The sequence below is a fragment of the Ranitomeya imitator genome, chromosome 2 (assembly GCF_032444005.1).
Source record: "Ranitomeya imitator isolate aRanImi1 chromosome 2, aRanImi1.pri, whole genome shotgun sequence".
NCBI classification, from domain to species: domain Eukaryota; kingdom Metazoa; phylum Chordata; class Amphibia; order Anura; family Dendrobatidae; genus Ranitomeya; species Ranitomeya imitator.
Window position 1 is genome coordinate 378,886,847 of NC_091283.1, and position 60,948 is coordinate 378,947,794.

At 45.2% G+C, this 60,948-nt stretch overlaps 1 protein-coding gene across 1 annotated transcript; it reads left to right on the forward strand.

Annotated features, from left to right (window-relative positions):
- Window positions 1–26,114: 26,114 nt before the first annotated feature.
- Window positions 26,115–40,074, forward strand: LOC138666622 (zinc finger protein 300-like). The gene is made up of 3 exons (XM_069754819.1): window positions 26,115–26,118; window positions 38,960–39,692; window positions 39,765–40,074. The coding sequence occupies exons 1-3, from the start codon at window positions 26,115–26,117 to the stop codon at window positions 40,072–40,074; spliced, it is 1,047 nt and encodes a 348-aa protein (XP_069610920.1).
- The last annotated feature ends 20,874 nt before the right edge of the window (window positions 40,075–60,948 follow it).

A 60,948-nucleotide genomic window follows, 5' to 3' on the forward strand; every position in this document is an offset into this window, starting at 1 on the left:
TACTATATAAGGACTATATATTGGTAGGTACCAGTCCTGCAGACCATATAAGAGATCACAGTACAGTTATAGATAGTGACTTACAGATGACGTTCTTTCTGATGGAATCGTTCACTTTTCTTGTCTTTTCCATCTGGCCCAGACCAACTTGACAATTTCTCCACCCAGGACTCGTCTGCAGAAATTACAACAACAACACATCAGACTTCTCACATTTCTAGCCCTGTCCCTATTTATCCCCAACCTTATCACTGCTTATAACGCAATACTAAGCCGCTGCTGCCATATGTGTCCTACAGCACCTGCTGTGTGGTACAATAATGGTACCGCCCCACATAGTAATGCCACCACTGTGCCGCTTACATAGTAATAACGACTCCTTTGTGATCTCTAGATAATAAAATTCACCCCTAGAAAACATTAATACCCTGTGCTAGTGCCCTCCACATTTTGTCCCTAAAAAGTAATAATACCACATATGCAATTTTGATGGTCACAGTACTCTGAGTGCCCCTATAACAATAATGTTTAAGTGCTCACTTAACATTTAATAATGTCCCTTAAGTAGCCCCCATGTACAGCTCGACTATACTCAGTATGGTGGTCCCACAGCTCCCTTATACACGGTATGATGGGCCCACATCTCCCCTACATACAGTATGAGGTCCATTAGAGTTCCCCTATACATAGAATAGTGTCCCCACTGGTCCCCCAAAACACAGTATAATAGTTAATAGTGTTCCAACTGTGCGTCGCCTGCACTAAGAGCCACACTGCCAGAGGAAATTAACGTTATTCCTCACTGCAGCCTCAGGGGCGGTGCCAACACGGTTTCAGTCATCGCTCTGTGTACAGAGTGCGGCAGCTGTAACTGCGCCTCTTGCCCCGACTGACACCCGGCTCAGCAGCCTCTACCACCTAGTAGATGTGCACTGATGCCCCTATAAATAATAATGCTTCTTAAATGCCCACTTGACATTTAATAATGTCCTCTGAGTCCCCCCATGTACAGTAACAATGGCCCTAGCATCACTGATGTCAGCAGGCGGTCAAGTGATGACTCTTTTTATCTTCTCTCAATTCTCTTCCATTGAAAGAAACCAAACCTTTCTAGTTGACATAAGAACATGGCAAACATGTGGTGGCATGACCGCCTGATAATGCCAGTGATATTGGGGGCTCATGCAGCAGGCGCTCCCTGTCATGATTTGGCAGTCTGCTTATTATTAAATTAAAGCACCACTCTATCAAGGTTTTTTTTTTCCAATGCTGGAGTGGTGCTTTAAGCGCAAAGCCCCTGACCCAGTCCTATACTTATTCTCCGCCGTATTCACCGCTTTTTGGCACCGCTCCAGTCCCGCGGCTCCATCTTGTGAACGCAGCTTCTGATTGCCCAGAAGTTAGGAGCTACGTCACAAGCACTCAATGTAAGTCTGAGGGCCAGGAAGAGGCAAGAAAGAGGCTCTTATAGACTCAAATTGATTAATGACCTCCATACCGCTCCATGAAACACTGGGGCAGCGGACAGGTCACAAACTACAGGAGACGGACCCAAGCGGTGCAGTGGCGAAAACAGATGAAAAAGCTGGAAGGTGAGTATCAGTCGGTCTTGGATTTAAAGCGCCACTCAAGCGGTCCCCACCCCAGAGAACAACTGTTACATGTTGATGGAGTGCATTTAATCTCATAACAAAACCATAGAATAATCAGCTCCCCACCCACCTCTGCCCTCACAATACCCTTGTCTTCTCACATTCACCCTCCCAGTGCCCTGTCAACGCTTCTCCAACTCAGCCCCCACAATACCTCAATCTTCTCACATTCATCCCCCACTGCCCTGTTTCCCTCACCCACCTCAGCCCCCACAATACCCCCATCCTCTCACATTCACCCCTCAGTGCTCTGTCCCCTCCCCCACCTCAGCTCCCATAATACCCCATCCTCTCACACTCACCCCCCAGTGCTGTCCCCTTCCTCCACCTCAGCTCCCATAATACCCCCATCCTCTCACATTCACCCCCCCCAGTGCCTTGTCCCCCTCCCCACTTCAACCCCCACAATACCCCTATCATCTCATTCACCCCCCAGTGCCCTGTCGACCCTCCCCACCTCAGCCTCATTGTACCCCCATCCTCTCACATTCACCCCCCAGTGCCCTGTCTCCCTCCCCCACAACACCCTCATCCTTTCACATTCACCCCCAGTGCCCTGTCCCCCTCCCCCACCCAAGCCCCCACAATACCCCCCTCATCTCGCATTCCCCCCCCAGTGACTATGACATGCCTATCAATCTAATAGATTTTATCCCCACTTACTGATGAAATTTGCAGCAGGACCAGGAAGTATCTGGGTGAAATGCAGGTGGGTGGGCACTAGGACCCAGTGTGCCTGTCCTGAGCCAATCCCAGCTCCCAAAGAGTGAAGAAAACTGCAGCGCCAGCCTGGGAGAAACTCCTGAGGTCAGTCAGCACAATACAGTGCAGGAGGGAGATTCTGCAACTGGCCACTGAGCTAGCAGCGTGCAGAATCTCTGTCAGGAAGGGGAGCAGGCATTTTACTGCTCTCCTCCTGTATTGTATTGTGCCTCATCACTGAAGTGGCAGTGCCGCCTCCCAGTTGGCCCCTTCATGTGATGAAGCAAAGGTCCCCTCTGCCCCCCCCAGTAGCTACGCTACTGCTTGAAACAGATGACTCTGTTTGTAATGACTCTATATAATGAGTTTCACTTTTTGTATTGAACTGAAATAAATGTAACTTTTTGATAATATTTTAATTTTGTGAGAAGCACTTTTATGTATACCCCACGTGGGTAAGGTTTTTAAATTTGTAAACCTTTGTACATTGTGCAATGGTGAAACTTGTACTCCCTATCTCTAGCAATTATAATACCTGCAAAATGTATTGTGTGGTCTCCATCATGGTCTCTTTCGGCATGTATGACATAGACCCCTTGGGTAATTTTTGGAAAACTTTGTACAATGTGCAATGGTCACAGTTCTACTGTCAATCTCTATATATTATAGTTTTTTTTTTATTGTGTTGCCCTTTTCACGGTCTCTTTAAGCGTGTATCTAGGAGACTGATGATTTTTGGGTCTGCGCTTGGACATTGTAGAACATCAATGCGTTAATATGCTCCACACACTTCTTCAGGTTTCAGCCTTACACAGAATAATAGTGAGTAATGAAACATGCTTTATATATATATATATATATATATATATATATATATATATATATATATATATATATATATATATAATATATATTACTGCTAGTTCAAAAAATTTTACCCACACATCCCTTTTGTAAAGGGAAATTCTATATAATACCTCTGTTGGCATACGCCATATATTGCTGACATACGCACCACCCCAGTAGGTGGGTGGAACACCTGGGTACAAAATCTGTGTCTGATGGGGAAACCACTGACCCTTACCCTGTGTTGTCCTTCCCAATCTGCTATCTAGGAAGCCGGCACTGATGCCTCTTGCCCACACCCTGCAGTTGTACAGACAGAACAGTCAGCAAACATCCAGTTTCTTGTCCCAGTGCAGCCTTCAGTTGTCCCTCATAGAAAACAAAATCGCAGTCTGGTGAGCGCTGAGTTGAAAATGGTGGGAACAATAAAAAAAAAAAAAATATATATATATATATATATATTTTTTAAAGTGCAGACCTTTATTGAAAGATAATCCGCAATGCGTTTCAACTGCGTTCTGCCACCTGATGAAGAGGGCAAAGCGCAGTTGAAAACCGTGGATTATCTTCCAATAAAGAAGCACTTTAAAGCACTTTAATTTTTTTTTTTTTATTGCTTCCACCATTTTCAACTCAGCGCTCCTCACAAGACTGCGATTTTGTTTCCTATGACTGCTATTCTCCCTCCCTGAGGGTGCAAGGCAGGAGCTGCTCACAGGCATATAAGGACCTTCCATCATGTGACCGCAAGGACCTACAGTCATGTGACTCCCAGCATGCACCACGGTCCTTCCAGGCATTGCACAGGGAATCTCCTTTCAGCAGGGAATACTGAAGCCCTGCCTGGCTACCACAGCGGATCACCTTGCCACCACTCGCAGCTGTCAGCCATCTACCCCTTGGATGCACCATCATCCTTCATGCTAACACTGAGGTTATGCAGGGGTGCATAACCTCCTAGTGGCTACACAGCTTCCCCACAGTCTATTGCTCCACTTGTACTGCTCATGCACGTCCCTATCCTCTTTTCTTTTGCACTCAGTTGTCCCTCCTCAGCATATACTATATGTAGCACCCTGAATGCTATGCAGTGAATATCCCCAGCTCTCCCTGGATCCTGAATGCTCTGTATCTTGCAATGATTTTCTGTGTGTCAGCTAGCACCCTGAATGTTAGAATGGTAATTTCATGTCATTCAACTCCTGTGCTAGAATTCATCATCAGTTTACATGGTTATCAGTACTCGCTGTTGTAGCTCCAGGGGGGTCTCTGTAGATGCTTATCACAGAAGAGGTGTTGGTATAGAGATGTTATCAGGATTGCATCTTTGATCATCTATCCACACCAGGATGTGTTGAGTACCTGTCCCTAATTTATAACTAAAGGTACCTTCACACATAACGATATTGTTAACGATATTGTTGCTATTTGTGACGTAGCAACGATATCGTTAATGAAATCGTTATGTGTGACAGCGACCAACGATCAGGTCCCTGCTGGGAGATCGTTGGTCGCTGAGGAAAGTCCAGAACTTTATTTCGTCGCTGGACTCCCTGGAGACATCGCTGGATCGGCGTGTGTGACACCGATCCAGCGATGTCTTCACTGGTAACCAGGGTAAACATCGGGTAACTAAGCGCAGGGCCGCGCTTAGTAACCCGATGTTTACCCTGGTTACCATGCTAAAAGTAAAAAAAAAACAAACACTACATACTTACCTACCGCTGTCTGTCCTCCAGCGCTGCGCTCTGCACTCCTCCTGTACTGGCTGTGAGCTGGAAAGCAGAGCGGTGACGTCACCGCTCTGCTTTCCGGCTCCCAGACAGTACAAGAGGAGAGCAGAGAAGCAGAGCGCAGCGCTGGAGGACAGACGGCTGTAGGTAAGTATCTAGTGTTTGTTTTTTTTACTTTTTGCATGGTAACCAGGGTAAACATCGGGTTACTAAGCGCGGCCCTGCGCTTAGTTACCCGATGTTTACCCTGGTTACCGGCATCGTTGGTCGCTGGACAGCGGTCTGTGTGACAGCTCTCCAGCGACCAAACAGCGACGCTGCAGCGATTCGGATCGTTGTCGGTATCGCTGCAGCGTCGCTAAATGTGAAGGGGCCTTAAGCAGCTCCCATAATCCCGCTGTCCTCTCCCTGCACTGGGGGCCTATAAATTTAGATTAATTCTTAGGGGTGCACGCAAGTGTGGGGTCACACGCATTCAGCAAAGCATCGCATTAGCTAAGCATCAAGTTATAGCAGTTATTCCATGGCAGTCAGTCAGGGCAGGAGTCAGGTATCCCACACTCTGCTCTTTCTTTTATCCATGAGCTTTATTCCTATCCTCCTGTGTTCCCTTGCAATCCACATCCACCCCTCAAACCTCCCTCCATCACAACTCATATACATCAGCCCCTCTATACTTCCCTCTCCCATGTACAGCTCCCATGCACTTCTCACCTTCCTGAAAAACCTCAGTCCATCTTGCCAAAACACACTGCACAAAAAAACTTCTTACAATTCCAAAAACTTCTTGCTTTTTATCTTCCTACTCCTACTGATTTTGGGAGACATCTCACCCAACCCTGGTCCACCATCCCACAACCTCAACTGCTACCCTACCTCACATCAAAACCATTCTAACCTTATTATTACTTGCACTCCCTCATCTCCTTCTTTTAATTGTGCCCTTTGGAATCCACGGTCTGTATGTAACAAGCTTCCTTTCCTGCACAACTACTTTCTGAACAACTCTCTAAATCTATTGGCCCTCACTGAAACCTGGATCCAGGATTCTGACACGGTCTCCCCTGCTGCCATTTCCCATGGTGGCCTACAATTCTCCCATTCTCTGAGACCCACAAACAGACCTGGTGTTGGAGTTGGCATACTCCTCTCCCCACAATGCACCTTCCAGATCATCCCACCAACTCCATCACTCTCATTCCCTTCTTTTGAGGTCCACACCATCAGGCTTTTCCGTCCCCTCTCCCTCAGAGTAGCGGTCATATACCAGCCCCCAGGCTCACCCACCCACTTCCTGGACCATTTCTCTGCCTGGCTGCCACACTTCATGTCCTCAGAACTCCCAACCCTTATCCTGGGAGACTTCAACATCCCCATAAACAACCCCACTTCTACATTTGCATCCCAGCTTCTATCACTATCCACTTCGCTCGGCCTCTCCCAGCTCTCAACCTCTGAGACACACAAGGACGGTAACACCCTTGACCTGGTCTTTGTCCGGCTGTGTTCAGTCTCCTACCTAAATAACTCACTGCTTCCCCTCTCTGACCACAACATTCTCTCCTTCATGCTCACAAATCCTCGCTCACCCCAAGAACCCTCCTACCTACCATTCAGTCAGAAATCTACAAGCCATTAACCCTCATACACTTTCAGACTCCTTACAATCATCACTGTCCCTAATCTCCTCTTTTTTCTGTCCTGATCTGGCTGTACATCACTTCAATGACACTCTTAGAAGCACCCTAGGCCAAGTAGCTCCCCTCACCCTCAGAACCTCCAAACAGAGTAAAACAGCCCTGGCTCACTCTCCGCATTTGATCCCATCACAGAAGAAGTGTCCAGGCTCCTCTCTTCATGCTCTACCGACCCCATTCACTCTCCTCTCCTCCAGTCTCTCTCTCCAGCCGTCACTACTCACCTAACTACAATCTTTAATCTCTCACTCTCCTCAGGCATTTTCCCATCCTCCTTCAAACACTCTATCATTACTCCGTTACTAAAGAAACCCACCCTCGACCCCTCCTGAACAAACAACTACAGACCGATCTCCAATCTCCCCTTTATCTCTAAACTCTTGGAGCGCCTAGTCTACTCCTGCCTTACCCGTTACCTCTCCATTTACTCCCTCCTAGACCCTTCACAGTCCGGCTTCCGCCCCCTACACTCGACAGAAACTGCACTCATCAAAGTGACCAACGACCTTCTGACAGCAAAATGTAATGGTGACCACTCTCTGCTCATTCTTCTCGATCTTTCTGCAGCTTTCGACACTGTTGACCACCCTCTCTTACTCTCTAGGCTCCAGTCACTTGGCATTAAGAACACTGCTCTCTCCTGGTTCTCCTCTTATCTTTCTGACCGCTCCTTCAGTGTTCTGTTCTCTGGCTCCACTTGATCTCCTCTTCTTCTCACTGTCGGGGTACCTCAGGGCTCAGTCCTTGGCCCCCTTCTCTTCTCCCTCTACACGGCCCCAGTTGGACAGACCATCAGCAGATTTGGCTTTCAGTACCATCTTTATGCCGACGACGCACAACTATATACGTCATCCCCTGGCCTTGCTCCTGCTGTAGTACAGAACACCACTGACTGTCCGCAGTCTCTGACATCATGTCCACTCTCTATTTGAAACTTAACCTCTCCAAAACTGAACTTCTTCTGCTCCCACCATCTACTAACCTCCCTAAACCTGATGTTTCCCTCTCCGTGGGTGGCACCATAATAACACCCCGGCAGCAGGCACGCTGTCTGGGTGTTATGTTTGACTCCGATCTCTCCTTCACATCCCATATACAATCTCTTGCTCGCTCGTGCTGCTTACACCTAAAGAACATCTCTAGAATCCGCCCTTTTCTCACTATAGAAACAACAAAAACACTCACTGTCGCCCTGATCCACTCCTGCCTGGACTGCTGCAATGCTCTATTAATTGGCCTCCCCCTCACTCGACTTTCCCCTCTCCAGTCTATCCTTAATGCAGCAGCCAGGGTCGTCTATCTAGCTAATCGTTACTCGGACGTGTCCGCTCTTCGCCAGTCATTACACTGGCTGCCCATTCATTACAGGATACAATTCAAAGTACTTGTTCTCACCCACAAAGCTCTCAACAGTGCGGCCCCCCCCTTACATCTCCTCCCTCCTCCCTTCTGTCTATCGGCCTAACCGACCACTGCGCTCTGCAAATGACTTTCGACTAACCTCTGCACTAATCCGTATCTCCCACTCCCGACTACAAGACTTCTCCCATGCTGCGCCAATCCTCTGGAATGCTCTACCCCAAGAAATTAGGACCATCCTCAATTTGCATAGTTTTAGGCTCTCCCTCAAAACACATCTGTTCCGAGCCACCTATCATGTTCCCTAATCAGTTATTTTGTTTGTGTGTAGCCCATTCACTACTTCCATCCCCCACTCCCTGAAGATGGCTGGACCATCATTGCAAATACATCATTGTAAATACACACCTGTACTTTGTATTTCCCCACATCTTTGTAGATTGTAAGCTCTCACGAGCAAGGTCGTCTTGTGTTGCTTTAATTATTGTATTGTTAACATTGTTACTTATGACTGTTGTGTTTGAAGCTGTTAGGCCATGTTCACACAGTGCGTTTTTTACCGCGGAACCGCGGCGGTTTTGCCGCTGCGGTTCCGCAGCTGTTTTCCATGCATGGTACAGTACACTGTACCCTATGGAAAACAGGACACACTGTGCACATGGTCCGGAAATTGTAAAAAAAAAGCCGCGCTGAATAGCTCCCGGAAAAAAGAAGGAGCATGTCAATTCTTCTTCCTGAACCGCAGCGGTTCTGCACCCATAGACCTCCATTGTGAGGTCAAAATCGCAGTAAAACCCGCAGATCAAAAATATATCTGCGGGTTTTACTGCGATTTGATGTGCAGAACCGCTGCAGCAGGAAGTGCGGGGGAGCGGGCGGAAGTGCGTGGGCGGAGTGTGGCTGCCCCCCCGTGCTCCGATCCCGCCCCCCCCGTGCTCCGATGCCCCCCCCCAGTGCTCCGATGCCCCCCCCATGCCCTAATCTCCCCCCCTTATACTTACCCGGCGTCCCGGTGTCCGTCCGGCCGTCTTCTCCCTGGGCGCCGCCATCTTGCAAAATGGCGGGCGCATGCGCAGTGCGCCCGCCGAATCTGCCGGCCGGCAGATTCGCTCCAAAGTGCATTTTGATCACTGAGATAGGTTATATCTCAGTGATCAAAATAAAAAAATAGTAAATGACACCCCCCCCACTTTGTCACCCCCATTGGTAGGGACAATAAAAAAATTAAGAATTTTTTTTTTTTTTTTTTTCACTAAGGTTAGAATAGGGTTAGGGTTAGGGGTAGGGTTAGGGGTAGGGTTAGGGTTAGGGTTAGGGGTAGGGTTAGGGTTAGGGTTAGGGGTAGGGGTAGGGTTAGGGGTAGGGTTAGGGTATTTTCAGCCATTTTAGCCCTAAAAAGCTTCCTAGGAAACACACAGTAAAAAAAGGATAAAAAAACGCATCAAAAACGCATCAAAAAAGGACAAAAAAAGGACCTGCGTTTTCTGCCAAGAGCTGCAGTTTTTTAAAAAAACTGTCCTGAAAAAAAAAAGGATGGAAATCCTGAACGTGTGAACATACCCTTAAACTGTAAAACGCTGTGGAATATGTTGGCGCTATATAAATAAAGCTTATTATTATTATTATTATTATTATGTCTCTTCCCAATTTGTTAGTTAGATAGGACATACATATTTGTTAGCACTTTACATTGTCCGGTGCTGGACAAAGACCATTCCGGGCTTTTACAGGCGCCTAAATGAGACTTGTGTATCTTTGTTAAACTGTCGCTTCCCTTAAATTTTATGAATTTGCCCACTTTCCTGTACATTAAATGGTAAAGCGAATGGTATCAACGATTGATGGCAATTTCAGCATTTAGAAGGCATGGAGTGGGAGGGGGCTTCCCCTGAAATCAGAACGGTGCCCCGCAATGTCCTCATCAGGGCTTGATGACTTACTGTTCAACCAGCTACGGAAGGCCTGTTACAACATGCTCAGAGCATGGCCAGAGAGGCTTCTGTCAGTGCAGCACTCACAGGTATAATGCTACCTCTCTGGCCCAGATGTCACCTCTCTGCTGTCCAGAATCCCAAAGTGTCTGTCAGCCATATCCTCCTTCTTCACCTCTCGCTTCCTAAAACTCAATGTAGACAAAACCGAACTCATCATCTTTCCCCCATCTCACGTATCCCCCCTACCTGACCTATCTATTATGGTAAACGGCATCACGCTCTCTCCCGCACCTGAAATCCGCTGCCTTGGGGTAACTCTCGACTCTGCCCTGTCCTTCAAACCGCACGTCCAAACTCTTGCCACCTCCTGTCGCCTCCAACTCAAAAATATTGCCAGAATCCGTTCCTTCCTCAGCCCACAATCTACCAAAACTCTTGTGCATGCCCTCATCATCTGCCGCCTCGACTACTGCAACACCCTCCTCTGTGGCCTCCCTGCTAACTCTCTTGCACCACTCCAGTCTGTCGTCAACTCTGCTGTCCGGCTAATCCACCTCTCTCCTCGCTACTTCCCTGCTTCTCCCCTCTGCAAATCCCTCCACTGGCTCCCCATTCCCCAAGGAATCCAGTTCAAACTACGAACACTGATCTACAAAGCCATCCACAACCTGTCCCCTCCCTATATCTCTGAACTAATCTCCCAATATCTTTCCTCACTTAATCTCCGATCCTCCCAAGACCTCCTACTCTCTTCCACCCTTATTCGTTCCTTACACAACCGCCTCCAAGATTTCTCCCGAAATATCCCCCATCCTCTGGAATTCCATGCCTCAACACGTCCGACTATCCACCACCCTCGGCTCCTTCAGACGGAACCTGAAAACCCATCTCTTCAAGAAAGCCTACAGCCTGCAATAACCATTCTGCCGCCTCGCCATCGCCAGAGCCGCCGCCTCGCCCCTACCTTCTGTCTCTTCCCCACTTTCCCATAGAATGTAAGTCCGCAAGGACAGGGTCCTCTCCCCTCTGTACCAGTCTGTCACTCTAAACCTGCTTACTGTAATCGATATCTATAACCCTGTATGTAACCCCTCCCATATACAGCACCATGGAATTAATGGTGCTATATAAATTAATAATAATAATAATAATAATTGCAATGCATTATTCCAGCGATCAGACTAATAAGTTAGTCTAATAGAGGGACTAAGTAAAAAAGTACAAGAAAATGTAAAAAAAAGTGTAAAAATATTTTTTTCAAAAATCATAAAATAAACAAACAAATATTAAACCAATGAATAGGTACATTTATGTAAAAATAAAATACACATAAAGTATTGTTGCGTCCGGAACGACCCTACCTGTGAAACTGTCACACTATTTAACCTCTAGATTCATCTGTGAAAGAAAAAAAAAAACTTTTTCATCATCCCACCAAAGAAAGTGGAAAAAGAGCGATCAAAAAGTTTAATGCAATTAAAATTGGTAGAGCTAAAAACGTCTCCTTGTCCAGCAAAGAACAAGCCATCATTCTGTTCCAACAGCAGAGAAATAAGTTATACCTCTCAGAATAAAGCGATGCAAAACAATTCTTATCTTCTATAAAATTGATTTTAACACATTAAGGGACACTGGTCAGAATTGTAAAATTCGACCTAGTTAGGAAAGTGAAAACAGGTTCGAGGGAGAAGTGGTTAAAGAAGGGGAGCGAAAAAAAATCAGAAAATCACTTGGTCGGGAAGGGGATTCTTTGTGAGATTTCATTTGTCCTGCCATTTCATGCTTCCCCTGAGAGAATCCATGATCTTGATGCACCATTGGTTGCAGAACATCCATCTTAGGCCTCATACAGACGTGCGTTGTGGAAGTCTGTGATGCTATTCACATATTTTTATGTTGTTGTGGACTGTGTGTGTGTGTGTGTGTGTGTGTGTGTGTACAAGAAAATCACAAAGATTAAAGATAAGCAAGCACTAAAATGCTCAGCTGCTTGTTTTGAGTAGCGAGTATAATGGTAGTCAATGGAATATCCGAGTATATTTTTCAGCACACCCTATAAAGAGGTGTGGGGGCAGTGAAAATGACAGCAGCATCTCTGACTCCCAGATCGCTACTAAGAACAATGGTGTCACATTTTAACTCCACTTTCAAAATCAACGAGAAATTTGTTTACAAGAAAAAAAAAGTTAAGAAACATTCTGTGCTGTGTAATAACTTAAAATTATTATTTATTTATTTTTTTTTAGAAAATTGGGAATGTCAATGTAATTTATGAAGGAAGCAAAAAGTGAAAATTAAGGACTCAGAAACACCCTGTATTAGACATAAAGGAGGGCCTCATATGCATTCTTTTTAAATAGTAATGTAGCCTAGACTCATAAAGGCTATGCACTAACTACAAATCCTACCAAAAATTACAAACTGGGTCTTCCATACACCGTTGAAGGCACCAACTGAAGTGCTTCATTCAAATATTGTGAACAAAATGTAGTGGTGGTGCTTCTATGCTCATAAAGGCTTTGCTCAAAGTGCAAAGCCAGATAAAAATTGTAAGTAGGGTCATCCATAGACTTTATCTCTGCATCTTCTGTACCTGGTGTGTTTCTCCCTCGCCTCTCCTCCTTGGATGGGCAATGAAGCTTGCCCCCTGCTAATATGTTGTCTGATGGGGAATTTTTTCAACACATTTCCCACAATTTCCTTTTGGTAAAGCACCACTTCAGAAGACCTCTCCACCTAAGGAAGAAGAAATACAAAAGTTCTCCTTTTATAGCATGGGTCTAGCAGGATGAACAACCAGTATTCTTTTTGTTTGTTTGTTTGTTTTTTTGGCCAAGATGAATGTAACGCGAGGGTCATGGGAAAGGCAATGGTACATAATGTCAACCATATGTGTCAAGGTCCCTATAGCCAACACTTCCCTGTCTTCACCATGAGGATGACTCTTCAACTCCATCCATGGGCATTGAGGAGCCTGCTGATTAGTGCATCATTAAGCTCAATCCATACAATCATGCCTTCTGGATATCAGGATGATACACCACAACTAAAAGATGAGTACTGAAACAGTTGGATATGTTGTAAAGGGTGATTATGTCCTATACTAGTAGTACCTACGGCTAGAGGAGTTCCTTTATGCCGGTATAGGGAGTGATCTGCACTGCACGATGCACTTTAAATGTTGTGGTTATCTATTAATCTAAGTCCCATATGACAATACTATTATGTTTTGCTGGGCATGGTTTGGAATGTTTTGCTGATTAGCGCTTTATTGGTATTTTTCTTTACTCCATTGTTGTGAATTCTGTTGTCGAACTCCCTCCTGTGGTCGTGAATGGTACTTCGGCGAGTTCTGTCCATGGACTCCCTCTGGTGGCTGTGAGTGAAGCTGCTGCTTCTGAGGTTCCTTACACAGGTGACGTGGGTTATCCTTTGGTTGGCTGCTCTATTTAACTCCACTCAGATCGTTACTGCAGGCCAGCTGTCAATGTTCCTGTGCTGGTTCAGTCGCTCTTGGAATTTTCTGGAGACCTGTCTCTTCCTGCAAGAAGCTAAGTACCCGTTTGTTATTTTCTGTTCATGGTTTTCTAGTCCAGCTTGCTTTTCATGATTTTGTCTTGCTAGCTGGAAGATCTGGGATGCAGGGTGGCGCCTCCGCACCGTGAGTCGGTGCGGGGGTCTTTTTGCACACTCTGCATGGTCTTTTGTAGTTTTGTGCTGACCGCAAAGATACCTTTCCTATCCTCTGTCTATTTAGTTAGTCTGGCCTCCCCTTTGCTAAAACCTGTTTCATTTCTGTGTTTGTGACTTTCATCTTTACTCACAGTTAATATTTGTGGGGGGCTGCCTTTTCCTTTGGGGAAATTTCTCTGAGGCAAGGTAGGCTTTATTTTCTATCTCTAGGGCTAGCTAGTTCTTAGGCTGTGTCCGAGGCGTCTAGGCCTGTTAGGTACGCCCCACGGCTATTTCTAGTGTGTGTGATAGGATTAGGGATTGCGGTCAGCAAAGTTCCCACTTCCCAGAGCTTGTCCTGTGAGTTTAACCATCAGGTCATTCCGGGTGCTCCTAACCACCAGGACATAACAGTACAGCTGGCACAAAGTATTAATGCATCTCAATAGAGGGATAAGAGAAGCTCTGAGACCATTTTTCTTTCTTTGCACTCTGTTTTGTCTTTCTTATCCCCTAGACCTTTGAGTGGTTCAGGACACAGGTGTAGTGATGGACATTCAAGGTCTGTCCTCTTGTGTGGATCATCTCACTGCAAGGGTACAAAACATTCAAGATTTTGTGGTTCAGAATCCTATGTTAGAGCCTAGAATTCCTATTCCTGATTTATTTTCTGGAGATAGAGCTAAGTTTCTGAATTTCAAAAACAATTGTAAACTGTTTCTAGCTTTGAAACCCCGCTCCTCTGGTGACCCCGTTCAACAAGTAAAAATCATTATTTCCTTGTTGCGTGGTGACCCTCAAGACTGGGCATTTTCGCTTGCGCCAGGAGATCCTGCATTGCGTGATGTTGATGCGTTTTTTCTGGCGCTTGGATTGCTTTATGATGAACCAAATTCAGTGGATCAGGCAGAGAAAATCTTGCTGGCTTTGTGTCAGGGTCAGGATGAAGCGGAGGTGTACTGTCAGAAGTTTAGAAAGTGGTCTGTGCTTACTCAGTGGAATGAGTGTGCCCTGGCGGCAATTTTCAGAAAGGGTCTTTCTGAAGCCCTTAAGGATGTCATGGTGGGATTTCCCACGCCTGCTGGTCTGAATGAGTCTATGTCCTTGGCCATTCAGATCGATCGGCGCTTGCGTGAGCGCAAAGCTGTGCACCATCTGGCGGTATTCTCTGAGCATAGGCCTGAGCCTATGCAGTGTGATAGGACTTTGACCAGAGCTGAGCGGCAAGAACACAGACGTCGGAATGGTTGTGTTTTTACTGTGGTGAATCCACTCATGCTATCTCCGATTGTCCTAAGCGCACTAAGCGGTTCACTAGGTCTGCCACCATTGATACTGTACAGTCTAAATTTCTTTTGTCCATTACTCTGCTCTCTGTCGTCCTATTCTGTTATGGCATTTGTGGATTCAGGCGCTGCCCTGAATTTGATGGACTTGGAGTTTGCCAGGCGCTGCGTTTTTTTCTTGGAGCCCTTGCAGTATCCTATTCCATGGAGAGGAATTGATGCTATGCCTTTGGCCAAGAATAAGCCTCAGTACTGGACTCAACTGACCATGTGCATGGCTCCTGCACATCAGGAGGATATTCGCTTTTTGGTGTTGCATAATCTGCATGATGTGGTCGTTTTGGGGTTGCCATGGCTACAGGTCCATAATCCAGTGTTAGATTGGAAATCTATGTCTGTGTCCGGCTGGGGTTGTCAGGGGGTACATGGTGATGTTCCATTGTTGTCTTTCGCCTTCCACTCTTTCTGAAGTCTCTGAGTTTTTATCAGATTACCGGGATGTATTTGAAGAGCCCAAATCCGGTGCCCTACCTCCTCATAGGGATTGCGATTGTGCTATTAATTTGATTCCTGGTAGTAAGTTTCCTAAGGGCCGTCTGTTTAATTTATCTGTGCCAGAGCACGCCGCTATGCGGAGTTATATAAAGGAATCCTTGGAGAAGGGTCATATTCGCCCGTCGTCGTCACCATTGGGAGCAGGGTTCTTTTTTGTGGCCAAGAAGGATGGCTCTTTGAGACCTTGTATTGATTACCGCCTTCTTAATAAGATCACAGTCAAATTTCAGTATCCTTTGCCGCTGCTGTCTGATTTGTTTGCTCGGATTAAGGGGGCTAGTTGGTTCACCAAGATAGATCTTCGAGGGGCGTATAATCTTGTGCGAATTAAACAAGGCGATGAATGGAAAACAGCATTTAATACGCCCGAGGGCCATTTTGAGTACCTGGTTATGCCATTCGGGCTTTCTAATGCTCCATCTGTGTTTCAGTCCTTTATGCATGACATCTTTCGAGAGTACCTGGATAGATTCATGATTGTATATTTGGATGAGATTTTGGTCTTTTCGGATGATTGGGAGTCTCATGTGAAGCAGGTCAGAATGGTGTTCCAGGTCCTTCGTGCGAATTCCTTGTTTGTGAAGGGGTCAAAGTGTCTCTTTGGAGTTCAGAAGGTTTCATTTTTGGGTTTCATTTTTTCCCCTGCTACTATTGAGATGGACCCTGTTAAAGTTCAGGCCATTTATGATTGGACTTAGCCGACATCTGTGAAGAGCCTGCAGAAGTTCCTGGGCTTTGCTAATTTTTACCGTCGCTTCATCGCTAATTTTTCTAGTATTGCTAAACCGTTGACTGATTTGACCAAGAAAGGTGCTGATGTGGTCAATTGGTGCTCTGTGGCTGTAGAGGCTTTTCAGGAGTTGAAGCGTCGTTTTTCTTCTGCCCCTGTGTTATGCCAGCCAGATGTTTTGCTCCCGTTTCAGGTCGAGGTTGATGCTTCTGAGATTGGAGCAGGGGCTGTTTTGTCGCAAAGAAGTTCTGATGGCTCGGTGATGAAACCATGTGCCTTCTTTTCTAGAAAATTCTTGCCTGCTGAGCGCAATTATGATGTTGGCAATCGAGAGTTGTTGGCCATGAAGTGGGCATTCGAGGAGTGGCGACATTGGCTTGAAGGAGCTAAACATCGCGTGGTGGTCTTGACGGATCACAAGAATTTGACTTATCTCGAGTCTGCCAAACGGTTGAATCCTAGACAGGCTCGATGGTCGCTCTTTTTCTCCCGTTTTGATTTTGTGGTTTCATACCTTCCGGGATCTAAGAATGTGAAGGCTGATGCCCTGTCAAGGAGTTTTGTGCCTGGCTCTCCGGGTGTTCCGGAGCCAACGGGTATTCTTAAAGAGGGGGTAATTTTGTCTGCCATCTCCCCTGATTTGCGGCGCGTGCTGCAGAAGTTTCAGGCTGATAGACCTGACCATTGTCCAGCGGAGAAACTGTTTGTCCCTGATAGATGGACTAGTAGAGTTATGTCTGAGGTTCATTGTTCGGTGTTGGCTGGTCATCCTGGAATCTTTGGTACCAGAGACTTGGTGGCTAGATCCTTTTGGTGGCCTTCTTTGTCACGGGATGTGCGTTCTTTTGTGCAGTCCTGTGGGACTTGTGCTCGGGCTAAGCCCTGCTGTTCTCGTGCCAGTGGGTTGCTTTTGCCCCTGCCGGTCCCGAAGAGGCCCTGGACGCATATTTCCATGGATTTTATTTCGGATCTCCCTGTTTCTCAAAGAATGTCGGTCATTTGGGTGGTTTGTGATCGCTTCTCTAAGATGGTCCATTTGGTACCCCTGTCTAAATTGCCTTCCTCCTCTGATTTGGTGCCATTGTTTTTCCAGCATGTGGTTCGTTTGCATGGCATTCCAGAGAACATCGTCTCGGACAGAGGTTCCCAGTTTGTTTCGAGGTTTTGGCGGTCCTTTTGTGCTAAGATGGGCATTGATTTGTCTTTTTCTTCGGCTTTCCATCCTCAGACTAATGGCCAAACCGAACGAACTAATCAGACTTTGGAAACATATCTGAGATGCTTTGTTTCTGCTGATCAGGATGATTGGGTGTCCTTCTTGCCTTTGGCTGAGTTCGCCCTTAATAATCGGGCCAGCTCAGCTACTTTAGTTTCTCCTTTTTTCTGTAATTCTGGTTTCCATCCTCGTTTCTCTTCAGGGCAGGTTGAGCCTTCGGACTGTCCTGGTGTGGATATGGTGGTGGACAGATTGCAGCAGATTTGGACTCATGTGGTGGACAATTTGACATTGTCCCAGGAGAAGGCTCAACGTTTCGCTAACCGCCGGCGCTGTGTTGGTCCCCGACTTCGTGTTGGGGATTTGGTTTGGTTGTCATCTCGTCATGTTCCTATGAAGGTTTCCTCTCCTAAGTTTAAGCCTCGTTTCATTGGGCCATATAAGATTTCTGAAGTTCTTAATCCTGTGTCATTTCGTAATGTGTTCCATAGGTCGTTGTTGCGGAGATACGTGGCGCCTATGGTTCCCTCCGTTGATCCTCCTGCCCCGGTGTTGGTCGAGGGGGAGTTGGAGTATGTGGTGGAGAAGATTTTGGATTCTCGTGTTTCGAGACGGAAACTCCAGTACCTGGTCAAGTGGAAGGGTTATGGTCAGGAAGATAATTCCTGGGTTTTTGCCTCTGATGTTCATGCTGCTGATCTAGTTCGGGCCTTTCATTTGGCTCATCCTGATCGTCCTGGGGGCTCTGGTGAGTGTTCGGTGACCCCTCCTCAAGGGGGGTACTGTTATGAATTCTGTTGTCGAACTCCCTCCTGTGGTCGTGAATGGTACTTCGGCGAGTTCTGTCCATGGACTCCCTCTGGTGGCTGTGAGTGAAGCTGCTGCTTCTGAGGTTCCTTACACAGGTGACGTGGGTTATCCTTTGGTTGGCTGCTCTATTTAACTCCACTCAGATCGTTACTCCAGGCCAGCTGTCAATGTTCCTGTGCTGGTTCAGTCGCTCTTGGATTTTTCTGGAGACCTGTCTCTTCCTGCAAGAAACTAAGTCCCCGTTTGTTATTTTTTGTTCATGGTTTTCTAGTCCAGCTTGCTTTCATGATTTTGTCTTGCTAGCTGGAAGCTCTGGGATGCAGGGTGGTGCCTCCGCACCGTGAGTCGGTGCGGGGGTCTTTTTGCACACTCTGCGTGGTCTTTTGTAGTTTTGTGCTGACCGCAAAGATACCTTTCCTATCCTCTGTCTATTTAGTTAGTCTGGCCTCCCCTTTGCTAAAACCTGTTTCATTTCTGTGTTTGTGACTTTCATCTTTACTCACAGTTAATATTTGTGGGGGGCTGCCTTTTCCTTTGGGGAAATTTCTCTGAGGCAAGGTAGGCTTTATTTTCTATCTCTAGGGCTAGCTAGTTCTTAGGCTGTGTCCGAGGTGTCTAGGCCTGTTAGGTACGCCCCACGGCTATTTCTAGTGTGTGTGATAGGATTAGGTATTGCGGTCAGCAAAGTTCCCACTTCCCAGAGCTTGTCCTGTGAGTTTAACCATCAGGTCATTCCGGGTGCTCCTAACCACCAGGTCATAACACTCCATACAGTTGTGGTTTCTGGGTACTAGTATTAGACACCACAATTAATCTGGGATTACCAATATCGGTGGATGTCTATTTCCTTTTTGCTGGGAAGGATGATTGTGTCTCATACTAGCAATATAGATATCTAACTCCGTTATGATGATCTAGGAGACGATCTATGCTTTATAATTTATTTATTTCCATAACCTGGGAACACTGTATGGAACTACTGGGACAATATTAGTTTTATCACATCCTGGTTACCCGAACAATATTAGATTTATTGTATTTTGTTCATTCTCTGCATTTTTATTTACAATTTACTGTTCTGGGGTAATTTCTTTTTCTCATGCATGACAGATCATTGAATGACAAATACCTTTCCATTATATCACATCTGTGATTTTTGAGATATTTATTTATTTTCTGTTTAGGGTGTACAATTTTTCTCCCTTTTGGTTTTCTGGATGCCAGGGTGTATTGGGACATTTTCTTGCATCTTCTACCCTTATTGTAGGGAATGTTGAGGGACCCTAGGGTCAGTCGACGCTGAGTGGGGGCGCCTACCGTTTCAAATTAGGGTGCCAACCTCCACTGCCAGGTAGCTTTTTCCAGACAGGAATTTTCTAGGTTTCACCAGGATTGCTGTATTACAGGGACCTCTAGGGACTTTTGAGGGTGAGCCTACGAGGAGTGGGGGCGCCTATCGCAGTAAATTAGGGTGCCTACCCCCACTGTTAGGCAGTTCGGAAGATAGCATTCCCCTATGGCTCAATAGGTACATATTTTGTAGTTTTTTGTATATTTGTATTGTTGTTGAAAAGAGATCTTTTTATTTAGCTTTAATAAAGGTTACATTTTAGGGATCCTTGTCTTTGTAGGTTTTTCTTGTGTTCTAGGATTCTACTATATTCTTTTGTGTTTTTTTTGGACGACTCTTAAACTCCATCCCCTACTCCTCCATCTCTTCCTCCTCATTCCCCTTCTAAAGCCCATCCACATAGGCGAGATGGGATGAAGCTTGTGTGGGTACTAGTCTCTGTTGCAATATCTGCCTGCTCCTGTTCCTCCTCCTTCCTCAGCCTCCACCTCCCCATTGTTTCCCGATCCACTCTTTGCAGATGAGGTGAGGCTTGCCTGGGTAGTTTCTTCTTGTCCATGTGTTCCTCCGTCTCCACGTGGTCCACAAGCAAAGCTTCATGTTTAATTGTCAGCAGCAACTGTTTAATTAGGCACAGAAGTGGGATTGTTGCTTTGATGATTGGGTCATTGTCGCTGACCATCTTTGTGGAGTCCTCAAAGTCTTGGCAAACCGCACAAATGTCAGACATCCATGCCCACGCTTGAGTTGTGCGGAGGCCATGAATACTGACAGGTGTGATGGAGCTGGTATTCTGCAACTGGCTTCTGCTGCTCACAAAGTTTTGCCACTGTGTACAGTGTGAAGTTTCAGTGCGTGATCATGTTGTAGACCAGTTGGTGAGTTGATATTTGCATGCGCTGCTGCACCACTGCCGGAGCGGTGGCATCTATAGCTGACTTGTGGAAATGGGGCACTGGTTCGGCATACCTTGACTAGAAGTTCTGGAAAAACTATGTAGATTTTCAGAAATCCCTGAAGTACTGTTGAGTTGAGTTAATGGGCCAAGCATGGTATGTGTGTGAGCCTGACAAGCTTAACAGTGGCCACCAGGTTACGCCCATTATCACATACGACCATGCCTGGTTGTAGGTTTAGTGACGAGAACCACAGATCTGTCTGGGCTTTTAATAACTCTGCCGCGGTGTGCGGTTTGTCTTGTCAAAAAATTAGTTTCAGCAGAACCTGTTGCCACTTTGCTGTGGGCAGTGATCAAGAGCTTCTGGCTGATGTGGATGACATGTGGATAGTACATCAAAGATTGAGAATTAGGGGGTGCAGGAACTGATGTAGGATGTGGAGTAAATCCTGGTAGAAGTAGAGCCAGCAATCCTCTGCATCGGTAGCACATATGCTATGACAAAGTGGGACTCGGTTCCAGTCTCCACAAAGTTCAGGGAAATTTAGCATCTCTGGCCACAAGCACTTGTCCATGTGTTGGTCGTTAAGTAGATATTCCCAGTAATCGTGTTGGTAAGGGCACATATGATGTTTCTGGACACGAGCTGTTACAAGGCGGGGATGCCACACCAAGAGAAATAGTGATGGCTGGGGACCAAGTATCGAGGGACCAAATTTGTACACTTGTAGCAGGCCAATTTTGTTTTTTGTTTTTTTTTTATTCCAAACCATCAAAATTTCACACAAAGTTGTAGAGTATATATGACAATAGCCAATTTTGGTGACAAAAATATATTTTGTGAACTGTACCAGACCAAGAATTTTTTAATCTACTTTTTTTAACCCACCATAATAGTACATAGAACGTTAAACTGTATGGATGAACTTTTTTTAAAAATTTTTAGATAGCACTGTCATGTAACCACATTAAACTGTATGACTGAATCCAGAAAAAAAATTAAGGTAAATATTTTGAATGTGTAGTTGATGTGCTCCTACACTCATAAATGATTTGCACAGCCAGGAAAAAAATATAAGAAGGTAAATCTCTTCAGGTGTCTGCTTCTCCTTTTTCGCGAGGCTGTGGGGACTGCCTCCACCTGCTTCCTGGAACCCAATTCCCAAGTGCCTGGGCTTCGGGCAGTGCCAGAGCACTCGACATGTTGAAATGGGTGACAGCCTCCTGTGTCACCTGCACCATTGCCCGCTCCCGCATGGGAGGTGGTTAACCTCAACGACAGTACAATTTCTAAGGGGTTGTAGCCCCATCTCAAACTGTCTCAAGGAGCCTCTCCTAGGCAATTTAAGTTCTCAAGAAGAGTTCACCCTGCTCCCTTCTTTCTCAGATCACACTCACATCATACCAGTGATGATGCCCATCCATTTTGAGGGTTCCAGTCATCAGCTCTCACAGCCTTTGAAGCAAGTGTTCCAACTCTACTGCTCCATGGTTGAATGAGATGTGATGATGCATCCCAAACTCTTCAATGGACCCTTTTCTCTGCTGCCAGTCATATGTAACGAACTCACCTGGGATGTCAACAGTTGGTACCTTGCAGCCCGATAGCATTTTTCTCTTGTCACCTTCCACAACAGCATAGGAGGATGTCTCCATTCCCTAATGGGGGACAGGAAGCACGAGAGGTTAAAAGTCCCTCCTCCCTCCAAATCGCCAGTGTCTTTCCTGTCCCCCATGGGGCATGGAGAGGTTCTGGTATGCTGCGCGGCCGGCGACTGCGGTATACCTGTATTTTCTCTGCCGGGCAGTTGTGGTCGGGGCTCTGCCTTCCTCCTTGTTATACTGCTCCTGTCTCCCCCGGACTCAGGACCTTCCTGGCCCACCTGCGCCTCTGCGGAGGTAAAGCGGGCCAGTGATCCCCGGCGGTGGCCTCCATGAGCTCACCACTTCATCCTCCTCTCCTTTTCGGCGTCCCGGACGTGACATCATTGTTGCGCGTGCGTCACTTCCGGTCCTGCGCTTTCTGCTGGAACGCATGCTGGAGCGCAAGGACTTCCTTCTCTGGCCTCCTAGCGCCCCCAGGACTACCGACGCCGCACAGAGCATGCCTTTCCACGTGGAGGCCTGCTCAAGGACCGGGGAAGGGGGAGGGGAACAGATTCATCTGTGCTGGGGGCTGGATTTATTTCTATATAAACCAGCCTGAAGACACCTCCAGGTAAGACTGATCCCTATCATAATGGATGGTGCTTCCTGCCTTGCATCTGCAGAGCCCAGCACTACTCCTACTCCAGTAAGTCCATTGCGGAGTGGGTCCGAGGCTAGGATTAGTGGGGCTCTTCTGATCCTTACATCACTCTCCCTTTCTTTGCAGGGAGACAAGTCTGCCCAAAAAATCCCGACCAAAAAGACGCTTGAATGTGCAATCTGCAATGTAAAGCTTCCCTCTCTATAGGAGAAGAAGCTGTGTCAGGGGTGCACGGATAAAGTTGTCGGAGCCGAACAGCCTTCCCTCCTTGACGAAATCCGGGCCCTAGTCAAGCATGAAGTACAAACGTCTCTAGCTGCCTTCAATCCTCCTCCTCCTCCACTGCTTCAAGGTCCTTCTCCTTCTAAAAAAAAGAAAAATACAATTTGAGGATTCGGCCTCCGAGTCCCATCACTCTTTTTCATCCTTTTCTGAAAAATGGGGTGAATCTTCGTCTCCTAAATTTACGGAAGCAAGAAAATATTTTTTTTCCTCTGATTATACTGAAGAGTTGATTATGGCTGTACGTAACACGATGGGGTTACATGAGGAATCTGTCACACAATCTATACAGGACAATATGTTTGGAGGATTAAAGACAAATAGGGTTTCCGGTACATAAAAATGTCCTGGGTTTAATTTCTCAGGAGTGGGAGCTCGCCGAGAAATGCCTAGCCACCCCCTCTGAAATGAAACACCGGTTTCCCTTAGAGGCAGGTTCCCCTTCATGGGACACACCTAAAGTGGACATTCAGGTGGCGAAGGTAGCAAAGAAAACCTCTCTCCCCTTTGAGGACTCCTCACAATTGAGAGATCCGCTAGACAGAAAGATGGAAAGCTTGTTAAAAAAGTCATGGGAAACATCCACCTCAGGGTTAAAATCTATTATTGCTGCCACCTGTGTTGCCAGAGCCCTGTCTCGTTGGATGGATGAGCTGGAAAAGCACATTGCTCAGGGTACCTCCAGACGGGAACTATTGGACTCTCTTCCCATACTCCAAAAAGCCTCAGCTTTCTTAGCGGACGCCTCTATGGAGCCTATCAGAATTGCGGCAAGATCCTTAGTTCAATCCAATTCCGCCCGCAGGGCCCTCTGGCTTAAAATGTGGAATGGTGACATTATCTCCAAAATTAAACTGTGCTCAATTCCCTTTAAAGGTGATTATCTTTTCGGGCCTGCTCTGGATGAAATTCTGGAAAAGGCCACAGATAGAAAAAAGGCCCTTCCAGAACAGAAGCCGGTCAGAAGACGGTTTTTTCATGCCCCCCAGTCTAATACCCCTCAAACAAGAGGTAAAGGGAAATCTGGGCGATGGAGTTATGCTAAAGGCAAAGGGAAAAATATCCTCATTCCCCAGCAGCAGCAGCAGCCACAGCAGGATAAATGACTCTGTCCCGGTGGGGGGGGGAGGCTCGCAAATTTCATCCATCATTGGCGGGCCATCACCAACAGTCAGTGGGTTCTCAATGTTATTCAGGAGGGCCTTCTTATAGAATTCATATCTTTTCCCCCCCCCCCCCCCCTCGGAATCTGAGGATTGCTCCCTGAGAGGTCGGAGAAGTGCATACAGTGATGATGACAGGCCTTGGGGATCTCCTAAAATCAAATGTGATCTCCCCAGTACCCCCCGAATAATGGGGTTCGGGCCACTACTCTCGTCTTTCTGGTAAGAAAAACCATCAGGCGAGGCACGAGTCATAATAAACCTAAAAGATCTCAACTGTCATATCCTATACCGCCGTTTCAAAATGGAATCGGTGAAGTCTGCTATTCCCCTTATAGGTCAAAATTATTTCATGGCAACCATCGACCTAAAGGACGCCTACTTTCATGTGCCGATCCATCCCCAGCACAGAAAGTATCTCAGGTTTGCAATACAGTTCAACCAACAAGTGAATCATTTTCAGTTCAACGTACTCCCTTTCGGCATTTTTTCAGCACCGAGCGTATTCTCCAGGATTATGGCGGAGGCCGTGTCTCACATCCGTAGTCAGGGAGTCTGTATTGTCCCATACCTGGATGATCTGCTGCTTATAGCCCCGTCAGCTCAGATCCTCAACAGTCATGTCTTAAAGACCCTCGACATTTTCAAAACCTTGGGTTGGCTCTCAAATCTGAGGAAGTCCCAGCTCCTACCTTTCCAATCAAGGAAGTTTCTGGGGGTTCTGTTGCACTCAGTAAAACAAAAATCGTTTCTTACAGAAGATCATCGTTGAGTGTTAATAGAGAAGATCGTAGATCTCAGAGAGGACAGATCTCCGACTCTATGGAACAGCATGTCGGTCCTAGGCTCTATGATGGCATGTATTCAGTCGGTTGCCTGGGCTCAGGCCCATTCCAGAACCCTTCAAGCCCACATCAATGCAAAATGGGATGGAAATCTGGGTTCCCTGAACAAAAGAGTACATACTCCAGGGCGCGTAAACGCATCCCTAGTGTGGTGGTTGAACCCCCTAAACATCCGCAGGGGTGTGAACTGGTCACAATCCCCCTTGTAATGATTACAACCAATGCCAGCAATCGGGGCTGGGGGGCAGTAATCTCGCATACTCCCTTTCAGGGATGCTGGAATCAAGCAACAATTGCCAGATCCTCCAATTTCAGGGAGTTGAAAGCAGTGGAGGAGGCCCTCCTAGCCGTAAAAATTTACTTGGACAACACGACGGCTGTTGCTCATCTCCGACATCAGGGGAGCTCAAAGTTCAACAGTTTAAAAAACATCTCAAACCAAATATTCGGTTGGGCAGAAAAACACCTTCTCTCTCTCACAGCCGTCCACTTGAAGGGGTCTTCCAACCTTCAAGCGGATTTCCTGAATCGCCTGGACATTCAGCCAGTAGAATGGAGCCTGAACAGAAGAATCTTCAGGATGTTGGTAGACAGATGGGGTCTACCAGAGGTAGATTTATTTGCCTCAGACCAAAATTCACAGCATTTTTTTCCCTGAATCCCAGGGATAATTCACAGGGAGTGGACACTCTGGTCCAGGCATGGAACTTCCGATTGGCCTACGCCTTCCCGCCAATCCCAATACTGGCGAAAACCCTTCGAAAGATCTGAGAGGAACAGGTGCCAACCATCCTAGTTGCTCCGGTATGGCCAAAGAGAAGCTGGTACAATCTCAACATCGAACTACAGATAGACGGTCCGGTTCACCTGCTGGTAGATGCCGACCTTCTCCTCCAGGGGCCCTTCCAGCACCAGAATCCCCAAAAGATTGAACTTGGCTGCCCGGTTACTGAGGCCCATGTCCTAAGTGCTAGAGGGCTGTCGGATGCTGTAATCTCTACTTTGCAAAAACCCAGGAAGCCTGTCACTAATGCAATTTATGCTAAAGTGTGGAAGACTTTCCCGGCTTTCTTTCTACCTAATAAACCAGATCCACTACATTCAAACATATCTCAAATATTGGACTTCGTTCAGCATGGGTTAGAGTTGGGCCTTAGGCCCAGCACTCTAAAGGTTCAAGTTTCCGCTATCAGTGCTGTTTGTGACCAGGATCTAGCCAATCATCGTTGGATGAGAAGATTCATGGTATCAGCTCTAAGATCACAGCCTAGGAAACAACCCATGATACTCTTATGGGACTTGAATCTAGTCCTCAGGGTGCTCACATAAGCACCGTTTGAGCCTTTAACTTCCTGTTCTCCTCAACACCTGTCATACAAGGCTGCCTTCCTAGTAGCGATTACCACAGCAAGACATGTGAGGGAGCTGCAAGCCTTATCGGTTAGAGAACCCTACTTGATAATAACAGATGACACTATAATTCTCAGGCTTGATCCATCTTTTCTGCCGAAGGTGGTGTCTGATTTTCATCGTTTTCAGAACATTATTCTTCCTTCCTTCTGCCAAAACACGGTAAACCCAAAAGAAGAAGAATTCCATTCTTTCAATGTTAGACAGACTATTCTATAATATCTTGAGCAAACTAACTCTTTCAGAGTTGATCAAAACCTGTTTGTCCATCTGTTGAGTCAGAATAAAGGAAGGAAAGTGGCAAAAAGTACTATTTCTAGTTGGATAAAAAAAAGCCATACATGAAACCTATCTGGCCCAGAACTAGACTCCTCCAATCAAGGTCAAAGCCCATTCTATAAGGTCTACTTCAGTGTCATGGGCAGAAAGAGCAGGCGCTTCCATCGAGCAGATCTGCAGGGCTGCAACTTGGTCTTCACCACATACCTTTACCTTAGGCTATGTTCACACTTTGCAGATTCCACTGCGGATTTTTCCGCAGCAGAATTCCAAAATCCGCAGTGAAAACCGCAGCGCGTTTTCACTGCGGATTTATCGCGGTTTTTACTGCGTTTTCTTCTGCGGATTTTCAACTGCAGTTTTCTATTGGAGCAGCTGAAAATCCGCAGAAAAGAAGTGACATGCTGCGGAATGTAATCCGCAGCGTTTCCGCGCGGATTTTTCTGCAGCATGTGCACAGCGTTTTTTGTTTCCCATAGGTTTACATTGAAATGTAAACTCATGGGAAACTGCTGCGGATCCGCAGCGGTCAAATCCGCTGCGGATCCGCAGCAAAATCCGCAAAGTGTGAATATAGCCTAACACTACAGATTGGACTTATTGTCCAATAGGGATCTAGTCTTTGTCCGGAAAGTTCTCCAGGCTATTGTCCCCCCCCCAGTGCAGAATTGGTTGGTACTTCTCCTATGCTGTCGTGGAAGGTGACTAGAGAAAATTGAATTAGACTTACCATTAAGTCAGTTTCTAGGAACCTTCCATGACCGCACTAATTCCCTCCCTTTCCTTGGATTAATCCTGGGTTCATTAAGGTAGCTAGTGCTATGGTATCCGTTGTAAGTCACTGGCAATTTGGAGGGAGGAGGGGCTTTTAACCTCTCGTGCTTCCTGTCCCCCATTAGGGAATGGAGACATCCTCCTATGCTCTCGTGGAAGGTTCCTAGAAACCGAATTACCGGTAAGTCTAATTCTATTTTTCCAGCCCTGGTCCCCAGCGGTGAAGGCTGCGGCCTGGGTTCGGGTTTTGTTTTTTTCCGGGAAAGCAGCCAGTTCAGTACCACAGGCTCCTGCCTTCTCCACTGTCGCGCCAGCTCCCTCTGGCTCCGAAATTCCACCAGTCACTCCCTTGGGAATCTAAGCACATTACACTGTATGGATGACTAATTTAATCCAGACAAATTTTTCAACACTTTTTTGGATTGACATATACCACAGAAATGTACCTCAGAGCATTGAATGCTTTATGGATAAGTGAATACAGAAACATTTTTCAATGCTTTTTTTTAGAGTGTCCTATGCAAAAGAAATGCACCTCATACAGAATGATGAGTCTTTAAAAATAATGGACAGCACATGGATGGCAGCGGTACTTAGTTCATGGGATGTCCATGATTTGCAGTCATTAGCAGAAGCTTTGCAATTTCTTTTACCTTAGTTAAAAAATCTCTGATGAAAATTTGATGGTAAAAATTGAAACTTTCACCAAAAATTTAAGGAAATTTGGATAAAATCATGATGACATTTATACATATGTGAAAAATCACTGATGTCTGAATGAGGCCTTATTGGTAGAGTACATTGATTGTTATTATTGTACTTACCAGCAAGGTGGAACAAACCACCATTAGCTTGGTAGACAAAACCAGACAGTGAGCCCAAAGCGCCCCTGCTGTTCACTTTTTAACCCCAATACAAGGATTTTTATTTTGATACAGGCAGTTCCCAGGACATAAATTGCAATTTAGTCAATGACCATAAGTTTACACTGATGATCATAGATAATTAGGTCATACACAGAAGTCGGGCAGGTAGACAGCTAAGCAGAGGGATGCAGGTGAGATGCACGTTAAGGTCAAGAGATAGCAGCATTTCAATTAAGGCAGGCTCCTTAAAGGCTCGACATTGTCTGTTAGATTGCTACTTCCAGTAGGTATTAGAGTTCTAGTCCTCTTCCTCTCTGAAGAGACAATTTGCAATTAAGGCAAGCAAAAGAGAAGAGTCACATTATGGGGATTAGCTGCAGCTAGAGAGACAGATGATGGGAGGAACCAGAATCCAGGTCAAAACCAAGCCGCAAACTCTTTACTTTGCAAAAACATTAAAAAAATACAAAAACATATCTGGCACCAGAGCACTGCACTTAATGCAAAGCTGTGGCTCATGTGGTCTGATATCTATTGTATGTGATGGACATCTAATATCACTGACTTACAGTACAGACCAAAAGTTTGGACACAACTTCTCATTTAAAGATTTTTCTGCATTTTCATGACTATGAAAATTGTACATTCACACTGAAGGCATCAAAACTATGAATTAACACATGTGGAATTATATACTTAAAAAAAAAGTGTGAAACAACTGAAACTATGTCTTATATTCTAGGTTCTTCAAAGTAGCCACCTTTTGCTTTGATGACTGCTTTGCACACTCTTGGCATTCTCTTGATGAGCTTCAAGAGGTAGTCACCGGAAATGGTTTTCAATTCACCGGTGTGCCCTGTCAGGTTTAATAAGTGGGATTTCTTGACTTATAAAGTTGGGACTATCAGTTGTGTTGTGCAGAAGTCTGGTGGATACACAGCTGATAGTCCTACTGTCCTACCAACCTTCTCACTAAATGTTTTACTGGGAAGGTTGCCGAAGGGCACAAAGAAACCTGGACCCATGACAAAGCTACAGAGAAGTGAACTATTGAATGTGCACAACCTGGTGACCAAACATATTACACTAGTCCCTGCTTTAACATCTATTAACCCTTAACAACCAGAGGTCATTTTGGTTTTGCATTTTCATTTTTACCTCCCCTTCTTCTCAGAGCCATAACTTTTTTTTTTTTTTTGTCAAAATGGCCTGTGTGGGCTTGTTTTTTTAGGGATAAGTTGTACTTTTGAATGACACCATTGGTTTTAACATATCGTGTACTGGAAAGCAGGGAAAAAAATTCCACGTTCAGTGAAATTGCAAAAAAAAAGTACAATCTCACAGTTGTTTTTTGTTTTTTACCATGTTCACTAAATGGTCAAACTGACCTGCCATTATGATTCTCCAGGTCATTATGAGTTCATAGACGCCGAATATGTATAGTTTTTTTTTTTTTTTTTTTAACCCCTTCCCGACCCATGACGCCACGTAGGCGTCATGAAAGTCGGTGCCATTCCGACCCATGACGCCTATGCGGCGTCATGGAAAGATTGCGTCCCTGCAGATCGGGTGAAAGGGTTAACTCCCATTTCACCCGATCTGCAGGGACAGGGGGAGTGGTAGTTTAGCCCAGGGGGGGTGGCTTCACCCCCTCGTGGCTACGATCGCTCTGATTGGCTGTTGAAAGTGAAACTGCCAATCAGAGCGATTTGTAATATTTCACCCATTATAACGGGTGAAATATTACAATCCAGCCATGGCCGATGCTGAAATATCATCGGCCATGGCTGGAAATACTAGTGTGCCCCCACCCCACCCCTCCGATCGCCCCCCCACCCCCCCGATCTGGCCGGTACACTGCTCCGGCTCCCCTCCGCCCTGTGCTCCGCTCCCCCCCGTGCTCGTGTCCGCTCCCCCCGTGCTCCAATCACTCCCCCGTGCTCCAATCACCCCCCCTGCACTCCGATCCACCCCCCCCGTGCTCCGTTCCACCCCCCCGTGCTCCATTCCAGCCCCCCCGTGCTCCGTTCCACGCCCCCCGCGCTCCGTTCCACCCCTCCCGCGCTCCGATTCCCCCCCCCCGTGCTCCGATCCCCCCCCCGTGGTCCCCCCCACCCTATCATACTTACCGATCCAGCCGTGGTCCCGTCCGTCTTCTCCCGGGTGCCGCCATCTTCCAAAATGGCGGGCGCATGCGCAGTGCGCCCGCCGAATCTGCCGGCCGGCAGATTCGTTCCAAAGTGCATTTTGATCACTGAGATAGATTCTATAATAATCTATCAATAAAATAATAAATGACCCCCCCCCCTTTGTCACTCCCATAGGTAGGGACAATAAAAAAATAAAGAAATTTTTTTTTTCCACTAATGTTAGAATAGGGTTAGGGTTAGGGGTAGGGTTAGGGTTAGGGGTAGGGTTAGGGTTAAGGTTAGGGGTAGGGTTAAGGGTAGGGGTAGGGTTAGGGCTAGGGTTAGGGTTAGGGTTAGGAATGTGCACACGTATTCTGGTCCTCTGCGGATTTTTCCGCTGCGGATTTGATAAATCCGCAGTGCTAAACCGCTGCGGATTTATGGCGGATTTACCGCGTTTTTTTCTGCGCATTTCACTGCGGTTTTACAATTGCGATTTTCTATTGGAGCAGTTGTAAAACCGCTGCGGAATCCGCACAAAGAAGTGACATGCTGCGGAATGTAAACCGCTGCGTTTCCGTGCAGTTTTTCCGCAGCATGTGCACAGCGATTTTTGTTTCCCATAGGTTTACATTGAACTGTACACTCATGGGAAACTGCTGCGGATCCGCAGCGTTTTCCGCAGCGTGTGCACATACCTTTAGAATTAGGCCATGTGCACACGGTGCGGATTTGGCTGCGGATTCACAGCAGTGTTCCATCAGGTTTACAGTACCATGTAAACATATGAAAAACCAAATCCGCTGTGCCCATGGTGCGGAAAATACCGCGCGGAAACGCTGCGTTGTATTTTCCGCAGCATGTCAATTCTTTGTGCGGATTCCGCAGCGTTTTACACCTGTTCCTCAATAGGAATCCGCAGGTGAAATCCGCACAAAAAACACTGGAAATCCGCGGAAAATCCGCAGGTAAAACACAGTGCCTTTCACCCGCAGATTTTTCAAAAATGGTGCGGAAATATCTCACACGAATCCGCAACGTGGGCACATAGCCTTAGGGTTAGGGTTGGAATTAGGGTTGTGGTTAGGGTTAGGGGTGTGTTGGGCTTAGTGTTGTGGTTAGGGGTGTGTTGGGGTTAGGGTTGTGATTAGGATTATGGCTACAGTTGGGATTAGGGTTAGGGGTGTGTTGGGGTTAGTGTTGGAGTTAGAATTGAGGGGTTTCCACTGTTTAGGCACATCAGGGGTCTCCAAACGCAACATGGCGCCACCATTGATTCCAGCCAATCTCGTATTCAAAAAGTCAAATGGTGCTCCCTCACTTCCGAGCCCTGACGTGTGCCCAAACAGTGGTTTACCCCCACATATGGGGTACCAGCATACTCAGGACAAACTGCGCAACAATTACTGGGGTCCAATTTATCCTGTTACCCTTGTGAATCTAAAAAAATGCTTGCTAAAACATAATTTTTGAGGAAAGAAAAATGATTTTTTATTTTCACGGCTCTGCGTTGTAAACGTCTGTGAAGCACTTGGGGGTTCAAAGTGCTCACCACATATCTAGATAAGTTCCTTGGGGGGTCTAGTTTCTAAAATGGGGTCACTTGTGGGGGGTTTCTACTGTTTAGGCACACCAGGGGCTCTGCAAACGCAACGTGACACCCGCAGACCATTCCATCAAAGTCTGCATTTCAAAAGTCACTACTTCCCTTCTGAGCCCCGACGTGTGCCCAAACAGTGGTTTACCCCCACATATGGGGTATCAGCGTACTCAGGAGAAACTGGACAACAACTTTTGGGGTCCAATTTCTCCTGTAACCCTTGGGAAAATAAAAAATTCTGGGCTAAATAATTATTTTTGAGGAAAGAAAATGTATTTATTATTTTCACGGCTCTGCATTATAAACTTCTATGAAGCACTTGGGGGTTCAAAGTGCTCACCACACATCTAGATAAGTTCCTTTCAGGGTCTAGTTTCCAAAATGGGGTCACTTGTGGGGGGTTTCTACTGTTTAGGCACATCAGGGGCTCTGCAAACGCAACGTGATGCCCGCAGAGCATTCCATCAAAGTCTGCATTTCAAAACGTCACTACTTCAATTCCAAGCCCCGGCATGTGCCCAAACAGTAGTTTACCCCCACATATGGGGTATCACCGTACTCAGGAGAAACTGGACAACAAATATTGGGGTCAAATTTCTCCTGTAACCCTTGGGAAAATAAAAAATTCTGGGCTAAATAATTATTTTTGAGGAAAGAAAACGTATTTATTATTTTCACGGCTCTGCATTATAAACTTCTATGAAGCACTTGGGGGTTCAAAGTGCTCACCACACATCTAGATAAGTTCCTTTCAGGGTCTAGTTTCCAAAATGGGGTCACTTGTGGGGGGTTTCTACTGTTTAGGCACATCAGGGGCTCTGCAAACGCAACGTGACGCCCGCAGAGCATTCCATCAAAGTCTGCATTTCAAAACGTCACTACTTCAATTCCAAGCCCCGGCATGTGCCCAAACAGTAGTTTACTCCCACATATGGGGTATCACCGTACTCAGGAGAAACTGGACAACAAATATTGGGGTCAAATTTCTCCTGTTACCCTTGGGAAAATTAAAAAATTCTGGGCTAAATAATTATTTTTGAGGAAAGAAAACTTATTTATTATTTTCACGGCTCTGCATTATAAACTTCTATGAAGCACTTGGGGGTTCAAAGTGCTCACCACACATCTAGATAAGTTCCTTTGGGGGTCTAGTTTCCAAAATGGGGTCACTTGTGGGGGGTTTCTACTGTTAAGCCACATCAGGGGCTCTGCAAATGCAACGTGACGCCCACAGAGCATTCCATCAAAGTCTGCATTTCAAAACGTCACTACTTCACTTCCGAGCCCCGGCATGTGCCCAAACAGTGATTTACCCCCACATATGGGGTATCAGCGTACTCAGGAGAAACTGGACAACAACTTTTGGGGTCAAATTTCTCCTGTTACCCTTGGGAAAATAAAAAATTGCAGGCTAAAAGATCATTTTTGAGAAAATAATTTTTTTTTTATTTTCATGGCTCTGCGTTATAAACTTCTGTGAAGCACTTGGGGGTTCAAAGTCCTCACCACACATCTAGATTAGTTCCTTTGGGGGTCTAGTTTCTAAAATGGTGTCATTTCTGGGGGATCTCCAATGTTTAGGCACACAGGGGCTCTCCAAACGTGACATGGTGTCCGCTAATGATTGGAGCTAATTTTCCATTTAAAAAGCCAAATGGCGTGCCATCCCTTCCGAGCCCTGCCGTGCGCCCAAACAGTGGTTTACCCCCACATATGGGGTATCAGCGTACTCAGGACAAACTGGACAACAATATTTGGGGTCCAATTTCTCCTATTATCCTTGGCAAAATAGGAAATTCCAGGCTAAAAAATCATTTTTGAGGAAAGAAAAATTATTTTTTATTTTCATGGCTCTGCGTTATAAACTTCTGTGAAGCACCTGGGGGTTTAAAGTGCTCAATATGCATCTAGATAAGTTCCTTGGGGGGTCTAGTTTCCAAAATGGGGTCACTTGTGGGGGAGCTCCAATGTTTAGGCACACAGGGGCTTTCCAAACGCGACATGGTGTCCGCTAACAATTGGAGCTAATTTTCCATTCAAAAAGTCAAATGGCGCGCCTTCTCTTCCGAGCCCTGCCGAGTGCCCAAACAGTGGTTTACCCCCACATATGAGGTATCGGCGTACTCGGGAGAAATTGCCCAACAAATTTTATGATCCATTTTATCCTACTGCCCATGTGAAAATGAAAAAATTGAGGCGAAAATAATTTTTTTGTGAAAAAAAATTACTTTTTCATTTTTACAGATCAATTTGTGAAGCACCTGAGGGTTTAAAGTGCTCACTAGGCATCTAAATTAGTTCCTTGGGGGGTCTAGTTTCCAAAATGGGGTCACTTGTGGGGGAGCGCCAATGTTTAGGCACACAGGAGCTATCCAAACGCGACATGGTGTCCGCTAACGATGGAAATAATTTTTCATTCAAAAAGTCAAATGGCGCTCCTTCCCTTCCGAGCCTTACCATGTGCCCAAACAGTGGTTTACCTCCACATGTGAGGTATTGGTGTACTCAGGAGAAATTGCCCAACACATTTTAGGATCCATTTTATCCTGTTGCCCATGTGAAAATGAAAAAATTGAGGCTAAAAGAATTTTTTTGCGAAAAAAAAGTACTTTTTCATTTTTACGGATCAATTTGTGAAGCACCTGGGGGTTCAAAGTGCTCACTATGCATCTAGATAAGTTCCTTGGGGCGTCTAGTTTCCAAAATGGGGTCACTTGTGGGGGAGCTCCAATTTTTAGGCACACGGGGGCTCTCCAAACGTGACATGGTGTCCGCTAAAGAGTGGAGCCAATTTTTGATTCAAAAAGTCAAATGGCGCTCCTTCCCTTCCAAGCCCTGCCGTGCGCCAAAACAGTGGTTTACCCCCACATATGAGGTATCAGCGTACTCAGGACAAATTGGACAACAACTTTCGTGGTTCAGTTTCTCCTTTTACCATTGGGAAAATAAAAAAATTGTTGCTAAAAGATAATTTTTGTGACTAAAAAGTTAAATGTTCATTTTTTCCTTCCATGTTGCTTCTGCTTCTGTGAAGCACCTGAAGGGTTAATAAACTTCTTGAATGTGGTTTTGAGTACCTTGAGGGGTGCAGTTTTTAGAATGGTGTCACTTTTGGGTATTTTCAGCCATATAGACCCCTCAAACTGACTTCAAATGTGAGGTGGTCCCTAAAAAAAATGGTTTTGTAAATTTCGTTGTAAAAATGACAAATCGCTGGTCGAATTTTAACCCTTATAACTTCCTAACAAAAAAAAATTTTGTTTCCAAAATTGTGCTGATGTAAAGTAAACATGTGGGAAATGTTATTTATTAACTATTTTGTGTCACATATATCTCTGGTTTAACAGAATAAAAATTCAAAATGTGAAAATTGCGAAATTTTCAAAATTTTCGCCAAATTTCCGTGTTTATCACAAATAAATGCAGAATTTATTGACCTAAATTTACCACTAACATGAAGCCCAATATGTCACGAAAAAACTGTCTCAGAACCGCTAGGATCCGTTGAAGCGTTCCTGAGTTATTACCTCATAAAGGGACACTGGTCAGAATTGCAAAAAACGGCAAGGTCTTTAAGGTCAAAATAGGCTGGGTCTTGAAGGGGTTAAATGGTGAAAAAAATTAAAAAGTTTGTTAAAAAAATTCTCATTTTCCAAAACCCGTAGCGTCTCCATTTTTCATGATCTGGGGTCAGGAGAGGGTTTATTTTTTGGGGTGCTAAGCTGATATTTTTAATGATCCCATTTCGTGCAGATACGATCTTTTGATCGCCTGTTATTGCATTTTAATGCAACGTTGCGGCGACCAAAAAAAACATAATTCTGGTGTTTTGACTTTTCTCTCGTTAAGACGTTTAGCGAACGGGTTAGTTATTTTTTTCATATTTATAGATCGGGCAATTCTGAATGTGGCAATACCAAATGTGTGTTATTATTATTTTTTTTAAATTGTTTTATTTTGAATGAGGCGAAAGGGGCACCTCCATTTGAAAATATATATATAATTTTAGTTTTTTTTCTACTTTTGGCATGCTTTAATAGTTTCCATGGGAGACTAGAAGCTGCCATAAACCGATCGGCTCTGCTACATACAAGTGATGATCAGTTCACCTGTATGTTATTATTATTATTTATTATTATAGCGCCATTTATTCCATGGCGCTTTACATGCGAGGAGGGGTATAAATAATAAAAACAGGTGCAATAATGGTGAACAATACAAGTCACAACTGGTACAGGAGGAGAGAGGACCCTGCCTGTGAGGGCTCACAATCTACAAGGGATGGGTGAGGATACAGTAGGTAAGGATAGAGCTGGTCGTGCAGTAGTTTGGTCGATCGGTGATTAATGCAGGTTGTAGGCTTGCCGGAAGAGGTAGGTCTTCAGGTTCTTTTTGAAGGTTTCGATGGTAGGTGAGAGTCTGATATGTTGTGGTAGAGAGTTCCAGAGTAGGGGTGATGCGCAAGAGAAATCTTGTATGCGATTGTGGGAAGAGGAGATAAGAGGGGAGTAGAGAAGGAGATCTTGTGAGGATCGGAGGTTGCGTGCAGGAAAGTGCTGGGAGACAAGGTCACAGATGTATGGAGGAGACAGGTTGTGGATGGCTGTGTATGTCATGGTTAGGCTTTTGTACTGGAGTCTCTGGGTAATGGGGAGCCAGTGAAAGGATTGACAGAGGGGAGAGGCCGGGGAATAGCGGGGGGGACAGGTGGATTAGTCGGGCACCTGAGTTTAGAATAGATTGGAGGGGTGCGAGAGTTCAAGAGGAGGCCACAGAGCAGGAGGTTACAGTAGTCGAGGCGGGAGATGATGAGGGCATGGACTAGGGTTTTTGAAGATTCTTGGTTTAGGAATGTACAGATCCGTAAAATATTTTTGAGTTGAAGGCGGCAGGAAGTGGAAAGGGCTTGGATATGCAGTTTGAAGGAGAGATCAGTGTCAAGGATTACCCCGAGACAGCGAGCTTGTGGGCCTGGGGAGAGTGGGCAGCCGTTTACAGTAATGGATAGGTTCGATGGGGAGGGGGGGGGAGTCGCGTGAGATGGGGGAAAGACAATGAAGTCTGTTTTGTCCATGTTAAGCTTTAGAAATCTAGCGGAGAAGAAGGATGAAATAGAGGATAAACATTGAGGAATTTTGGTTAGTAGGGTGGTGATATCTGGTCCAGAGATGTAGATCTGTGTGTCATCAGCATAGAGATGATACTGAAAACCATGAGATTCCATGAGCTGTCCCAGGCCAAAAGTGTAAATGGAGACGAGCAGGGGCCCTAGAACTGACCCTTGCGGGACTCCGACAGGGGGCGAGGTGAGGAGGTGGTGTGTGAATGGGAGACACTGAATGTTCGGTCAGTTAGGTATGACGAGACCCAGGATAGGGCCAAGTCTGTGATGCCAAGGGATGAGAAGGTCTGTAGTAATAGGGAATGGTCCACTGTGTCAAAGGCAGAGGACAGGTCCAGGAGGAGGAGGATAGAGTAGTGTCGCTTGCTCTTGGCGGTTAATAGGTCATTGGTGACCTTAGTTGGGGCAGTTTCAGTGGAGTGGTGTGACCGGAAGCCTGATTGTAAGTGGTCGAAAAGGAAGCAGGAAGATAGATGGGAGGACAGTTCAAGATGGACGTGTTGTTCCAGTAGTTTTGAGGCATAAGGGAGAAGTGATATAGGGTGATAGCTAGCTACAGAGGATGGGTCAAGAGAGGGCTTTTTGAGGATAGGTGTGATTGAGGCATGTTTAAAGTTTGAGGGGAAAACACCAGTTGTTAGTGATAGGTTGAAGAGATGGGTTAGAGTTGGGATGAAGACTGTGGGAAGGGATCGGGTCAAGTGCACAGGTGGTGAGATGTGATCTTGAGAGTAGAGTGGAGAGTCGATCTTCTGTATAATAGTGGAGAAGTTGGTTTTGGAGGTGGAGGGCTGGGTAGTTGGGAGGAAGGGCTTTGGGGGTTGTCGACTAAAACTGTCTCTGATGTTCTCAATCTTCTGCTTGAAAAATGAGGCAAAGTCTTCAGCAAAGATAAGTGGGGAGGGAGGAGGTGCTGGGGGACGGAGGAGAGAGTTGAAGGTGTTGAATAACTGTTTAGGGTTGTGAGACAGGGAGGATATGAGAGATGAGAAGTAGGTTTGTTTAGCTGTGGCGAGTGTGCTCTTGAAAGTAGTGAGGGACTGTTTGAATGCGATAAAGTGCTTGATGGAGTGGGATCTTTTCCATCTCCGCTCTGCAGCCCTGGAAGTTCGCCTCAGTTCTTTGGTCAGGCTGGTGTGCCAGGGCTGTCTGTTCATTTTGCGAGCTTTGGTATATGTAAAAGGGGCAAGAGATTCCAAAGCTGCAGCTATTGGGGTGTTATATAGAGCTTCAGCGTCATTCGCATTGTGTAGGGAACTTATGTCTGTGAGAGAGATTGCTTACTTGCATGGGGCGGTGCTCATAGCAATCCGGCAGTGACAATCATAGAGGTCTGCTGGAGACCTCTAGTTGTCATGCCAACCCATCGGTGACCTGCAATATCAGTGATGGGTTCACTGATGGACGGGATTTCCGACTCGCTTGCGGAAGCGTGGGTTAAATGCCTCTGTCAGAGATTGACAGCGGCATTCAACTAGTTAACAGCCGCAGGTGGATCACAATTCCACCTGCGGCTGTTAGAGGCACTTGTCAGATGTTAAAAACAGCTGATGTGTGCCAGAAAAGATGCAGACTCAGTACCGAAGCTCACATGAAAGAGAGGGAGTCCGACATCAGCGTACTATTATGCCCAATGTTGGAAAGGGGTTAATGTCAACTTTCTCCTACTCGATTGAATTTTACCCCAATATGTATAGAAATGCTTCTACATAATTGCTTTAAAATATCTAATATTGTAAGAAATAATATTATTCTCTGCTATTGAAGAAAAAAAATTAAAATCCATTTTATTTTTGTCAGATGGCTGTAGAAGCTCAGAGGAACATCTTTCATTTTCACATTTTAAAGCACAAGATCATGGTGTCACACCAGATTCGGATGAAGAGCAGATCCCTATCCCGGATCCACCTCCAAATCTTCACATCAAAAAGCTTTCAACTGATCCTTTTCAAAAAGGCCTGTCTTCTGATTCATCACAGACTGTTGAGCATAGTAAAAATAACAGAAAACATAAAAGAACTAAAACAAGAGAGAAATCCTTTTCATGTTCAGAATGTCAGAAATGTTTTATAAGCAAATCATATCTCGTTATACATGAGAGAATTCACACTGGCGAGAAGCCATTTTCATGTTCAGAATGTGGGAAATGTTTTACTCGGAAAGGAGATCTTGTTACGCACAAGTTAATTCACACAAGGGAGAAACCATATTCATGTTCAGAATGTATGAAACATTTTTTACGCAAATCACACCTGAATGCACATCAGAAAACTCACACAAAGGAGAAACCACATTCATGTTCAGAATGTGGGAAATGTTTTAAACGGAAAGGAACGCTTGTTTATCATCAGAGAACTCACACAGCAGAGCAGGCATTTTCATGTCAAGAATGTGGGAAAGTTTTTCAAAGCAATTCACACCTGTTAAGACATCAAATGACTCACACAGGGGAGAAACCATTTTCATGTCCAGAATGTGGGAAATGTTTTACTCAGAAAGGATATCTTATTATACACAAGAGAATTCACACGAGGTAGAAACCACATTCATGTTCAGAATGTGAGAAATGTTTTACACGCAAATCACACCTGCTTACACATCGGAGAACTCACACAGAGAAACATCAGAGAATTCACACATTGGAGAAACCATTTTCATGTCCAGAGTGTGGGAAATGTTTTCCTAAGAAAGGAGATCTTGTTATACCCAATAGAATTCACACAATGGAGAATCCATATTCGTGTTCACAATGTTGGAAATGTTTTACACGCAAATCAAACCTGGCTACACATCAGGGAATTCACACAGGGGAGAAACTATTTTCATGTCCAGAGTGTGGGAAATGTTTTACAAACAAATCACACCTGGATGTACATCAGAGAATACACACAGGGGAGAAACCATTTTCATGCTAGAATGTGGGAAATGTTTTAGAAACAAATCGGACCTGGTTAGACATCAGAGAATTCACACAAGGGACAAACCATTTTCATGTCCAGAATGTGGGAAATGTTTTAACGACAGCTCCACTCTTTTCTCACATAATAAAATTCATACAGATTAAAAAAAAACAAAAAACATTTTCACATTCAGAATGTAGTACACATTTTACAAATAAAAGCAAACCTTGTTGCACGTCGGAGAATTCGTATAGGGAGGAAGCCTTTTTCATGTCCAGTACATTTTACTCACATACCACATTTTCGTTAACATCAGAGAAATCACACATGGAAGCAGCTATTTTCTATTTTTTTGATAAATTAATTAAAAACTGTCCTCCTTTATTTTCAACAATTGCAGCTCTGTATTTGAGCTTCCTTTGATAAAAATAGGATTTTGCATCAATAATATTTCTTATATTTATATGCCATTATAATGTCCCTTATATATTACTGTATTTTTTGGATTATAAGATGCACTTTTTTCCCCAAATTTTGAGGGGAAATGGAGGTGCGTCTTATAATGCGGATATACCTTACCAGCCAAGGTGGAGCGGGGTCCCAGGGTCGCGGCTGGAGGAGGCAAGAGTGGAGCATTGCTGCAGGTCGCAGGCTGGGATAATGGGGTGTTCAGATGTGCGGCACACTGCTGTGGTTGTTCGGTGCTGCGGGGCCTCTGCCAACATTTTGTGAAAGCCCAGAACCCCCACACTGAGGGTATGTGCACACGTCAGGATTTTTAGCGTTTTTTTTTGCGGAATTTCGCTATAAATCCGCGTAAAAAACGCTAAAATTATGCATCCTATCATTTAGAATGTATTTCGCATTTTTTGTGCAGATGTAAGCGTTTTTTTCCGCCAAAAAAACGCATACCGCAAAAAATCCGGACATGCTCTATCTTTTTGCGGATTTTTTGCGGATTTCCTATCAAAAAGGACATTCCGGAAAAAAAAAAAATCCGCAAAAATTCAGCAAAAAATCAGCGCAAAAAACACGCAAATTCCGCAAGAAATCCGCGCAAAAAAAAACGCGGATTTCTGGCAGAATTCTCAGGATTTTGTCAGGAAAAAATCCTGACGTGTGCACATACCTTTAGAGTATTTGCACACGTTGTGGATTTGGCTGTGGATCCGCAGCAGTTTTCCATGAGGTGTACAGTACCATGTAAACCTATGGAAAACCAAACCCGCTGTGCACATGCTGGTGAAAAGTCCGCGCAGAAATGCAGCGGTTTATTTTCCGCAGCATGTCAATTCTTTGTGCAGAATCTGCAGCGTTTACACCTATTCCATTATTGGAATCTGCAGGTGTAAAAACGCAGGCGAAATCCACACAAATTCTGCACAAAATCTGCAGAATCTGCAAGGAAAAATCCGCAATGTGTGTATATACCCTTACATGGTTTACTATGCTATGGACTCCGGGAAAATGGCTGCCGGCGGCGGCGCATGCTTAGATGGAGATCTTGGCACTAAGATCTCGGGAGATGAGATCTCAGTGCTGAGATCTTGGTGCCAAGATCTCCATCTGCGAATGCACCGCCCCCGACATCCATTTTCCCTGAGCCCACCGCATAGTAAACTATGTAAGTGCGGGGGGTCTGAGCTTTCACAAAATGTCAACAGAGCCCCCGAAGCAGCACACAACACATCCAAACATCCCCTCATCCCAGCCTGCGGACTTCAGCAACGCTCCATGCTTGCCACCTCCAGCAGCGACCCTGGGACTCCGATTCACTGCAGCTACCACTCCCATTTTATTAAAAAAAAAAAGTTTTTATCCTATATTTCTCCTCAAAATTTGGGGTGCATTTTAGAATCTGATGTTTGATAATCCGCAAAATGCTGTATATCTTAAATTATATTGGATTATTCAGAGATGTCCTGCTCCCTTCACTCTATCTCTTTAACATTAATAATGAATATGTTACTTATCTTATATTTCCTGAACTATTATTATCTCTCACTTATCTGCTACTTCTGCACAGGAATCAATGTTGTATCATATGCACAGGTGCTCTAGATCTACTGAATGTTCCATATATATATTTTGTATGGATATACTCCATTTTCCATTGTCCTCTGATGTGTTCCTCTTTAAACACGTATCTTTCTTGACATCAATGTTTGATTTGTAATCTGGGCTATTGATTATTTGAGCGTTCTACATATTATGTATGGATTTCTTATCACACATGCGCATTCTTCTTACAAATCATTAGTGGCACGGAGCTCTTCACATACTCCACCTTCTCTTATGAATAATTGTACTTTGCGCACATGCGCCATAGCTCAACTGAACATTCCTATATTATGTATGAATATTCTTGCACGTATGTGCAGCTTGTCTACACGTTTTGTGCATATGCGAAGCTCTTACCGATAATGTTTCGCTCACGCATGCGCCTTGATAATTCTATGAACTTTGACACTTGTTTGCACATATGCAATTAATCTTTCATGCAAATTTTATCAATATAAGTTGTTCACTCCTGTGAAAAGGCAACCTGAAATCAACTTTACTTATATTTACTTATGCGCATTACACATTTCCGAACCTGATATAACCCATTGATTTATTCCCTCTGCCTCCTACACCTGGTAATGAAATTATGAACTTTATTATTCTATTCTCTTTGTGTATATAATATCTGGCACCATTACTCAGTCTTACCACTGAGGAAGCTACAGCTGCGGCGAAACAAATGGAAATTCCTTTCCTCATGCTATTTTTGCCTCATTCACAGGTTCCTAGTTATATTTATTTTGCCCTATTTGTTTAATTTATCTAATGGTTATCTGTGCTTAATTTGTCATTATGTTCTGAGATGCATATCACTAAAGTTATTAATTATAATTGAGGAATATTTATTTTTTTGTATCTTGGCATTGCATATTGCTCATATTCCTTTGGTTATCATTCTTTGTCCGTATAAACTAAACTTTTGTTTTCTTCACTGGAAATCCTGTGAACTGTAATGTATCAGGCATATGAGGATAGGTAGTAATTAACTATAGACACAGATTTGTGTATAAATAGCCTATTGGCTTTTTTAATGTGTTTTTACTTTTTTGTACATTTTTGTCTTCCAATGCCATTCATAATAAAGGCTTTTAGATGGTGATCACTATGCACTTGCATACTACTTTTTCTATGTTGTTATAAATGTTTTAACAGCTCAAATCTTCGATGAGATTGGACTAACTATCCCTGCTGTCACGCTATACACATTACCATCATCAACACAAGTCACACTTCACATTATACATCACTACAATATACATTTTTCCCAGGTGGAATGTGGGCAGTATGTTCATGTCCTTACATTTCCCCTTCACCATATGCTTGGGAAGAATGCCAAGTCATCCTCCTACACATTAGTTAAACCAGACAATGTTTCTTTCCTTTTGTTTGAACTGGTCTTTTCAGTTTGGGCCATGGAATTTAAGACCATCAGAGTCCTTTTCATTTTCCTTAAACTGGCCTGAGTCCTTCGGGTTACTTTGACCCCTCTGAGCAAGGCCCTCAAACCAAAAATACACAGTTGAGTCGATCCCTTATGGCAAGTGCACAGTCTATTGCCCCTCATCAGACCTTAGAATGTGGATGCAGTCCTTTAACTCTTCTGTCCTTAAGGGCTCCTTCTCACTTGCGAGAAATACGTGCGAGTATTGCATGTTTAAACCCTGCTCTGGCGCCGGCAATCCAAAGCGGAGCATGGACAAAAGTATTGGCACTGTTCAAAAAATCATGTGATGCTTCTCTAATTTGTGTAATTAACAGCACCTGTAACTTACCTGTGGCACCTAACAGGTGTTGGCAATAACTAAATCACACTTGCAGCCAGTTGACATGGATTAAAGTTGACTCAACCTCTGTCCTGTGTCCTTGTGTGTACCACATTGAGAAAATGGAGAAAAGAAAGAAGACCAAAGAACTGTCTGAGGACTTGAGAAACCAAATTGTGAGGAAGCATGAGCAATCTCAAGGCTACAAGTCCATCTCCAAAGACCTGAATGTTCCTGTGTCTACCGTGCACAGTGTCATCAAAAAGTTTAAAGCCCATGGCACTGTGGCTAACCTCCCTAGATGTGGACGGAAAAGAAAAATTGACAAGAGATTTCAACGCAAGATTGTGCAGATGTTGGATAAAGAACCTCGACTAACATCCAAACAAGTTCAAGCTGCCCTGCAGTCCGAGGGTACAACAGTGTCAACCCGTACTATCCGTCGGCATCTGAATGAAAAGGGTCTGTATGGTAGGAGACCCAGGAAGACCCCACTTCTTACCCCGAGACATAAAAAAGCCAGGCTGGAGTTTGCCAAAACTTACCTGAAAAAGCCTAAAACGTTTTGGAATAATGTTCTCTGGTCAGATGAGACAAAAGTAGAGCTTTTTGGGCAAAGGCATCAACATAGAGTTTACAGGAGAAAAAAAGAGGCATTCAAAGAAAAGAACACGGTCCCTACAGTCAAACATGGCGGAGGTTCCCTGATGTTTTGGGGTTGCTTTGCTGCCACTGGCACTGGACTGCTTGACCGTGTGCATGGCATTATGAATAGGGTTGAGCGAAACGGATCGTTCATAGAACACCTGTGGAGAGATCTAAAAATGGCAGTTTGGAGAATGCACCCTTCAAATATCAGGGACCTGGAGCAGTTTGCCAAAGAAGAATGGTCAAAAATTCCAGCAGAGCATTGTAAGAAACTCATTGATGGTTACCGGAAGCGGTTGGTCGCAGTTATTTTGGCTAAAGGTTATGCATCCAAGTATTAGGTTGAGGGTGCCAATACTTTTTTCTGGCCCATTTTTGGAGTTGTGTGTGATATGATCAATTTTTTTGCTTTTTGCTTCATTCTCTTTTTTGCTTTTTTCATTTAAGACAAATTAAATGAAGATAATACCAAATAATTTGTGTTTGCAATCATTTTCAGGAAGAAACTGAGTATTATCTGACAGAATTGCAAGGGTGTCAATACTTTTGGCCACAACTGTATTTGAAAGTGGGGTATCTCCATCACACGCCTCACCTATCTGTGGTCTAAAAATTGGGGCATTTTTTGTGCTCCATTGAACTGTTTGCTGTGTTTTAGTCTAAATATCTGGCCTGTAGGTAACACTTTTTAAGCAATCTGGTTTCAATTAAACTGTGGTTTTCCCGCACACGAATCACATATAAGTTCGCTCCAAAGTCAGGCATCTGTAGTGAATGCGCAAAATATTGTAGTCCATTTAAAATGGGCAAAGCGCATGCCAAGGGACGGGGAAGTGGATGTGATGGTGCATGCAGAGGGCGAGGTCATGGGCAAGCTGAAATTGGGCCAAAACAAACACCCACATCTTCTCACCCGACCTTCCTGTTCAAATTTCTAGGGGACCACAGCAGCACACCACGATTGAACCCAGAGCAGTGTTAAAAGGTTGTTGGTTGGATAGCGGATAATGCTTCCAGTCACTTTGCCAACACCACCAGCACCCTGTCTTCCACACGGTCGAGTCTGAGTAGCAGTGAGTGTGGACCACATATTCATCACACTGATCCACCATCGTCCCACAATGCTGAGTGCCCGGAGACCACGGATCCCATACTTGGACACTCCAAAGAGCTGTTCACTTTTCCAATTAGAGATTCAGGCCTCTCTCCTGGTACACTTGAAGCTGGTCAAGAGGAGATCGCATGTAGCGATGCCCAAATATTTGTGCTGCCATGGTCACACGAAGGCGACAGTGGGAACGTGTCACAAGAGGTGGACAATTGCCAGAAAATAAGGAGGAGGACCAAGGTGCGGAAGTGGAAGAGGAGGTGGTGGATGATATAGTAACTGACACAACCTGGCAGTGAGAACAGCAGCACACGGGGAGGGAGGCGTAGCACCCCAACAGGCAGGAAGAAGCATTGTGTTAGTCGCAGACAGAAGACGGGTAACCGTTCCCCGTAACAACAACACAACTGAAGTTGCCAGTACAAGTGTAAAGGTACCGTCACACTAAGCGACGCTGCAGCGATACCGACAACGATCCGGATCGCTGCAGCGTCGCTGTTTGGTCGCTGGAGAGCTGTCACACAGACAGCTCTCCAGCGACCAACGATCCCGAGGTCCCCGGTAACCAGGGTAAACATCGGGTAACTAAGCGCAGGGCCGCGCTTAGTAACCCGATGTTTACCCTGGATACCATCATTAAAGTAAAAAAAACAAACGCTACATACTTACCTACCGCTGTCTGTCCCCGGCGCTTTGCTTCTCTGCTCTGGCTGTGAGCGCCGGGCAGCCGGAAAGCAGAGCGGTGACGTCACCGCTCTGCTTTCCGGCCGCTGTGCTCACAGCCAGAGCAGAGAAGCACAGCGCTGGGGACAGACAGCGGTAGGTAAGTATGTAGCGTTTGTTTTTTTTACTTTTACGATGGTAACCAGGGTAAACACCGGGTTACTAAGCGCGGCCCTGCGCTTAGTTACCCGATGTTTACCCTGGTTACCAGCGAAGACATCGCTGAATCGGTGTCACACACACCGATTCAGCGATGTCTGCGGGGAGTCCAGCGACGAAACAAAGTTCTGGACTTTCTTCCCCGACCAGCGACAGCACAGCAGGGGCCTGATCGCTGCTGCCTGTCACACTGGACGATATCGCTAGCCAGGACGCTGCAACGTCACGGATCGCTAGCGATATCGTCTAGTGTGACGGTACCTTTAGGTCTTCCCGAGTCTGGTTGTTTTTTTTATCCCATTATCTACCAATGTCCTTTTTTGGGATGCCTAATCTTTAGCTTCTAGCAACTAAGATTTTATAATTTTTATAATTAGGTCCAATTTTTTGTGTTGTGTTTGTAAAATGAATGTTTTCAAAATAGGAAATCATGTCATTGTCATTTTTAATTGAATATTGGGACGCCCTTTTCTGAAAAATCCGTACTTGCAAAAATTTTGCAAATTGTTTCAGATTCATTAGGACCCAAATCATTAAAAATCTGTAAAAAAAAAATGAAAATTGCTAATTTGGCAAGTAACGGGTTAGAGACTCTGCCGATAGCACCAAACAGGCCATTTGCACCACCTGCCATGCCCGCATCAGCAGAGGTAGCAAAACTACCAGCCTGACCACCACCAGCATGATCAGGCGCACGGCAGCAAAGCACCTGACTTTGGGCCAAACCCAAGGGTCCAGAAACAGTTTCTGCGGGTGACACCACTGCTTCTTCTGCTGTTGTGCGTGCAAGCCAATCCCCTGTCTATGGTGCCTGCGAAGATGCCTCCTGCCCTGCACCTATCGTTGCACACACTCAACTAGCACCATTATCAAGTTCATCCACATCCTTGTCCCAATGCAGCGTTCGGTTGTCCATACCCCAGTCCTTGAAACGCAAGTGGAAATACCTTGCTAGTGCCCCACAGGCCACACTACTAAATTCACACATTTCTTGTCTGCTTGCGCTGGAAATGTTGCCTTTTAGGCTCATGGAGATGGAATCTTTCAGCAACCTGATGGCGGTGGCCATCCCAAGCTGCCACTATTTCTCCCGGTGTGCCGTTCCCGCATTACACAAGCACGTGTCCCACAACATTAGCCGTGCCCTCAACAATGCTGTTACTGGGAAAGTCCACCCAACCACAGACACATGGACAAATGCTTGTGGGCAGGGATAGTACATCTCACTGACTGCACACTGGGTTAACATAGTGGAAGCTGGGACCCAGTCGGTCCTTGGGATGGTGCACGTCCTCCCAACCTCGAGGATTGCGGGCCCTATGTCAATCAGGGTTGCCTGCACAGTCTACATCTCCATCTCCATCCAAGCAGCACAATGCTGAAGAGTTGTGGACAGCATGCAGATCTGTGACTGACACCGCTGAAGCTACAGCCAGGCATGGTCGTGTGTGACAATGGCTGGAACCTGATGGTGGCTCTGAGGCAAGTTCACCCACAAACCATGCCTGGCCCATGTGCTTAACCTCGTGGTTCAGTGGTTTCTCAAAACCTACCCGGAGCTGCTGGATCTGCTTGTCAAAGTATGCCAACTGTGTGCCCACTTTAGAAAGTCAGCCATAGCTTCCACCACCCTTGCTTCAGCATTTGCAGCTTCCCTCTCACTGACTGGTGTATGATGTCCCCACAGGTTGGAACTCTACCCTGCAGATGTTGGAAAGGATTTGTGAGCAGAAGAGGGCAGTTGTTGATTACCAGCATCAACAAGGACATCGGTATTCAGTTCAGACTCCACACATAAGACCTCAGGAGTGGACATGGATGTCAGACATATGTACCATTTTCCAAAACTTTGAGGACTCCTCTAAGAGGGTGAGCGGTGATGACGCCATAATTAGCATCACCATCCCGCTTCTCTGTGTTCTGAAACACTCTCTGCTCACAATCAAAGAGGATGCATTACAGGCGGAGCGCGATGAGATGGAGCAAGGAACCATACAGGGTGATTACTCACAGCCCAGCCTCATCTCATCCCAACATGGATTGGGTGACAATGAGGAGGAGGAGGAAGAACAGGAGCTAATTTCATGCGCTATAGATGGTACTACCTGCACAACTGTCATACTGTCTGTTCAGCGTGGATGGCCTTAGGACAGGGAGGAGGAGGAGAAGAGCGGACACGGAAGTCTTGCCTGTTAGCAGTCTGACATGCATGTCTGAGTTTGTTACGCTGCCTTTCCCGTGACCCTCGCATTCTTAAAATTTTGGGTGACAGTCATTACTGGTTGGTGACACTTCTAGACCCATGCTACAAGGAGAACTTTATATCTCTTATTCCCGAAGCGGACAGGTCTACTAAAATGGGGCAGTACCGGATGCCTCAAGATAATAGGCATACCCAGCTGGGTTGCCTAGGACACCAGAACGCCATCTAAGGGGCGCCTGCGCACTGCTACCGAAATAAGAATAAGGCAGTGTCGTGGATGCGCCGTACACAACAAGTTTAGAGCAGTGCTTCCACAAAGATGTATGTTATAATGGCCGTATTAAGTAGAGAACATGCCCCGCATAATATGAGGCCCTATTGAACCAGCCAAGTACCCCAATACGTATACAGTATTGAGGCGCATTGTACACCATTCTGCTCCCCATTCCTCCGTACATACTCCAGCGCCTAAAGATGATAGGTATACCTGGCTGGGTTGCCTAGGATACCAGAACGCCAAGCAGGAAGCGCTTGCACACGGCTCCTGAAACTAAGCGTAGGGAAATATTGTGGATGTGCCGTGCCCATCAAAATAGAGCAGTGTCTACACACACACTTATATTATGGAGCCAATGTTGTATAGAGTGTACCATAAGGCCATGTGTGACTAGCCTGGTGTGCAGATGTGTATACAATAATGAGTCGCAAAAAGCACCGCTCTGCTCACTCTTCATCTGCACACACTCCGGCGCCTTAGGAAGGTAGGCATACCCAGCTGGGTTGCCTAGGGTACCAGCACTCCATCTAGGGAAAACCTGCACACTGCTCCTACACTGAGAATAGGGCAGTGCTGTGGATGCGCCGTACATGACAAGTAAGGGCAGTGCCTGTACACACCCATATGTTATGGTGCCAGACTTATGTACAGAACATGAATTGTATAATATAAGGCCTTGTTTAACCAGCCAAGTACGCAGAGGTATACAAAGTAACTACTACGTCTTGACCATACTTTGCTTAGTAATAGGTGTTTTAACATCATGGCCTCAGTTGAAGGCTACAAATGCCAATCCAAACGGCAGTCAGTTGTGCAGAAAATGCCCCCATTCATGTAAAAATAGCCTAGTACCCAATGCCAAATTTCCTGTATAAAAACGACATGATATGACGAGGACCGCTTACAAAAAGGAAAATAAAGTGCATATGAACTGGTATGCTTGATTTAGAATAACCGGAACCAAGGCAAACCCATACTGGGTTGTCTTGGACCTAAGTGTGCTGCATCCCAGATACCCCAGCCACAGACTGAAGTGCAGACCATGATGACACCATAAGGGGGGCTATAAACACCAATACAGATAGACCCCATATTCTGAAAACAGCGAACCAAAATGTATGCTGATGTAACATCAAATATTTATTACGTGTATTACCCTGCAAATGGACACGCAAAACCAAATGGAGAATGTAGCTAAAAACAGATGGACATGTAATACCTCCAAGGTATGAGGACACAGCCCAACATGGATAAGAACCTTACCCAAAGCCAGGCATGTAGCAACTCATCTAGGTATGTAACCGTGTAGGACAGGTTACCGCGTATAGTTGTATGTCATAATAAACAGAGCAATAACTACACACAACCTGATAGAGCCCCTAGGCAAAAATACATATATTACCCAGATAAGGGTCATACAAAAGGGACCCAAAAATTGGATAACCAAACCTGTTTTGTCCCTAAGCCTAAAGGCGTGATCTAAAGCTGCATACAGATGTCACAAATATACAACAAAATAATCCTTCAGAGGCACGCTGGCCATAGAGACGAAAGCACAAAACAATATGCGTAAGGCTAGTTTCACATTTGCTTTTAAAAACGCAGCGTTTAAAACGCAAACGCAGGTGGTGAAAAAAACGCATGTAAACGCGTGCAAATGCTGCATTTTTTAGACGCATACGTTTTTGCATATGGTAAAAAAAACGTGGCGTTTTGACGCGTTTACATGCATTTTTTCCTGCGTTTGCGTTTTTGAAACGCATGATGAGAAGTGTGTGACAGCTGCCAATCATCAAAATCAACTAGAAAACCCACTATAAACAGAAATAGCTAGGGTTAGGGTTAGGGTTAGGATCCCTAGGGTTAAGGTTATGGTTAGGATCCCTAGGGTTAGGGTTAGGATCCCTAGGCTTAGGGTTAGGGTTAGGATCCCTAGGGTTAGGGTTAGGGTTAGGATGCCTAGGGTTAAGGTACCGTCACACTAAGCGACGCTGCAGCGATACCGACAACGATGTCGATCGCTGCAGCGTCGCTGTTTGGTCGCTGGAGAGCTGTCACACAGACATCTCTCCAGCGACCAACGATGCCGGTAACCAGGGTGAACATCGGGTTACTAAGCGCAGGGCCGGAGCTGTGCTTTCCTGCACTGACTGTGAGCACAGCGGCCGGAAAGCAGAGCGGTGACGTCACCGCTGTGCTTTCTGGCTGGCCGGCGCTCACAGCCAGTGCAGAGAAGCACAGCGCCGGGGACAGACAGCGGAAGGTAAATATGTAGTGTTTGTTTTTACTTTTACGCTGGTAACCAGGGTAAACATCGGGTTACTAAGCGCGGCCCTGCGCTTAGTAACCCGATGTTTACCCTGGTTTCCAGTGAAGACATCGCTGAATCGGCGTCACACGCCGATTCAGCGATGTCTGCAGGAGGTCCAGCGACAAAATAAAGTTCTGGACTTTCTGCAGCAACCAACGATGGCACAGCAGGATCCTGATTGCTGCTGCGTGTCAAACTGAATGATATCGCTATCCAGGACGCTGCAACGTCACGGATCGCTAACGATATCGTTCAGTGTGATGGTACCTTTAGGGTTAGGGTTTGGATCCCTTTATCACCTTTATGGTGGGGGGTGGCTTATCAGTGTGTATTCTTGTTTTTTTCTATTGAAACGCATGCGTTTAAAAACGCAAGCAAACGCATGTGCTTAAAAACGCATGCGTTTATATAGACAGCAATACGTTTTTTTGCCGCAAAAAAACACATGCATTTTTTTTGCGGCTAAAAAACGCCTCTAGAAATTACTACATGTTGCATTTCCGCAACAAAATGCAAGCATAGAAACGACGCATGCATTGTCAAACGCGGCAAAAAGCATGCAAAAAACGCATGCATTTTTTATGTTAAGTATAGGAAAAAAAGCATGCTTTTTTTGCGCTAAAACGCAGCGGCAAAAAACGCAAATGTGAAACCAGCCTTAGAGATGTGCATGAACACCTGTCCATATGAATTAAGAATTATACATTTAGACTCATAATTTGAAAGATAAATTACCCAGGGGAGGCCACTCCTGTATGTTGGTTGAAAAAACAATTAACTGGGAAGCGGCCCAGAGAAAGACCAAAGAGGGGGAAGGAGGTAATAGGGGATAGCTTCAGATCTGTTTATAGAACCCAGTAAACAATAGGTCCTCATTTAGACCCAAAGGGGTTAAGCAATTCAATTCAAAAATCCATCTGGATTCACGCCTCAAGAGTTCCAAGGTGACATTGCCCCCTCTAATGTTCATTTGAACCCCCTCCAGTCCAAGTATTTTGGTGTCCACCAACTGAGAATTATGTTCGGCCAGATAATGTGTGGCCACCGACGTGAGAGTCTTTCCTTTTGCTTTATCCGTTCTGGCAGTTGAAATGTTTGAAAAATGCTGTTGAATACGTTTCCTCAACTCTTGTGTAGTCTGGCCAACACACACCTTGTGGCATGACATATCAAAGCGTACACCAGGTTGCGGGATTTGCAGTTAAAATAGGCCTTAGTGGAGATCTGCAAAGGTAAAGAGGGCAGAGTAATTATTCTGTCGCCAACCATAAAAGGGCAAATGTTACAATTCCCACAGGGGAATGTACCAGAGAGTCTGACCCCCCTATTCAACCTCTTAGTAGGTCGCTGGAAGTGGCTGTGGCTCAAACAGTCCCTCAAATTTCTAGCCCTCCTAGCTATTAGGCTCGGTTGAGTGGCAATATGGGGGTGGAGTCTAGACTCACTGCGTAAAATGCCCCAGTATTTAGAAAGAATATTCCTTACATCCTTCCACTGATTGTTATAGGCCGTAATAACCCCCAGGGGTTACCCAAGTGTCTTAGCATGCGGTTTCAAAAGGCCCACCCTATCACTGTCCCTCGCCGCAATGAAGGCTCATGAGATTACCTTATGTGGGTACCCGCGTTCACGAACCCGCCTAGTTAGTTCACGGGAGTGCTCCTCAAAGTCATCTTGTCGGCTACAGTTCCTCTTCACTCTGTAAAATTGGCCTTTTGGAATTCCTCTCTTCAGGTGTTGGAGCTGAAAACTTGTGAAATGAAGGAGACTATTAGTAGCCGTTGGTTTCCGATATAGAGTGGTCATGATTCTTGTTTCCTTCACACTCAGTTTGAGGTCCAGGAATTCAATATCCGCTTGTGAATACTGAGATGTCAATCGGATATTCCAAGGGTTGTCATTGTGTTCTGACAAAGTCCTGACACTCATTCAGGGTGCCTGTCCAGAGAAATAGAACATCATCAATGTACCGTAGCCATTTGATAACATGTTTGACATGTCCCTCCAGACAGTACACCATGGTGGTCTCCCACCACCTGAAAAAGAGGTTGGTATACGCCGGGGTGCACCGATCCCCCATGGCTGTACCCCTCGCTTGCCTGTAGAAGACATGGTCAAAGATGAAGAAATTTCTATCCAAAACAAAGAGTAGAAGGTCCAATAGAAACAAATCGTGTCCCCTATCTCTTTTCGGCCTTACTAACTATGTTACTATTTAGGTTCTGTAGAAGGACGTAGATCTGGGTATTTATTATGATGGAATATAGGCTGAACTGGATGGACAAATGTCTTTTTTCGGCCTTACTAACTATGTTACTATGTTATCTCCTGATGTACACAAATCCAAGAAGTACGATACAGCTTGTATCCCCAATTCATGGCTTATACACGTGTAGAGTGACTCTACATCAAGGGTCACAAGCCAAGTGTTAGGAGGAACCTCCAAGTCCTGTAATTGTGAGATGAGAAACGTTGAGTCCCTAACATAGGACTGTAAATTGAGAACAAGGGGCTGAAGAAAAAAATCAATGTATATACACGGGCTCGAGTAGTCCCCCTATCTCGACACAATAGGCCTACCTGGTGGGACCTCCAACGACTTATGGACCTTGGGGAGCATGTAAAAGGTCGGGGTCCTAGGATGTTGATTTGTCAGAAATTCTTTCTCCCGTTTGATGATGATATTGTGCAAAAAAGCATTATCCAACAGCTGATTCAATTTCACCTGAAACACACCTGTGGGGTCAGAAGGAAGGATCTGGTAACAATCTGTGTTACGTAGTTGACGCATGGCTTCCTGGACATAAAGGTCAACTGGCCAAATGACCAAATTGCCCCCCTTGTCCGCCTCCCGAATAACAAAGTCTCTATTAGACCCAAGTCTTGTAATAATAGATTGTTCATCCCTGCTGATGTTCCTGCCCCTAATAGGATCTAGTTTCAATTGATGAACCCTCGTTACAAACCGCATCGAAAAAACATTGTACTACTGGACATAATGTAAACGAGGGAGTAACTTGAGATGGTAGCCCTCCAGTAAACTTACGTCTAGACTGGCATTCCTCCCCTTCGTCCAATAGATCCAATAGATCCCGCAATATCTGTCTGTCACATGGAGAGAGGTCATCCATCGCTGAAGGGCGATGAAATAGAACTTTAAGGGTATGTGCACACGTCAGGATTTTTAGCGTTTTTTTGTGGAATTTCGCTATAAAAACGCTATAAATCCGGTCAAAAAATGCTAACTTTATACATCCTATCATTTAGAACGCATTCCGCATTTTTTGTGCAGATGTTAGCGTTTTTCTCCGCAAAAAAAACGCATTCCGCAAAAAATCCGGACATGCTCTATCTTTTTGCGGATTTTTTGCGGATTTCCTATCAAAAAGGACATTCCGGAAAAAAAGAAAAATCCTCAAAAATTCCACAAAAAATCCGCACAAAATCCGCGCAAAAAACGTGCAAATTCCGCGAGAAATCCGCGCGAAAAAAGAACGCGGATTTCTGGCAGAATTCTCAGGATTTTGTCAGGAAAAAATCCTGACGTGTGCACATACCCTTAAAATAAGTTGTCTACAAAACAGATAAACATCTTTGATGAAAGAAAATTTGTCCAGGCCACTGGTCGGGCAAAATGACAAACTCCTTTCCAGCACAGCAACCTCAGCCTCAGACAAGACATAATTGGACAAATTAATGATTTGTAGCTTACCAACAGATGGTGGACAACATGCTTTTTCTTGGTTATAACCTCTTTCTCAAAACTATCTGAAAAAAGCATTATCCAACAGCTGATTCAATTTCACCTGAAATACACCTGTGGGGTCAGAAGGAAGGATCTGGTAACAAGCTGTGTTACGTAGTTGACACATGGCTTCCTGGACATAAAGGTCAACTGGCCAAATGACCAAATTGCCCCCCTTGTCCGCCTCCCGAATAACAAAGTCTCTATTAGACCCAAGTCTTGTAATAATAGATTGTTCATCCCTGCTGATGTTCCTGCCCCTAATAGGATCTAGTTTGGCTGGTTAAACAAGGCCTTATATTATACAATTCATGTACTGTACAGTACGGCACCATAACATATGGGTGTGTACAGGCACTGCCCTTATTTGTCATGTACGGCGCATCCACAGCACTGCCCTATTCTCAGTGTAGGAGCAGTGTGCAGGTTTTCCCTAGATGGCGTGCTGGTACCCTAGGCAACCCAGCTGGGTATGCCTACCTTCCTAAGGCGCCGGAGTGTGTGCAGATGAAGAGTGAGCAGAGCGGTGCTTTTTGTGACTCATTATTGTATACACATCTGCACACCAGGCTGGTCACACATGGCCTTATGGTACACTCTATATAACATCGGCACCATAATATAAGTGTGTGTGTAGGCACTGCCCTATTTTGATGGGCACCGCGCATCCACAATATTGCCCTACACTTAGTTTCAGGAGCGGTGCGCAAGAGCTTCCTGCTTGGCGTTCTGGTATCCTAGGCAACCCAGCCAGGTATACCTATCATCTTTAGGCGCTGGAGTTTGTACGGAGGAATGGGGAGTAGAATGGTGTACAATGTGTCTCAATATTGTATATGTATTGGGGTACTTGGCTGGCTCAATAGGGCCTCATATTATGCGGCGCATGTTCTCTACTTAATACCGGCATTATAACAGACATCTCTGTGCAAGCACTGCTCTAAACTTGTTGTGTACGGCGCATCCACGGCACTGCCTTATTCTTATTTTGGTAGCAGTGCACAGGCGCCCCTTAGATGGCGTTCTGGTGTCCTAGGTAACCCAGCTGGGTATGCCTAATATCTTGAGGCACTGGAGCATGCGCAGAGTAAGGGGGAGCAGAGCAGTGTATTGTGCGTCTCATCAGTGTTTATATCATACAAGCGGCGAAAGAGCCTAATGTGGGTATACACCACTGCCCGCATGTCCTGCTCGTAATGGTGCGATTATAGCGCTCTTCAAGCCTTTGCTTGAGAATGTCATGCAGGCGCTCCATGGGAAGCGTTCTGGTCTCCCAGACAACCTGGCTGATATACCAATGATCTTCAGACGCCGGAGCATGCGCAGATGGAGGGTGAACAGGACATTGTATGACGCGTCTGGGAATACTCCATGCGACCGCTAAGCAACAACACATCTGAATGCGGTAACGTTATTTAATTATATATATATAAGTGGCACACACTTGGTCTCTAGATTACCCCTGACTAAGCCAACCTGTGTGGTGGCGACACGCGTTGGGTCTTTTTGTAGCCCACATTAGGACTCTTATGGGAGGTTCAATACGCTGTGGTAATACATGCTTTTGGGTATAAGATATTGTTTGCCTCCGGTCCATATGTAGCCTTGAAACTCTTCCTGTGTTATTTCATTATCATAATTATATTTTTTGGTGGTACATCATAGGACACTTATCACAAGTGGCTGCATTGCTTGCTAACGGTCCCTGTTATCTTTCATTCTACGCATCCATATGCATATCTGTGTCCGAATTGTTAGGTAGGTTTATTTTGTGTGGTCCTTCATTTTGGACTTTGGGTGCAGGGATCAACATGTTAATGTGAGCTCCACATTCTGGTAATTGTACATATTTGTTATTGGTTTGTATATTTATTTTGTCATCTTCATAAATTATCTGGGGGAGTGCCAAGGCACTATGTTCCATATGCATCATACTATGGCCAAATTGGTTCTATGATAACACATTGTATATGCCATCATATCTTTGAGTCCTATGTGGGTTACTGCCGTATCAGGGGCTGTTTATAGCATTGCTATGCTTTTAAAATGTTTTTTAATGTGAGGGTTTTTGTCATTTTTCACGCGTTTCCTAATAAAGCTGTGTTCGCATAAGTGTCATTTCCGTATTGTGATGATCCCCATTTATAGGACCTAGTCTGTTTTTCTCTGTGTACGTTAATCTTCTCATAGGTCTTGGCGGTATCCCACTGTCCGTGGTGCCCCCTTATATTCATTTTGTGTACTGGCTGTGTATATGTGGTGTCTTTTTTTACCACATTTTTTGGGTGTTGGCACACGGCCGTTTCATATTCGTATTTGTATCATTGTTTTGTTCATCGTCAATTGTATTACTATGGATTTGGCAGCAAGAGAGGCTGCATGGAGTAGCCAGGCAAGTGGTATTTTTAATGATGACATCTCTGTTGGTTCTTCCAGTATGGTTGACAATGATGATTTCTATCTTGTGACTAAGGAACTTACTAATTTGCATAAGGCACTTACTAAATCTTGGTGGAATGTCAAAACCCTGGAAGAATATAAAAAAGTGGGACTAGTTCCCAGGGGCTTCAGGGTGCAGATCTTCCCGGCATGGGAAGTAGAGGTTGGATTTCAAAACACCTGGGAGTCTGGATTGTTGAAATGCTCCTATATCATCATAGACATGTTGCTGGAACATGATCAGGCTGTGTTGAGGACATTGAGAGATAAAATCAAATTGTGTGAGGATAAACTATTGAAATTTGACAAAATAACACAGGTTGAACACTTTCAGGCTCAACTTAAGAATACAATAGATAGTTTTGAGAAAGAGGTTATAACCAAGAAAAAGCAAAAATATAGGAGGGATCAGCTTGATTTAAAAAAATGGGCGAGCCTATAGGTGGGTGCACAGGGGCAACAAGAGGCCTGGGGCACTCGAGGGCACAATGACCACCAATACCATTACTACGCCTGATGTACCATCTAGTGATGATTTTTTATCCTCAGTACTGAGCGATATTGAAGGCGCCATAGGAGGGGTCGTAGGAAGAGACATAGCCCAAAAAGAAGCGTACAAGGAACTACAAGGCATGATCACCCCGATATCAACGGGAGACACGGCAGAACAAGAAACGCCAATATTAGATATGACATCATGTTGTGCACCATCTGTTGGGAAGCTACAAATCATTAATTTGTCCAATTATGTCTTGTCTGAGGCTGAGGTTGCTGTACTGGAAAGGGGTTTGTCATTTTGCCTGACTGTGGCCTGGACAAATTTACTTTCATCAAAGATGTTTATCTGTTTTGTAGACAACTTACTTTTAAAGTTCTATTTCATCACCCTTCAGCGATGGATGACCTCTCTCCATGTGACAGACAGATATTGCGGGATCTATTGGATCTATTGGACGAAGGGGAGGAATGCCAGTCTAGATGTAAGTTTACTGGACGGCTACCATCTCAAGTTACTCCCTCATTTACATTATGTCCAGCAGTACAATGTTTTTTCTATGCGGTTTGTAGGGAGGTTCATCAATTGAAACTAGATCCTATTAGGGGCAGGAACATCAGCAGGGATGAACAATCTATTATTACAAGACTTGGGTCTAATAGAGACTTTGTTATTCGGGAGGCGGACAAGGGGGGCAATTTGGTCATTTGGCCAGTTGACCTTTATGTCCAGGAAGCCATGCGTCAACTACGTAACACAGATTGTTACCAGATCCTTCCTTCTGACCCCACAGGTGTGTTTCAGGTGAAATTGAATCAGCTGTTGGATAATGCTTTTTTGCACAATATCATCAACAAACGGGAGAAAGAATTTCTGACAAATCAACATCCTAGGACCCCGACCTTTCACAAGCTCCCCAAAGTCCATAAGTCGTTGGAGGTCCCACCAGGTAGGCCTATTGTGTCGGAGATAGGGGGACTACTCGAGCGACCGTGTATATACATAGATTTTTTTCTTCAGCCCCTTGTTCTCAATTTACAGTCCTATGTTAGGGACTCAACGTTTCTCATCTCACAATTACAGGACTTGGAGGTTCCTCCTAACACTTGGCTTGTGACCCTTGATGTAGAGTCACTCTACACGTGTATAAGCCATGAATTGGGGATACAAGATGTATCGTACTTCTTGGATTTGTGTACATCAGGAGATAGGGGACACGATTTGTTTCTATTGGACCTTCAACTCTTTGTTTTGCATAGAAATTTCTTCATCTTTGACCGTGTCGTCTACAGGCAAGTGAGGGGTAAAGCCATGGGGCCCAGTGCGCCCCAGCGTATGCCAACCTCTTTTTGGGGTGGTGGGAGACCACCAGGGTGTACTGTCTGGAGGGATATGTCAAACATTTTATCAAATGGCTACGGTACATTGATGATGTTCTATTTCTCTGGACAGGCACCCTGGATGAGTGTCAGGACTTTGTCAGAACATTAAATGACAACCCTTGGAATATCCGATTGACATCTCAGTATTCACAAGCGGATATTGAATTCCTGGACCTCAAACTGAGTGTGAGGGGAACAAGAATCATTACCACTCTATATCGGAAACCAACGGCTACTTATAGTCTCCTTCATTTCACAAGTTTTCACCCCCAACACCTGAAGAGAGGAATTCCAAAAGGCCAATTTTACAGAGTGAAGAGGAACTGTAGCCGACAAGATGACTTTGAGGAGCACTCCCGTGAACTAACTACGCGGTTTTGTGAACGTGGGTACCCACATAAGGTAATCTCACGAGGCTTCATTGCGGCGAGGGACGGTGATAGGGCGGGCCTTTTGCAACCCCGTGCTAAGACACTTGGGAAACCCCTGGGGGTTATTACGGCCTATAACAATCAGTGGAAGGATGTAAGGAATATTCTTTCTAAATACTGGGGCATTTTACGCAGTGAGTCTAGACTCCACCCCCATATTGCCACTCAACCGAGCCTAATAGCTAGGAGGGCTAGAAATTTGAGGGACTGTTTGAGCCACAGCCACTTCCAGCGACCTACTAAGAGGTTGAATAGGGGGGTCAGACTAACTGGTACATTCCCCTGTGGGAATTGTAACATTTGCCCTTTTATAGTTGGCGACAGAATAATTACTCTGCCCTCTTTACCTTTGCAGATCTCCACTAAGGCCTATTTTAACTGCAAATCCCACAACCTGGTGTACGCTTTGATATGTCCATGCCGCAAGGTGTATGTTGGCCAGGCTACACAAGAGTTGAGGAAATGTATTCAACAGCATTTTTCAAACATTTCAACTGCCACAACGGATAAAGCAAAAGGAAAGACTCTCACGTCGGTGGCCACACATTATCTGGCCGAACATAATGCTCAGTTGGTGGACATCAAAATACTTGGACTGGAGGGGGTTCAAACGAACATTAGAGGGGGCAATGTCACCTTGGAACTCTTGATGCATGAATCCAGATGGATTTTTGAATTGAATTGCTTAACCCCTTTGGGTCTAAAGGTACCTTCACACATAACGATATTGTTAACGATATCGTTGCTATTTGTGACGTAGCAACGATATCGTTAATGAAATCGTTATGTGTGACAGCGACCAACGATCAGGCCCCTGCTGGGAGATCGTTGGTCGCTGAATAAAGGTACCGTCACACTTAGCGACGCTGCAGCGATACCGACAACGATCCGGATCACTGCAGCGTCGCTGTTTGGTCGCTGGAGAGCTGTCACACAGACCGCTCTCCAGCGACCAACGATGCCGGTAACCAGGGTAAACATCGGGTAACTAAGCGCAGGGCCACGCTTAGTAACCCGATGTTTACCCTGGTTACCATCCTAAAAGTAAAAAAAAACAAACACTACATACTTACCTACAGCCGTCTGTCCTCCAGCGCTGTGCTCTGCACTCCTCCTGTACTGTCTGTGTGAGCACAGCGG

Excerpts from the sequence above, each read along its gene's own strand:
- LOC138666622 (XM_069754819.1), top strand. Across the intron at positions 39,693-39,764 it reads CACAAGAGAATTCACACGAG|AACTCACACAGAGAAACATC; the intron begins GTAGAAACCACA and ends TACACATCGGAG.